The sequence below is a fragment of the Mustelus asterias genome, unplaced genomic scaffold (assembly GCF_964213995.1).
Source record: "Mustelus asterias unplaced genomic scaffold, sMusAst1.hap1.1 HAP1_SCAFFOLD_528, whole genome shotgun sequence".
Classification (NCBI taxonomy): domain Eukaryota; kingdom Metazoa; phylum Chordata; class Chondrichthyes; order Carcharhiniformes; family Triakidae; genus Mustelus; species Mustelus asterias.
In genome coordinates, this window is record NW_027590479.1 from 257,357 (window position 1) to 312,993 (window position 55,637).

Sequence of the window (55,637 nt, forward strand, 5' to 3'; positions counted from 1 at the left end):
CCTCTTCCAACTGTTCTGGCTGCCAACCAGCCCCTGTCCACCCACACAGTTCCAGCAGCACCGCACACAATACTGCTCACCTGCTTCGACAGACTCATGAAGGATGTCCTTTCATTTTCTCAGAGAGTTGGTCAGCCTGGCAAACCCAGTGTGAAATATCTTCACAAATCTTTTCTCCCACCCTCTATTCTGGCTGGGTTCAATTCTCTTTTGTACAGAGTGAAAATAAAATCAATTATTTTCTCTCCTGGTCACTGCAGGGAGCTGCAGCTTCTTATTGGGGGTGTTGGGACCTCCAGCGGGTGTTTGTGAATCCTCCCCGCCCACCTCCCAGGGTTTCCTTCCTTCCCAGAGATCAGAGTCCTCATTGATTTGAGGCCAAAGTGTAACCTCTTATTTATTGTCCCCCTCCCCCATCCTCTGATGTGAACCATCCTCCAGTGGCTGAGCCAGGATGGGGCCGTTAACCTGGGCCTGTTCCCGGGAGGGAGGGAGGGAGAAGCCCCGCAGCTGCAAACCAGGGAGCTGACAATGATTCTGAAGGGTTTGCGGATCCACAAAGTGTTTCCAAATCCTCCCAGCCACCGCCTAACGCTGACTCCGCTTCTCCGGGACAAACAAGCGCCAAGGACAGCAATGACACTGCGCATGCCCCACATCACAATGCCCGGGCACTGATTGACGGCAACTCCGGACCAATAGAAAGAGGAGGCGGGGCTGGAGGACCGAGCCGGAGCGGCTGGTCCTCCAACCAATCGGAGTGAATGAGGGGCGGGACCTGAAGCATGCGCAGTGCGGGTCATGGCGACGGACGGTTGAGAAAATTGAACAACATCAACTATCTCCCTCTGTTCAGACCCGGGAATGAAGCCCAGCAGGACCCGAGAATGAAGCCCAGCAGGACCCGAGAATGAAGCCCAGCAGGACCCGAGAATGAAGCCCAGCAGGACCCGGGAATGAAGCCCAGCAGGACCCGAGAATGAAGCCCAGCAGGACCCGAGAATGAAGCCCAGCAGGACCCGAGAATGAAGCCCAGCAGGACCCGAGGACCCATCAGCCCACAGCTCCAACAGTTTGCTGAGGACCACTTCCCTGGGAATTGTGCTTTTTCAGAGTTCATCCCACACTTCTGTTTTCTGATTTCCAGCTGTTTCTGAGTTTTAACTGTATCCTCTATTGTGAACACCGAGGCAAAATACTTGTTCAATTCATCTCCCAGCTCCTTATTTTCCATCATCAATTCCTGGACTCACTTTCTATTAGACAGTTAAGAAATGAGCTGGAGCAAGTGACTGAAGTGTCAGTCAGGGAGCACTATTGGGAGCACCAATAGTTTCAAAATAGTTCTGGAAAAAGATAGGACAGGTCCACAGGTCAAGGCCCTAAACTGGAGCAGGGCCACTTTTGTGGGCATTAGGCAGGATCTAGCAGATGTCGATTAGGTGAGTTTGTTTGAAGGGAAAGGAATGACTGGCAAATGGAAGGTTTTAAAAGTGTGATATCAAGAGTATATTCCTGTTAAGATGCAGGGAAAGAATGGTAAATTTAGGGATCTCTGGCAGACCAGGGACATTGAGGCTCTGGTCAGGTAAAAGAAGGAAGCATACATTGGGTTTAGGCAATCGGGGACAAGTGAATCACTCTGACTATAAAAAAAGTGTAAGAAAATACTGAAGAGGGAAATCAGGAGGACAAAAAAGGTTATGATATAGATCTGGCAGGTAAGATTAAAGAAAATTCCAAGAGGTTCTTTTGCTATATTAAGAGTAAAAGGGTGGCTAGAGAGAGAATAGGTCCCCTTAAAAATCAGTATGGCCATCTGTGTGTGGAGCCACAGGAGATGGGTGAGATTTTTAATAAATACTTCTCTGTGTTTACTGCGGAGAGCACCATGGGTGCTAACGAAATAAGGGAAACAAGTGGTGATGTCTTGGGCACACGCATGTTACTTGGGAGGAGGTATCTGCAGCCTTATAAAAGCAAATTACTGCGGATGCAGGAGTTTGAAACCAAGAGAGAAAATGCTGGAAAATCTCAGCAGGTCTGGCAGCATCTGTAAGGAGAGAAAAGAGCTGATGTTTCTTGTCTAGATGACCCTTTGTCAAAGCTCTGAAACATCAGTTCTTTTCTCTCCATCCAGATGCTGCCAGACCTGCTGAGAATGGGGAGTGTGTGGGATGGAGATTTACAGCTTTTGGGGAATGAGAGAGGAAAGAATGTTCCATAGAAATTGTCTGTTCTGAATTTCTATCCTGTACTGACACTGATGACTTTTGTAAACTAATTTTACAGGATATTGAAAGAGGAATCACAGGCTGAAATCTCAAACTTCACGTCTAGATCTGACAGAGTCATATTCCTTGGGACCTCAATACCATCGAACTTTGAATCCAGAAGGAGAAATGATTGTCCAGTCTGTCGATTTGAAAAGATTTGAAATGTCAGTGTGAGTGAAAAAGCATCAACACACTGCCACACTCGAGTGAGTGTGTTCCAATGCACTGACTAAAGAGCTTTAACCAGTTACACAGTCTGAATAAATATCACACCATTCACAGCGGGTAGAGACTGTAATCTTGTTCTGTGTGTGGACGAAGTTTCAATGAATTGTTCACTCAAGAGAGAGGTAAGGACACCTGCACCATGGAGAAACCATGGAAATGTGTGGACTGTGGGAAGGGATACAGATACCCATCCCTGCTGGAAGATCATCGGCGCAGCCACACTGGGGAGAGGCCGTTCATCTGCTCTCAGTGTGGGAAGGGATTCACTCGGGTATCCAACCTGCAATCACACCAGCTACGTCACACAGGGGAGAGGCCATTCACCTGCTCGCAGTGTGGGGAGGGATTCACTCGGTTATCCAACCTGCAGTCACACCAGCGCGTTCACACTGGGGAGAGGCCATTTACCTGCTCTCAATGTGGGCAGGGATTCATTCAGTCATCCAGCCTGCTGACACACCAGCGAGTTCACACTGGAGAGAGACCATTCACCTGCTCTCAGTGTGGGAAGGGATTCACTCGATCATCCCACCTGCAGAGACACCAGCGAGTTCACACTGGGGAGAGGCCGTTCACCTGCTCTCAGTGTGGAGAGGGATTCACTCGGTCGTTCAGCCTGCAGAGACACCAACGAGTTCACACTGGGGAGAGGCCATTCACCTGTTCTCAGTGTGGGAAGGGATTCATGAACTCATCCAACCTGCGGACACACGAACGGGTTCACACTGGGGAAAGACCGTTCATCTGCTCTCAGTGTGGGCAAGAATTCACTCAGTCAGCCGACCTGCAGAGACACCAGCGCCGTCACACAGGGGAGAGGCCGTTCACCTGCTCTCAGTGTGGGAAGGGATTCATTCGGTCATCCCACCTGCAGATACACCAGCGAGTTCATACTGGGGAGAGACCATTCATCTGCTCTCAGTGTGGGAAGGGATTTACGAACTCATCTGACCTGCAGACACACCAGCGAGTTCACACAGGGGAGAGGCCATTCACCTGCTCTCAGTGTGGAAAGCGTTTCAGAGTTTCATCCGAGCTGCTGAGACACCAGCAAGTTCACGAGTGATGACAGGGGTTGGATTCTGCTGTTATTGTTTCTGCTCTCAGTTGCCTCCAGGACTGCATTTTGTTCATTCTCACAGTTGGTCAATGGGAAGGGTCGGAGGGTTTCTTTGTGCTGGACTGGCTGGTCTCAGCCTCCAGTGGGCTGATGCTCTTTGAGTCTTTTTGTGAATACCTGGTTTCAAATGTCACAAGGATCACAGAGTGACAGGGTGTTAGGAAGTTTAGAGATATTTAGTCAGAAGAAAACAGAGGTTGGCAGTGCAAAGGTACCTTTCTGAATGGAGGGCTGTGACAAGTGACGTTCCTCAGGGATCAGTGCTGGGTCTTTTGCTGTTTGTAATATATATAAATGATTTGGAGGAAAATGTAACTGGTTTTATTGGTAAGTTTGTGGACGACACAAAGATTAGTGGAATTGCGGATAGTGATGGGGACCGGCAGAGGATACAGCAGGATATAGATCAGTTGGAGACTTGGGCGAAGAGATGGCAGATTAAGTTTAATCTGGACAAATGTGAGGTAATGCATTTTGGAAGGTCTAATACAGATGGGATATGTACAGTAAATAGCAGAACCCTTAAGAGTATTGATAGGCAGAGGGATCCAGGTGTACAGGTACACAGGTCATTGAAAGTGGCAATGCAGGTGGGGAAGATAGTCAAGAAGGCATACGGCATGCTTGCATTCATCGGCCGGGGCATTGAGTTTAAAAATTGGCAAGTCATGTTGCAGCTTTATAGAACCTTAGTTAAACCGCACTTGGAATCGAGTGTTCAATTCTGGTCACCACACTACCAGAAGGATGTGGAGGCTTTGGAGAGGGTACGGAAAATATTTATCAGGATGTTGCCTGGTGTGGAGGGCATTAGCTATGAGGAGAAGTTGGAGAAACTTGGTTTGTTCTCACTGGAACAACGGAGGTTGAGGAGGGCAACCTGATAGAAGTCTACAAGATTATGAGGGGCATGGACGGAGTGGATAATCAGAAGCTTTTTCCCAGGGTGCAAGAGTCAATTCCTAGGGGCATAGGTTTAAGGTGTGAGGGGCAAGGTTTAAAGGAGATGTACGAGGCAGGTTTTTTACACAGAGGGTGGTGGGTGCCTGGAACATGTTGCCGGGGAAGGTAGTGGAAGCAGATACGATAGTGACTTTTAAGATGTGTCTTGACAAATATATGAATAGCATAGGAATAGAGGGATATGGTCCCCGGAAAGGTAGGGGGTTTTAGTTCAGATGGGCAGCATGGTTGCTACAGGCTTGGAGGGCCAAAGGGCTTGTTTCTGTGCTGTAATTTTATAGAGAATAGAATAGAATCCCTACAGTACAGAAGGAGGCCATTCAGCCCATCGAGCCTGTTCCGACCACAATCCCACCCAGGCCCTACTCCTGTAACTCACACATTTACCCTGCTAATCCCCCTGACACTCGGATCAGTTTAGTATGGCCAATCAACCTAACCTACACATCTTTGGGCATTTATTGGTGAAACTAACAATGCAATAACACGAAGGGCCGATAGTTAACAGTGCTATAAAACAGGTGGATGTAATCGTCAACAGAGCCCAATTCCCTAAACCTTTCTCATATAGACTTTCACCCGTGCCCTCCTGGCCACCCCACAACATCTCCATCTCCCGTGGTCCAGCGCCACATCAACACGTCCCCCCAGGATGCACATCAGAACTGGAGGCAGCCAGCTGCACTCCGCACCCATTTGCCTGTGATGCCCCTGGCAGGCGTCTGCTGGAGAGCTGGGACCGAGAGGGGTCCAGCCGTCTTCCTGGTGATATGGATGTATCCTTGCCTTGCTGTTCCCCCTGCTGCTCTTGAGATGCACCGGTGTCAGGAAAGGGGGAGTCGGAAATCGCTGCATCCCATCGGCTGGAATCCCCCGGGTGGAAGGCCCCAGCACCGTCCCCAGGCCCCCCTCCTCCCTCGAGGCGCCAATGGACCCCGGGTCACTCCATGGGACGGTGAAGCTGACTCGGGGGAGGGAGTGGTGATTGGGAAATTCTGCAGGGGTGGTGATTGAGGAGGGGGTTGGGGGGAGCTCTGCAGGAGTCCTGATGGGGGAGGGAGCTGGTGATCGGGGAAACTCTGCAGGGGTGGTGATTGAGGAGAGGGTTAGTGGGGGGAGCTCTGCAGGAGTCCTGATGGGGGAGGGAGCTGGTGATCGGGGAAACTCTGCAGGGGTGGCGATCGGGGAGGGGGCGAGAGGGGGAACTCTGCAGGGATGCTGATTGCGGGGAGGGATTGGTGATTTGGGGGAAACGCTACAGATGAGATTGGCGGGGCGATTTCTGTGGGGAGGGGGGGGATGTCCACTGAAGATGGAAACTGGGAGGATGGAGCGCATGAACAATGACACCCCTCCAGATCAGCAGCTGGCTTCCCCAGCAAGTTTAGGTTCCTCCCCTTCCTCCTGCAGTGAGGATTATATTGTGACTGTTTTTGACTAAGTGCCACAAGATTGCTTTTTTAAATTTGTCCAAGAAACGAGTTTGAAACTTTTCTCACTCATTCAGCACTTCGAATTTTTTTCATGAAATTCCACCCGATGTCTTTTGGTTCTAAACCAATGGAAACAGACATGCATTTTATCAAAACCTCACAAAAGTTTGAATGTCACTATTAAATCTTTCCTTAACCTTTCCTGCTCTATAGAGTGCAATTCCAGCTTCTCTAATCCCTCCATATGGATTATCCATCCTGAGGTCCCTAGTATCGCAGATGCCCATCTTCAGCCAATTCGATTCACTTCAAGGGATATCAATAAACAGCTGAAGGTGATGGATAAGGAAAAATCCAAACTGGCCAACTGCCCTCCAATGTCTCTTGTCTCGATCATCAGCAAAATGATGGAAGATGTTGTTGCCAATGGTGCGATCAAGCAGCATTTATACAGCAATAACCTGCTCACTGATGCTCATTTTGGGTTCCACCGAGGACCACTCACCTCCTGCCTCATTTACAGCCTTTGTCCAAACATGGACAAAAGAGTTGAACTGGGTGATGTTGGAGTGATTGCCATTGACATCAAGGCAGCATTTGACTGTGCGTGGCATCAAGCAACCCGATTAACATTGAAGTCAATGGGAATCAGGGGGAAACTCTCCACCGGCGAGAGCCACATCCCGCACAGAGGAGGATGATCGCGATTGTTGGAGGCCAATCATCTCAGCCCTAGGGTAGTGTCCGAGGCCCATCCATCCTCAGTTGCTCCACCAATGACCCTCCCCCCATCATAAAGTCGAAAGCGGAGCTGTTCATTGATTATTACAGTCCTCATGACTGAGAATGATACCAGGGATGAGGATATTTTAAAAATTCTTTCGGGGATGTGAATGTGGCGGCAAGGCCAACATTCATTGTGCATCACTGATTGCCCTTGTGAAGAAAGTGAGCCACTTTCTTGAATCGCGGCAATCCATCTGGTGTAGGGAAACCCACAACGCTGTTAGGGAGTTCCAGGAATTTGATGCAGTGACAGAGAAGGAATGGTGATTGATTTTCAAGTCAGAATGGTATGTGATGTGGAGTACAATTTGCAGATGGTGGCATTCCCATACGCTGGCTGCACTTGTTTTTCAAGTGGTAGAAGTTAGGGTTTGGAACATGCTGTGAAAACAGCCTTGGTGATTTCTTGCAGTGCATCTAATATGTGGGATACACTACCACCATTGTGGACTAATGGTGGAGAGTGAATGTTTAAGGTGGTATTTGAGATGCTGATCAGGCGAGCTACTTTGTCCTGGATAGGATCTACAAAATTGTTGCAGATACACTCATCCAGGTAAAGAATATTCCCCCTTACTCCTGATTTATACCTTGTGAATCATGGCAAGCCTTTGGGGAGTCATTAAGTGAGTAACCTGCCACAAAACTCCCAACCTCTGATCTGCTCTTGTAACCTCAGTATTTAAATGACTGGTCAATGGTAACCCCAAAGTTATTGCTGGTGGGGCATTCACTGATGGTAATGCCATTGAATATCATGGGAAGATGGTTCGATTTTCTTGCTGGAAATAGATATTTCCTGATAATTATGTGGTGTCAATATGAATTGACAATCAGCTCCAACCTGAATGTTGTCCTGGTCCTGCGCTGCATGCGGGCAGCTTCAGTATTCAGAGTTGTGAATGGTCATATACACTGCAATCATCAGTGAACATCCCCGTTTCCGACCCTACGGTGGGGAGACGGTAATTAATGAAGCCGCTGAAAATGATTAGGCCCAGGAGACATGAGGAACAACAAAATATATTTATATAGCGCCTGAAAGTAATAAAACATCCAAGGAGCATTGTAAAATAAAGTATGACATTGAGCCACAAAGAAGATATTTGGTTAGATGACCAAAAGTTTGGTCAAAGTGGTAGATTTTAAGGGGTGTGTTAAAGGAGTAAAGCGAGGTGGAGAGTTGGAGACATGTAGGGATGGTATTCCAGAGGTTGGAGCCGAAGCAATTGAAGGTAGAGCTTGCAATGGTGAAGCAAGGTCAGGGACAAACTAAAGACCAGAATTAGAGCAGTGTAATATATTGAGGGTTGTGGGGCTTATAGGAGATTATAGATATTGGGACAGGCAAGGTCATGGAGTGATTTGAGACCAAGGATGAGAATTTTAATATTAAGTTGTTGCTTTACTGGGTGGATCATCGTGCACAAGGGTGATAGTGGAATAACACTTAATGTGAGTTTAAACATGGCCAGCAGAGTTTTAGATGAACCCTGCAGTGACTCTTGCAGTGATGACTGACCTCCAACAACCACAGCCATCATCGTCTGTACCTGGTATATCCCCAACCGGTGGAGAGTTCCCCCCCGCCAAATCCCACCGACTCCAACCCTGTGTCGGTCCCTTTCTGCCAAACCCAGTCAAATGGTGTCTTGATGGATTTTCTTTGTTCTTTTTTTTGTTTTTTTTTTGTTTTCTTTAAAGAAAACAAAATTTTCTTTGTTCTTCGTTCTGTTTGGAACATCCCAAATGCCCATCCAATTTCCTTGTTAATTGTTTATTGTCTCCACTTCCTCCACCCTCGTAGGCAGCGAGTTCCAGGTCATTACCATTCACTGCATCAAAATATTCTTCCTCACATCACCCCCCACCCCCCCTCCCTTGCATCTCTGACCCAAAACAAGAAATCTGTGACCCCCCTCGTCCTTGTCCCTTCAGCGAATGGGAACAGCTTTTCTTTGTCCACCTTATCTAAACCTGTCAGAATCTTGTCCACCTCTATCAAATCTCCCCTCAACCTCCTTTGCTCCAAGGGGAACAACCCCAGCCTGATATTGACAATAAAGAACAAACTAACAGAATATGTTCCTGTCTGAAATCAAATGGGAATGTTTAATTTCTGTTTTAAAGATATTGTGAATATATTGTCCTGGACAATAAAGGAATCGGCTATAACTGAGCAAGAAGAAGACAGTTTCAATGTGGAATTGACTGGAATATTCTCTCTGGATTTAAACAATGGAGGAACTACAAACATGGAAGAAAATACATTTCAAAATGTGAACTCTGTACAGACTGTTTTCAAAATAGAACTTGAAAATTCACAAATGAACAGCAATGAAGACTTTCCTTTTGCAGGAGGAACTTTGGACTATAATTATTGTAAAAAGAAAAGTTTCAGAAAAGACTGCAAGCAGTAATTTCCATCTTCAGTGGACTGAGATTCCTGGACATGGAACCCAGCAGTGTGCTGTTACCAAGCTGGACTTGTGAATGTGAAGTGGACAATGGAGGGATTATTGTGTCTGTTGCAGGTTATAAGATAGATCAACAGAGGAAAACAGTGGATTTAGGAACAGGAGGAGGCCATTTGGCCCTTCGAGCCTGCTCCGCCATTCAATAAGATCATGGCTGTTGTTAAGATATACAGCATGTTGTATATTGTAATATTCTAAATGGGATATTATGAAGGTGATACATTTCCATTTTTTCCTGTTTTTGTTCCAAAAATCTAATTTCATAATTCCTATGTTTTAGAAATAAGAATTAGTTGCAAGAATTGCTTTTAAAAAATGGAAAACCTGGATTGAGAATCTGACAAAAACACCCTCAGGGAATTCGCAGTCACAAAGCATGGCCCATGTTGGTTTAAGAAGTCAAAACTCGAGAAGTAAGAACTGTAAAAGGTCAGCTGGGTCTTTTAGCTGGAGACATTGGGTCTGACAATTATTGTACTGTTTTTGTTAGGTGAATTCTTCATGAAGACATCAGGGAAAAAGGGTTTAGTTTTGAAGCGAAATATCTGTCGGACATTCCACCTGGTCTCTGTTACCATGGGGATATGTGATTCAGGGTGGAGCCTTGGTTAGAATTAGACCATAAGATATAGGAGCAGAATTAGGCTATTCGGCCCATCGAATCTGCTGTGCCATTCGATCATGGCTGATAAATCTCAATCCCATTCTCCTGCCTTTTCCCCATAACCTTTTGAGTCCTTTCCAATCAATGACCTGGTTCCACAGATAGACAGCGGACAGTCTGCAGTTAGCTTGGAAGCCACCAGTTGTGGGATCAGGAGCTGTGAACCAGCTGTGAGACTAGAAGCTGAGAGGACCATTAGAAACCAGGGGTGTTTCCAACATTTAAATCACTCAGCAAGAATGCAGTGAAGCCCATGTTTGGACTGAGGAGTCCACAGTTTGAGAGCTGAAAGGAAAATTGGAGGCTTGTTTAGTGAAAAGATAATGGATGGATTCCCATAAACTCTTGGAGCTTGGAGAATATCTGGAGTACTGGGGAGAATTAAAGTGAATTGTGGAGCTTGGTCCTAGGAACAGAAGTGAATGAACCTTCAAGATATTGTTAAGTATAAAGAAACTCTTGGGGTGAGGTAAAAAAATAGAACTAGGTTTATATCATAAATCTTTATTGAGTGTAGTATTCAATTTGTAGTGTTGTATTTTTAAATTTTATTTAAACATACAGTAAAGTTTGTTTTTGTTTAAAAATGTGGAATCTTGTGATGTAATTCTTTCAGTTAATCACTGGGTGTTCGAATTTCTCTGCAAATGTTTGCAGTCCTGACCGGGATCGCAAAAATTCACACAAACAGTGTTTCAAAACAAATCGAAGAAAAAGATGTTTTTCCTCCTTCAGTCCAAACGTTACACATGAAGAAACCCTCTTCTGGTATCTCCAATAATTTGTTTCTTCGAGCAATTCTTTTCATGGAACAATCAGATAATTGATGACTGAAAATGGAACTAATTGTATCCCTTTAAAGCAGGAGGGCGATCGCCCGGCACAGAGGGGAATTAGGGATTTCTCCCATAGACCAATTGACAGGGATTCTACCCTCCAACCACCTGAAGTGAATTCTTTACATGAATCATCCGTGCCAGTGCAGGTATCAACTTGAAGTTTGGCTGATCAGAAAATGCTTTGTTGCTGATTTTCCTTGTGTTAGGAAGTGACAGTGCCAAGGCCAGACCTTGTTTCCTCCTTGATCGGGATGTAACCCGTGTCCACATCGCCACTTCATTCTTCCACTGGTTGTATGGTTCAGACTCCGAGAACATCAGCAGGTAATCAGACCCTGACAATTCCCACTGCCTTTCAGTCATTTCTCACAAAAGCTGCTGGGATTGGAAGCTTCTGTCTGAAATATACTTTTAGTTTCCAACCTTCACCATTTGACAAGCATTTTCTGTTACCATGTTATAATCCTGACAGCCTTGGGGTGGAGTCAATCTTTATTTGGTCTAGATTTGTTCACAGAATCAAACATTACAGGTTCAACTCTGACTCCAAGCTATATTAGTGAGTCCCACTTTTTACCTGCTCATTATAACTATCTAATCAATACCCTCCATCTGAATAAACTTAACCTCTATTGATATAATTATCAGCCACAGTCAGACCATCCAAAAGCTCACTAATGGGTGTGACTGCCATGGTGCCTCAGCAGCTTGGGTGAACAAGTGAATCCTTTCCCACACACTGAGCAGGTGAATGGTCTCAGTTTGGAAACTAAGGGAAAATAAAATTTCAGGCAGAAGCTTCCAATCTGGTAGGTTTTATGAGAAATTGCTGAGAGTGAGTGGGAATTATCAGGGTCTCTCCCCAGTGTGAATTCCCTGATGTTTCAGTAGGTCAGATGATGTTCTAAACCTCTTTGCACAGTGAGAGCGCCTGAACGGGGTCTCCTCAGTGTGAATGCGCTGGTCGACCCTCAGGTAGGCTCAGGTTTTAAAGCAGCTCCCACAGTCAGAGCATTGAACAGGTTTCTTATTGGGGGAGGAGCCTCAGTATTCCAGCAGACTGGATGATTGACTGAGTCACTTCCCACACACACACATCAGATGAATGGCCTTTCCCCAGTGTGTAATCCTTTGTGTCTCAGCAGACTAGATAATTGAGTGAATCCCTTCCCACACTCGGAGCAGATGAATGGCCTCGGCCCAGTGTGAATGCGTTGGTGTGTCAGCGGGAGGGATGAGTGAGTGAATCCCTTCCCACGCTCTGAGCAGGGGAACAGTCCCTCACCCGTGTGAAATCGCTGGTGGTTCTGCAGGGTAGATGACTGAGTGAATCCCTTTCCACACACACAACAGGTGAATGGTCTCTCCCCATTGTGAACCCGCTGATGTGTCAGCAGGGCAGATGAATCGCTGAATTTCTTCCCACACTCAGAGCAGGTGAATGGCCTCTCCCTGATGTGAAGTCGCTGGTGATTCCTCAGGGTGGATGAATCACGAAATCCCCTTCCAAACTCAGAGCAGGTGAACGGTGTCTCCACAGTGTGGCTGCATCGAAGGGATTCCAGCTTCGAGGGACAATTGAATCCCTTCCCACAGTCCCTCCACTTCCATGGTCTGAGTGTCTTTGTACATCTCCAAGTTCAGATGAAGGTTTGATCCCATGGATAACACATACATGGTCTCTCCTCACTGTGAATCCTTCAATCTTTTCCAGGCTGTGTAACTGGTTAAAGCTCTTTCCACAGTCAGTTCACTGGAATACTCTCACTCGAGTGAATGTGTCTCAGTGATTTTCCAGTCACACTGATGTTTAAATAGTTTGAAGGAACAGACAAAAATTTCCCATTCTAGTTTCAAATGCCGATGGTATTCAGATCCTGAATAATTGTGTGACTCTGTCAGATCCTAACGTCATGTTTGTTGAGATTTGTGTCTGTAAACTCTCCCCTTCTAATAGCCTGTGAAAGAAATTCACAAAAATCATTGCTGTCAGTACAGGATAAAAACTCAGAACAGACAATTCTAGTTTCTGTGGAACATTCTTTCCTCTCATTCTTGAAAATGTGTAAATCTCCATCCCAAACACTCTCCCTCCATTCTCACTTTGCTGGACCTGAAATAGACATTGTCCTGAGGGTGCTGATTCATCCTCATCGACAGATCCGTGCTGACTGTTTCATGTACAGGACACATATTCCCGAAATCTTCACACAGGCTTGTGTCTAAACATATAAAAAATTTGCATATTTAGTGAACTAAAAATGTATGCAATATTCAGAACTCTATTACATGATTAGAGATACAGATGGGTGCGGAAGAACTTGACTTAGGGAGCAAGCAATCATGTTCTGGAACTCACTGACGATGAGAGTGGTGGAAGTGGAGACGACCAGTGATTTCAAAATAAAATTGGTCGGGCACTTGAAGGAATGAAACATACTGGGGAACAGGGATATCGAGGAAAAATGGCACTGAGTGGATTCCCCGACAGAGACTTGGCACGGACTCAAGTTGCTGAATTGATTTATCTTGTGCTCTGATGACTCTTTGACTGGAAAATATACAGAGTAGTTACAATACTATTCTGGAATTAAACAAAATCAACTGTAATACAAATACATAAATAATAGTCTTATCATGCACCATATAGTAAGAAGTCTCACAACACCAAGTTAAAGTCCAACAGGTTTATTTGGAATCACAAGCTTTCAGAGCGCTGCCCCTTCATCAGGTGAGAAGGAGCAGCACTCTGAAAGCTCGTGATTCCAAATAAACGCGTTGGACTTTAACCAGGTGTTGTGAGACTTCTTACTGTGCCCACCCCAGTCCAACACCGGCATCTCCACATCATATGCACCATATAACAACACCAGACATATCAATGTTGTTACGATCCTCATGGTCACCTTATAATAAACACATTCCCACAAATCACAATAGAATAAACTAAATGACAATGTTTCATTTAAAAAAAAGTTACTTTAAAAATTAATCTAAAATTAACATCACTGAATCATGCATTAAGAAACAGTATTTGAATAGACAAGATAAATTACACTTTAAAAAGCTCAGGCAATAAAAACAGGTTCCACAAAATCACAAACATTTCCCCCTCAGTATATTTGGCTCTAATTCCAGTTCCAGAGAATTTCTCTGTCTCTGTATTTCCCAGGGGGAGAAAGAAAGTGTTTTCCTCACAGATGTTGTCCAGAGGAGGAGGTTTGAGTCTGTGTGTGAAGTTTGAGTCTGTGGTGAAGCTACAAACAGAAGCTGTTCTGTTTCAGATCAAACTGCGGGACTTGGAAGAAAATGATGGGAAGAGATTTTGCAAAGTCCCCTCCCCCACTCCCTCAGCTGGCAGCCCAGCGCGCAGGCGCAGAGAGCGCTGCTGAGCCGAGCTGTCCGGAGCAGGCGCAGAGAGCGCTGCTGAGCCGAGCTGTCCGGAGCAGGCGCAGTGCGGCTGCCGCCAGCGGTCGCTCTCGATCTCTTTTTGGAGCAGCAGCCGCAGAGAGAGGGGGGAGGGGGAGATCACCGAGCGGCTTCTCGCTCTGGCCGGAGCCGTCAGCCAGTTGCCTGGAAACCTTGGCTGGATCTGGTGCAGGGGGAAGGGAACAATGGGTGGGGGCGGGGCTCCCGTGGACGCGCGCCCGGGCCTGCGCACTGGAACCACAGGACGTCACATGGGAACAGACTTATTCCTATTGGCTAATTCAGGCGATGTTCCATTGTGCCGTCACAATGCGGAAGTGGGCCAATGATTGAATCTTCCTCCTCTCGGCAACATCTGGGAGGAAATCAATGTTTCCCCCTTTCCATTTCTTTTCTCATTCTGGGGGAAATTGGGGACTTGCAGCAACTGAAGGGTAGGGAAGTGAATCCAGTCTGTATATTCCACACATTTTTAGTCCAGTTATATCAGCTCTCTGGGTCCAGGACAGGAAGCAGTGAGCATGGATCTGTCAATCAGCACCTTCAGGAGAATTGGGAGGGTGAATATTAGATACAGCAGAGTGAGAATGGAGGGAGAGTGTGTGGGATGGAGATTCACAGCTTTTGGGGATTGAGAGAGAAAGAATGTTCCATAGAAACTGGAATTGTCTGTTCTGAATTTCGATCCTGTACTGACACTGATGACTTGTGTCAACTTGTTTTGCAGGATATTGAAAGAGGAATCACAGGCTAAAATCTCAAACGTCACGTCTTGATCTGGCAGAGTCATATTCCCTGGGACCTGAATAGCATCGGCCATTGAATCTGGAAGATTTGAAAAGATTTCAAACATCAATCTGACTGAAAAAGCACCAACACACTTCCACATTCAAGTGAGAGTGTTCCAGTGCACTGACTGAAGAGCTTTAACCAGTTACACAGCCTGAATAAATACCACACCATTCACAGCGGGGAGACACTGTACACGTGTTCTGTGTGTGGACAAGGCTTCAACTGATTGGCCACCCAAGGGAGAGGCAAGGACACCTGCACCATGGAGAAACCATGGAAATGTGCGGACTGTGGGAAGAGATACAGAGCCCCCTCTCTGCTGGATGCTCATCGGCGCAACCACACTGGGGAGAGGCCATTCATCTGCTCTGAGTGTGGGGAGGGATTCATTCGGTTCCCCCACCTGCAGACACACAAGCGAGTTCACACTGGAGAGAGACCATTCACCTGCTCTCAGTGTGGAAAGGGATTCACTGTGTCATCCACTTTGCAGAGACACCAGCGAATTCACACTGGGGAGAGGCCGTTCACCTGCCCTCAGTGTGGGAAGGGATTCAACCAGTTATCCAATCTATGGACACACCAGCGAATTCACACTGGGGAGAGGCCATTCACCTGCTCTCAGTGTGGGAAGGGATTTACTCGGTCATCCGACCTGCAGGCACATCAGCGCGTTCACACTGGGGAGAGACCGTTCACCTGCTCTCAGTGTGGAAAGGGATTCTCTGTCTCATCCACTTTGCAGAGACACCAGCGAATTCACAATGGGGAGAGGCCGTTCACCTGCTCTCAGTGTGGGAAGAGATAAGACCATAAGACCATAAGACATAGGAGCGGAAGTAAGGCCATTCGGCCCATCGAGTCCACTCCACCATTCAATCATGGTTGATTTCAACTCCATTTACCCGCTCTCTCCCCATAGCCCTTAATTCCTCGAGAAATCAAGAATTTATCAATTTCTGTCTTGAAGACGCTCAACGTCTCGGCCTCCACAGCCCTCTGTGGCAATGAATTCCACAGACCCACCACTCTCTGGCTGAAGAAATTTCTCCTCATCTCTGTTCTAAAGTGACTCCCTTTTATTCTAAGGCTGTGCCCCCGCGTCCTAGTCTCCCCTGTTAATGGAAACAACTTCCCTACGTCCATCCTATCTAAGCCGTTCATTATCTTGTAAGTTTCTATCAGATCTCCCCTCAACCTCCTAAACTCCAATGAATATAATCCCACGATCCTCAGACGTTCATCGTATGTCAGGCCTACCATTCCTGGGATCATCCGTGTGAATCTCCGCTGGACCCGCTCCAGTGCCAGTATGTCCTTCCTGAGGTGTGGGGCCCAAAATTGCTCACAGTACTCCAAATGGGGCCTAACCAGTGCTTTATAAAGCCTCAGAAGTACATCCCTGCTTTTGTATTCCAAGCCTCTTGAGATAAATGACAACATTACATTTGCTTTCTTAATTACGGACTCAACCTGCAAGTTTACCTTTAGAGAATCCTGGACTAGGACTCCCAAGTCCCTTTGCACTTTAGCATTATGAATTTTGTCACCGTTTAGAAAATAGTCCATGCCTCTATTCTTTTTTCCAAAGTGTACAACCTCGCACTTGCCCACGTTGAATTTCATCAGCCACTTCTTGGACCACTCTCCTAAACTGTCTAAATCTTTCTGCAGCCTCCCCACCTCCTCAATACTACCTGCCCCTCCACCTATCTTTGTATCATCGGCAAACTTGGCCAGAATGCTCCCAGTCCCGTCATCTAGATCGTTAATATATAAAGAGAACAGCTCGGTCATCTGACCTGCGGATACACCAGCGAGTTCACACTGGGGAGAGGCCGTTCACCTGTTCTCAGTGTGGGAAGGGATTCATTCGGTCATCCGTCCTGCGGACACACCAGCGAGTTCACACTGGAGAGAGGCCATTTACCTGCTCTCAGTTTGGGAAGGGTTTCGCTCGTTCATCCAACCTGCAGAGACACCAGCGAGTTCACATGGGGAGAGGCCATTCACCTGCTCTCAGTGTGGGAAGGGATTCACTCAGTTATCCCACCTGCTGAGACATCAGTGAAGTTACACTGGGGAGAAACCGTCCACCTGCTCAGTGTATAAAAAGGGTTCAGAATTTCATCCCAGCTGCTGAGGCACCAACAAGTTCACAGAGGTTGGATTCTGCTGTTATTGTTTCTGCTCTCAATTACATCCAGGACTGCATTTTGTTCATTCTCACAGTTGGTCAATGGGGAGGGTCGGGGGGTTTCTTTCTGCTGGACTGGCCGGTCTCATGACTTTGCTTCCAGTGGGCTGATGCTCTTTGAGACTTGTTGCGAATACCTCGTTTCAAATTTCACACGGATCACAGAGTGACCGGGTGTGAGGAAATTCAGAGATACTTAGTCAGCATTTCTGTTTGAAACCTCCCCAAATGCCCATCCAATTTCCTTTGTAATTGTTTATTGTCTCCACTTCCTCCACCCTCGTAGGCAGCGAGTTCCAGGTCATTACCGTTCACTGCATCAAAATATTCTTCCTCACATCCCCCGCTGCATCTCTGACCCAAAACCATAAATCTGTGTCCTCCTCGTCCTTGTTCCATCAACTAATGAGAACAGCTTTTCTTTGTCCACCTTATCTAAACCTGTCAGAATCTTGTCCACCTCTATCAAATCTCCCTTCAACCTCCTTTGCTCCAAGGAGAACAACCCCAGCTTGACATTGACAATAAAGAACAAACTAACAGAATATGTTAATACCTGAAATCAAATGGGAATGTTTAATTTCTGTTTGAAAGATATTGTGAATATATTGTCTTGGACAATAAAGAAATTGGAATAACTCAACTTGGGAGTGGTTGAATGAAATATATCAATCTGGTATCCACCTACAGTCCAGTGAAAGTCTGGAATGTGTAGCTGGAAATCCCTCCCTAACAGCACTGTGGGTGTACTTACACCTCAGGCATTGTAGCAGTTCAGGAAGGCAGCGTTGGGGTTGACCATGGCCGAGGCAGCTACATACAGCCACATGTTCTGTTATAATTGAAGGACTGCAGATTGAATGTGAGGCATTGTGGGACTGGACTATCTTGACCACATTCCTGTGACTGCTCAGTTTCTGCAATCACGGACCATTAAAGCTGCTTAGCAGGGCCCCAACAGAGGACCTGGTGAGAATATTTATTCAGAATGAGTTAGAATTAAACTTATCCCAGGACCGGCTCGTGTTCAGCGGCTGAGATTCCTGAATCTGTGAAGAGGAGGTCTGACCAATCAACAAACAGTGGCAGATAGTTGGTTAAGAAGTTAAAAAGCGTTCTCAGGCATTGTTTAAATTATTTTATCCCAAATTTGTGATAAGAACTGTGAGGGACTTGTGACCCGTTAGTCGGTGCAGTAACGGTATTCTCCAAATAGCACTGGACTGAAAAGCAGACCTCAGAGTAGATTCTAATGGTTATAAACTGACCCAAGCATGGCCAGTGAAAAAAATCAAAGCTCGAGTGAGGACTGGACAGGTCTCTTACCTGCTGTTTGGAAACTAAGAACAAGAAACTTATCGATAAAATTATTAGAGAATACAGCTAACGTTTCAAGTCTGGAAGACACTTCATAACAGCTCTTATGAAGGGTCATCCATACCTGAAACATTGGCTCCATTCTCTCTCCACAGATGCTGTCAGACCTGCTGAGCTTTTCCAGCATTTTCTGTTGTTGTTTCAGATTCCAGCATCCACAGTATTTAACTTTTATGATAAAATGATTCGGTCTGATTGGAATCCCCACCACCTTCCTGCAAAACAGAGGGAGTGGTGGCAAAAGGGGAAAAAGGATAAGGATGATAAAGTCTGGGTTCTGATTCTCTGAGCCCATGTAGAATCAACAAAATGAGTGAAGCAGTTTATAAAGAACAGAAGTTATCCATCCCTAACAAAAACTGATCAAATAAAAATAATTAGGTTGTGGAATATAACAAAAAAATTAAGAGATGACGATTACAATCTAGTTTGTTTTGATTTTTATACTTGTGTAAAGTGGTATTATTGAGGGCCAAATTTTTTCTGCTCACTCCCCATCCCTTCAGGTTCTGTAGAAAAGTTAACCCTTTCAGCAGACAGTTCATTTGTTTTCAAATCATCTGAAAACTCATGTCTATTTTAGTTTATAATTGAAGATTTATGGGAATTGGCTAAGATAGGCTTTCGGCACTTTTAAAGTATAAAAAAGTGGTCTTGAGAAGGCAATTTGGTAGAGAGAGGTGGAGGGAGATATGTTTACAGAGAGGTGTTGAGAGCTGTTGGTTTTACAAGTTATCCATGTTTTTGGAGCGGTCACTTCATGTCCTGGTCTGAGAGGGATGGAGAGAAGTCTGTTCAATTGTTAAAGTTAAACTTTCTCTATTAACTGTTAATCGACACTCTGTTTTTTATCTTTCTGACTTGATACATTTTTAATGATTAATAAACTTTCTGAATTCACCATTTAAAGTATTCTTTCTTGCCACATGGTCAAGACACTGGAACCTGGTGTGATTTACGATGAGGGAGGTTTTTGTAAACAAGAGAACCCCCATAAATCTTAGTTCAAATAAATCAAAGTTCTTACAAATGGAATGCAATCTTTTATTACGAGAGAAATTGACCGCAGAAGTAAAGATATTATGCTTCAGTTATACAGGGCGTTGCTGAGACTGCATCTTGAATACGTGCAGTTTTGTCTCCTATTTAAGAAATGATACAAATGCATTGAGAGTGGTTCAGAGGAGGTTTAATAGATTGCTTCCCAATTCTTGACCCTCACAGGATATATTTTGTCCGATTTTTCTTGTCTTCATCTCTGACAAAGAGTAATCCTGACTCAAAATGTTGTCTCTATTCTCTCTACAGATGCTGTCAGACTTGCTGAGATTGTCCAGCATTTTCTGTTTTTGTTTCAGATTCCAAAAACAGCAGAATTTTGCCTTTATACTGATTCTTGTTCGATAAGGGCATCAAAAGTATCAGGTATAGCACGAGAACGCAACACAAAAAGATCAGCCATGATCTAAATAAACGGTGGAGCAGACTCAAAGGGCCAAATGGCCAATTTCTGCTCCGATGTTGAATGTTGGTCACAAATTCCTGAGAATTGTGAAACAAGGCTGGAAGATTCGCCTTGCTTGTGTGAGTGGGAAAATGTCCAGGAGAACCATCACTGTGAAGGACAGTTCTGGGATTAAAGGTTGTCAGACTGGAAAAGGAAAACAATGGAAATAAACCCTTGAGGAGTGAAAAATCACTTTGGGCTGGTTTTTGGAGAAAGAGTGTCAACATTCCAAGGCAGAGTAAAATATATCCATTGAGTGGATATTTAATGGTGTTCAGAGTAAAAGGGCAAAGTTTAATTTTACAGTTTAAGGACTATGTTCCCTTCAAAAAAGTGTTTAATCATTGTTGCCTCCAGTTTGTTGGAGTAAACATCAGAAAACTTGAAGTTTTGTCATGTGAATCTTTAATTTGTTTACTGGGTTCAGAATTCATTTTTAAAAATTGTTGATCGTCAGAGATGCTAACAGTTCATTTAAAGCCACACGTTTTGACTTCCCATTTGAGCCTGTGGCACCTTTCTGTCTCTCTATTGCTCGTGTCAATGACAGCCAGGCGACGGAGCTGAGGGCTGAATTTAGCTGAGAATAATGGGGCCTGCGTCCCAGTTGGGAAACTGCCCTGGGCGTCGCACTAATGGAGAGACAGGAAAGTGTTGGAGGACTGAGTGGGAAATGGGCCTCCAACCAATTGTTATATCAGTCACTCAGAACTAAAGAGAAACCTGTCTCTTTAAATACAGATACAGGGAAGAGGCTGCACTGAAATCTGCTCTTCAAACCTGCACAAAAGCAGGAGGCTGAGATTGACAGGCTGCGGGAGGAGTCCATTCAGCCCATCGTGCCCCTGCTATCTCTTTGAAAGGACTCTGATTCATCCAACTGCTCTGTTCTTTCCTGCTCTGTGCTTTTGCTACCAAATAAACCTGTTGGACTTTAACCTGGTGTTGTTAAACTTCTTACTCTGTTCTTTCCCCACAGCCCTGCAAATTCTTCCCTTTCAAGTCTTTACCCTTTGGAAAGATTCGCTTGAATCTGCTTTCAGGCAGATCAGAACAACTCGCTGTGTCAAACAATAAAATAAAATCTCATCTCCCCCTCTGGCTCCTTTGGCAATTACCTTAGAGGGATTCACTTTCTGTTAAAGAGCCTGCCAACCCCTCTCACCCACTTTCCCTAAAGTGCATCAATTTCATCAGGAAAAATCCAGAACAGTCAAATATTTTTACTGATAAAAGTTTATCAATGAAACAGAACATGGTTAAAACAAACAGAAAATGACTTGAGGATCAAAGACAACCAGAGTAAAAGGATGTTCACAATGTTCTGGACACAAATGGTTTCTCTTTATCTGTTCCCTGACCTCTTTGTGGTAAAGGCAGAATTCTCTGGATAGTAAATTTAAAAAGAAGTTTATTGAATGAAAAAGGTTCACTGAACAACTGAACACAGTGGCACAGTGGTTACTGCTGCCTTACAGCGTCCTGGCTTGGGTCCCTGTCTGTGTGGAGTCTGCACATTCTCCCCATGTCTGCATGGGTTTCCTCCGTGTCCTCCGGTTTCCTCCCACAGCCCAATGATGTGCAGGTTAGGTGGATTGGCCATGCTAAATTCTCATTCAGTGTACCTGAACAGGCGCCAGAGTGTGGCAACTCGGGGAATTTCACAGTAACTTCATTGCAGCGTGAATGTAAGCTTCTTTGTGACTGATAAATAAACTTTAAGACATTGACTTTCACAGCTTCATGCGGGTGATCAGTCTGTAGAAGAGTAACCCTCTCTGGCTCCTTCTTTCACAGGAATCTCCTTGGAACTCAGCCTTTGGAGTCTTCAGAATTTGGTTCACAAGGAAAACCTTCAGAACCTCTACTTTTATCCCCAAAGTGACCGTTACCACACGTCAGAGTTGGGCCTGTTGTAACATGACAATTGGTCAATTTGGTCTCCAGATTAATTGAATTGGATCCTCAATTACTGACACCACTTTCTCTCATTATCTTAGACAGGAATACAAGAGAACTGGTTCATGCTCTCCCTTTATCTGATTCTATACAATCCCTTATTCACACAGTTTCAAATGTTGAGGCTAATCAGAGCTTGAAGATCTCTCTCGCCAGTACACTACGCCAGCTGCGGCACGGTGGCACAGTGATTAGCATTGCTGCCTCACAGCGCCAGGGATCTGGTTTTGATTCTCGGCTTGGGTCACTGTCCATGTGGTGTCTGCATGTTCTTCCCGTGTCTGCGTGGGTTTCCTCCGGGTGCTCCGGTTTCCTCCCACAGTCTGAAAGATGTGCTGGTTAGGGTGCATTGGCCGTGCTAAATTCTCCCTCAGTGTAACCCGAACAGGCGCCGGAGTGTGGTGACGAGGGGATTTTCACAGTCACTTCATTGCAGTGTTAATGTGAGCCTACTTGTGACACAAATAAATAAACTTTAAAAATTTATCTTCATTTCACATTCGTTACATACACAGCAATTAAGCTTTTACATTTTAACAGCAAATAAAAACTCAGTCTTTTACTATAACGACTGATTCATTAATTGTAACTCAATTAAGTGTCACTGCTTATTCAATCACCATGATGCCCCCTCCGTGGCCAATTCCTGAACACCCCCCCCGTGCACATCCATCCCCCTTGGCAGAGATTCACCCCCCCCCCAACCGATCACCCTCCCCCATGCAAAGCTCCCCCCTTGGCGTCCACCCTTCTTGCATAAGCCCCCAGTCATTATAAATACCCCTCCACTAAGCCCCACCCCCACCCATCCCCTTGGCACTGCCCATGGTACACTTATGGTGCTCAACTGGGCACTGCCAGGTTGCCAGGAGGGTACTGAATGTGGCGTTGCTCAATGGGCACTGCCCCTGACCACCATGGTGGCTTCAATGGCCTCCGATCCCACACACACAGCCCCCCCACACAACACACCCAGTGTGGCCCAAGCACCTGGTCCCTGCTGGTGAAGACCAGTAGTGATTCTCGGCGATGTGACGTCTCGCCAGCGAGGGGGGGAAGCAGCCATGCTGAACCCACCAATCACATTGTAATGTAGGCAACTCTATGCAAATAGCCTTCACTCCCTTTCTGGGAATGAAGCCGGCAAAACACAGGCCGGGAAGATAGCAATCCTTTAGTCTCGCACGCTATCTTCCTGGCTCACCGGTCTAATCGAGCGGCGAGTCGAGCCGGTAAGATCGCCCCCTGTATCTTTCTTTCACACTCAGACTGAACAATCAGCCTTATTCTTGAGGCAGATTTCACAGAATATAATGTCCTCTCGCTGATCAAAATGAAAGAAGAAACTCTTAGTTTAAACAATTCCTGCTCGCTGCACAGATTCCACAAGCATTGAGGTGAATACAGTGTGGTAACAACAAAATGACAATACAGTTCAGTAACAACAAAACAAACTTTTTTAAACGTCATCTTTTTTTGTTATACTCCTCAACCTAATTATTTTAATTTGATCAGTTTTTGTTAGGGATGGGTAACTTCTGTTCTTTATAAACTGGTTCACTCATTTTGTTAATTCTACATGGGCTCGGAGAATCAGAACCCAGACTTTATCATCCTTATCCTTTTTCTCCCTTTACCACCACTCCCTCTGTTTTGCGGGAGGGTCGTGGGGATTCCAATCAGAACTAATCATTTTATCATAAAAGTGAAATATTGCGGATGCTGGAATCTGAAACAAAAACAGAAAATGATGGAAAGTCTCAACAGGTCTGACAGCATCTGTGGAGAGAGAATAGAGCGGCTGGAAGATCTCAGCAGGTCTGGCAGCATCTTTGGAGAGAGAATAGAGCCAATGTTTTGAGTCTGATGAGCTTCTTACAAAGTGTCATCCAGAATCGAAACGTTGGCTCTATTCTCTAATCATTTTATCTGTAAGCTTCTTGTTCTTAGTTTCCAAATGACAGGTAAGAGACCTGTCTGGTCCCCACTCAAGCTTTGATTTTTCACTGGCCATGCTTGGGTAGGATTATAACTGTTAGAATCTACTCTCAGAGATCTGGTTTTGAGTCCAGTGCTACTTGGAGTATACCGTCACTTCACCAAATATCGGGTCACAAGTCCCTCACAGTTCTTATCACAAATTGACGATAGGTTAAGCAATGGTTCAGAACGCTTTTTAACTTCTTAACCAACTACCTAGTACTGTTTGTTGATTGGTCAGACCCCCTTTTTACAGATTCAGGAATCTCAGCTGCTGAACACCAGCCGGTCCTGGAATAAGTTTAATTCTAACTCATTCTGAGTAAATATTCTCACCAGGTCCTCTGTTGGGGCCCTGCTAAGCAGCTTTAATGGTCCGTGATTGCAGAAACTGAGCAGTCACAGGAATGTGGTCAAGATAGTCCAGTCCCATAATGCCTTACATTCAATCTGCAGTCCTTCAATTATAACAGAATATGTGGCTGTATGTAGCTTCCTCGGCCATGGTCAACCCCAACACTGCCTTCCTGAACTGTTACAATGCCTGAGGTGTAAGTACACCCACAGTGCTGTGAGGGAGGGAGACTGTCGGTGGATACCAGATTGATATATTCCATTCAACCACACCCAAGGTGAGTTATTCCAATTCCTTTATTGTCCAGGACAATATATTCACAATATCTTTAAAACAGAAATTAAACATTCCCATTTGATTTCAGGTATTAACATATTCTGTTGGTTTGTTCTTTATTGTCAATGTCAGGCTGGGGTTGTTCCCCTTGGAGCAAAGGAGGTTGAGGTGAGATTTGATAGAGGTGGACAAAATTCTGACAGGTTTAGATAAGGTGGACAAAGAAAAGCTGTTCCCATTAGCTGATGGGACAAGGATGAGGGGGGTCACAGATTTATGGTTTTGGGTCAGAGAGGAAGGGGGGATGTGAGGAAGAATATTTTGATGCAGCGAATGGTAATGACCTGGAACTCGCTGCCTACGAGGGTGGAGGAAGTGGAGACAATAAACAATTACAAAGGAAATTGGATGGGCATTTGGGGCGTTTCAAACAGAAATGCTGACTAAATATCTCTGAACTTCCTCACACCCTGTCACTCTGTGATCCCTGTGAAATCTGAAACCAAGTATTCGCAACAAGACGCACAGAGCATCAGCCCACTGTCGGCAAAGCCATGAGACCGGCCAGTCCAGCAGAAAGAAACCCTCTGACCCTCCCCATTGACCAACTGTGAGAATGAATAAAATGCAGTCCTGGATGTAATTGAGAGCAGAAACAATAACAGCAGAATCCAACCCCTGGAATCACTCGTGAACTTGTTGGTGTCTCAGCAGGTGGGATGAAACTCTGAATCCCTTCCCACACTGAGAGCAGGTGAACGGCCTCTCCCCAGTGTGAACTCGCTGGTGTGTCCGCAGGCTGGATAATTGACTGAACCCCTTCTCACACTGAGAGCAGGTGAACGGTCTCTCCCCAGTGTGAACTCGCTGGTGCGTCTGCAGGTTAGATAATTGACTGAACCCCTTCCCACACTGAGGGCAGGTGAACGGCCTCTCCCCAGTGTGAACTCGCTGGTGTGTCTGCAGGGTGGATAACCGAGTGAATCCCTCCCCACACTGAGAGCAGGTGAACGGTCTCTCCCCAGTGTGAACACGCAGGTGCATCTGCAGGCTGGATAATCGACTGAAACCCTTCCCACACTGAGAGCAGGTGAACGGTCTCTCCCCAGTGTGAACTCGCTGGTGTGTCCGCAGGTTGGATAACTGAGTGAATCACTTCCCACACTGAGAGCAGGTGAACGGCCTCTCCCCAGTGTGGCTGCGCCGATGAGCATCCAGCAGAGATGGGACTCTGTATCTCTTTCCACAATCCGCACATTTCCATGGTTTCTCCATGGTGCAGGTGTCCTTTCCTCTCTCATGGGTGGCCAATCAGTTGAAGCCTTGTCCACGCACAGAACACGAGTACCGTCTCTCCCTGCTGTGAATGGTGTGATATTTATTCAGGCTGTGTAACTGGTTAAAGCTCTTTAGTCAGTGCACTGGAACACTCTCACTCGAGTGTGGCAGTGTGTTGGTGCTTTTCCAGTCACACTGATGTTTGAAATCTTTTCAAATCGACAGACCGGACAACCATTTCTCCTTCTAGATTCAAAGTCCGATGATATTCAGCTCCCAAGGGATATGACCCTGTCAGATCTGACGTGACGTTTGAGATTTCGGGCTGTGATTCCTCTTTCAATATCCTGTAAAATGAGGTTACAAAAGTCATCAGTGTCAGTACAGGATAGAAATTCAGGGCAGGATTCTATATAAAAATGAAACTGGATGGGCACTTGAAGGAAATAAACTTTCAGGAGAATGGGGATATAGGGTGGGAATGGGACTGGAATGCAACCACATCCAAATTCCTCGTGCGCATTAAGGCCCCAAGTTCGTCTGTTTTACCTGCTACGCTCCTTGCATTGAAGTATAAGCACTCCAGACCCCCAGGCTCAGTGAGGTCGTCCTCCCCCAGAGTGCTCCTCTTCTTTGCCAGCCTTGTCCCAGCCCCAAGCTCGTCCCCAGCCACCACACTTATAGACCTAATAGTTTGATCCCCACCCCCCTGCCATACTAGTTTAAACCCCCCCGAACTGCACTAGCAAAGCTCCCAGCCAGGATATTTGTGCCCTTCCAACTTAGTTGTGACCCCTCCCTCTTGTACAGGTGCCATCCTCTCCTGAAAACCTCCCATGTCTGGAGACAATACACATCTTTTTAGCCTGTCTTGATGCTCTCTCCACTCCCATTGTTTTGTTTCTTAAAGACTGGATTAGTTGTAAGTATTCGCATTCCAACCATTATTCATGTAAATTGAGTCTGTGTCTTTATAAGTTCTGTTTGTGAACAGAATTCCCACTCACCTGAAGAAGGGGCTTAGAGCCTCGAAAGCTTGTGTGGCTTTTGCTACCAAATAAACCTGTTGGACTTTAACCTGGTGTTGTTAAACTTCTTACTGTGTTTACCCCAGTCCAACGCCGGCATCTCCACATCATGACTGGAATGTTATACAGAGAGTCAGCATGGAATCGAGTTACCGAATGGATTCCTTCTGTGCTGTAATGACTTTATGACTGGAAGTGTACAACATCGCTACAGCATTATATTACAATGCAAGAAATAATAATAAATGTATTTTATTACAGAAACATAAATAATATATCTAATCTGGGTACCATATAATAACACTAGACATATCTCTGTCCTATATTACTTTACTGTCTCCTTAAATGTCAGCCATCTCCTGGGGAAAGCTGCCCTTTAATGTGAACATGAGGAAAAAGACCATCCTTTTCGACAGACAAATAAATGTGTCAAGCTGAGGGAGCAAAGGATGTTTACCAGGCTGATTCAGGGAATCGCGGGACTGATGTGGAACCTTTGGATTGGAACCTTTGTAGGTCAAATAGTTCGGATGGGGCAGTTTTTGTGCAGTGTGTGCAGGAGGGTTTCCTGACACAATATGTGGATAGGCCGACAAGAGGTGGGGCCACATTGGATTTGGTACTGGGAAATGAACTGGGCCAAGTGTTAGATTTGGTTGTGGGAGAGCACTTCGGAGATAGTGACCACAATTTGGTGTCTTTTGTTATTGCAATGGAGAGGGATAGGGCCGTACGGCAGGGCAAGATTTACAAGTGGGGGAGAGGTAATTATGATGCGATTAGGCAAGAATTAGAGGACATAAGATGGGAACAGAAACTGTCAAGGAAAGGCACTAATGAAAAGTGGGACTTTTTCAAGGAACAAATACTGGGTGTCCTTGATAGGTATGTCCCTGTCGGGCAGGGAGGAAATGGCCGAGTGAGGGAACCGTGGTTCACAAAAGAGGTGGAATGTGAAAAGGAAGAGGGAAGCTTATGTAGGGATGAGGAAACAAGGTTCAGATGGCTTGATTGAGGGTTACAAGTTAGCAAGGAATGAGCTGAAAAAGGGGCTGAGGAGAGCTAGGAGGGGACATGAGAAGTCCTTGGCGGGTCGGATCAAGGAAAACCCCAAGGCTTTTTACTCTTATGTGAGGAATAAAAGAATGACCAGGGTGAGGTTAGGGCCGGTCAAGGACAGTAGTGGGAACTTGTGTATGGAGTCAGTAGAGATAGGCGAGGTGATGAATGAATACTTTTCTTCAGTGTTCACCAAGGAGAGGGGCCATGTTTTTGAGGAAGAAAAGGTGTTACAGGCTAATAGGCTGGAGGAAATAGTTGTTCGGAGGGAGGATGTACTGGCAGTTTTGAATAAACTGAAGGTCGATAAGTCCCCTGGGCCTGATGAAATATATTCTAGGATTCTTTGGGAAGCAAGGGATGAGATTGCAGAGCCTTTGGCTTTGATCTTTGGGTCCTCACTGTCCAAGGGGATGGTGCCAGAGGACTGGAGAGTGGCGAATGTTGTTCCTCTGTTTAAGAAAGGGAATAGAAATGACCCTGGTAATTATAGACCGGTTAGTCTTACTTCGGTGGTTGGTAAATTGATGTAAAAGGTCCTTAGGGATGGGATTTACGACCATTTAGAAAGATGCGGATTAATCCGGGATAGTCAGCACGGATTCGTGAAGGGCAAGTCGTGCCTCACAAATTTGATTGAATTTTTTGAGGAGGTAACTAAGTGCGTTGATGAAGGTAGGGCAGTTGATGTCAGAAACATGGATTTTAGTAAGGCGTTTGATAAGGTCCCCCATGGTCGGCTTATGATGAAAGTAAGGAGGTGTGGGATAGAGGGAAAGTTGGCCAATTGGATAGATAACTGGCTGTCTGATAGAAGGCAGAGGGTGGTGGTGGGTGGAAAATTTTCGGACTGGAGGCAGGTTGCTAGCGGAGTGCCACAGGGATCAGTGCTTGGTTCTCTGCCCTTTGTGATTTTTATTAATGACTTAGAGGAGGGGGCTGAAGGATGGATCAGTAAATTTGCTGATGACACCAAGATTGGTGGAGGAGTGGATGAGGTGGAGGGCTGTTGTAGGCTGCAAAGAGATATAGATAGGATGTAAAGCTGGGCTGAAAAATGGCAAATGGAGTTCAACCCTGATAAATGTGAGGTGATTCATTTTGGTAGGACTAATTTAAATGTGGATTACAGGGTCAAAGGTAGGGTTCTGAAGACTGTGGAGGAACAGAGAGATCTTGGGGTCCATATCCACAGATCTCTAAAGGTTGCCACTCAAGTGGATAGAGCTGTGAAGAAGGCCTATGGTGTGTTGGCTTTTATTAACAGGGGGTTGGAGTTTAGGAGCCGTGGGGTTATGCTGCAACTGTACAGGACCTTGGTGAGACCACATTTGGAATATTGTGTGCAGTTCTGGTCACCTCACTATAAGAAGGATGTGGAAGCACTGGAAAGAGTGCAGAGGAGATTTACCAGGATGCTGCCTGGTTTGGAGGGTAGGTCTTATGAGGAAAGGTTGAGGGAGCGAGGGCTGTTCTCTCTGGAGCGGAGGAGGCTGCGGGGAGACTTAATAGAGGTTTATAAAATGATGAAGGGGATAGATAGAGTGAACATTCAAAGACTATTTCCTCGGGTGGATGGAGCTATTACAAGGGGGCATAACTTTGGGTTCATGGTGGGAGATATAGGAAGGATATCAGAGGTAGGTTCTTTACGCAGAGAGTGGTTGGGGTGTGGAATGGAGTGCCTGCAGTGATAGTGGAGTCAGACACTTTAGGAACATTTAAGCGGTTATTGGATAGGCACATGGAGCACACCAGGATGATAGGGGGTGGGATAGCTTGATCTTGGTTTCAGATAAAGCTCGGCATAACATCGTGGGCCGAAGGGCCTGTTCTGTGCTGTACTGTTCTATGTTCTATGTAGGAGGAGAGATTGACTAGGTTAGAATTGTTTTCGTTGGAGTTCAGATGAATGAGGGGGAATCTCAAAGAGACTGATAAAATTCTAACAGGTCGAGACAGGATAGATGCAGGGAGGATATTCGCGATGGAGTCCAGAACTGGGGGTCACAGTCTGAGGATTCAGGGCAGACCATTTAGGACGGAGGTGAGGAGACATTTCTTCACCCAAAGAGTATTGACCCTGTGGAATTTATTACCACAGGAAGTAGTTGGTGCCAAAACATTGAATGTATTCAAGAGGCGGCTGGATAAAGCACTTGGAGCGAATGGGATCACAGGTTATGGGGAAAAAGCAGGATTAGGCTATTGAGTTGGATGATCAGCCATGATTGTAATGAATGGCGGAGCAGGCTCGAAGGGCCAAATGGCCTCCTCCTGCTCCTATCTTCTATGTTTCTATATCAATGTCTTTAAGAGAGAGAGAGAGAGACCTGGGCCAACCTTTCCAGAGTCTGCAGCCTCCCTGGATTCACTTCCTTTCCCTTCAGTTGCTGCAAGTCCCCAATTTCCCCCAGAATGAGAAAAGAAATGGAAAGGGGAGAAAAGAAAGTGTTTTACTCACAGATGTTGGCCTCTTTTAGGTCAAAACAAATAAACAAACTCAAGTTAAATCAGGACAAAGTAAAAGGGGCAGCTCCCCAAAAGGAGGGGGAACAGTCTGAACAGAAATCAAAGTACAAAGGAAACTGAAAAACATCAAATTAAAATGTGATTATTAGGGTCAATAATGCACCCCAACCCCTGCGGTGCCCAACGGGCACGGAAGGCGTCAACCGCGCCCGTGGGCACCACATGCTCCCTCTCCAGGGACACCCGGCCGCGAACGTAGCCGCGGTAGAGGGGCAGACAGTCAGGATGGACGGCCCCCTCGATTGCCCGCTGCCTGGACCGGTAAATGGCGCGTTTCACCAGGCCCAGGAGCAGGTTCACGAGGAGGTCGCCATTCCGACCCTCCCCTCTCCGCACCGGGTGTCCGTAGATCAGGAGCGTGGGACTGAAGTGCAAACAAAACATCAATAAAAGGTTCTTCAGGAAAACAAAAAGGGAGTGCAGCCTAAGACACAAAACATAGACATGGTCCACGGACTCCACAAGGCCACAGAAGGGGCAGTCTTCGGAGCCCGTGAACCAGTGAATCCTACGGTTGTGCGGAACTGCTGCATGCATCACCCTCCACCCCAGGTCCCCGACGTAATTGGGGGAGATCCCTCCGTAGAGAGACCTCCAGCGGGGACCTCCGCCGCCCGGCGGCAACAAGGCCCGCCAAGGTGTATCCGGGCGACAGGCGAGGCGGTGGTCGTGGAAGGTGTGCAGCAGCAGCCCGCACAGGAAACGCCTCCGCGCGGTAGAAAAAGGCACGGAGGACATTTCCGCGAGGCGGCTCAGGCAGTGGGGCACCTCACCCAGGGAGGGGGGCTGAGGTTTTGGGCCAATGTGGAATTCCGCCCGAACAGGGGAACGCTCGGGCGGGATCCCACCGCACGCCTGCGCCGCCTCGACATTGCGTGCAGTTTCAGGGCCGAGCACGACCGTCCTAAGGTCGAGGATGGCTTTGGTCGCGTGCCGGACGGATGTCCCCGCGCGCTCAGCCAGCACGCGGGGACTCATCCAGCCCGCCCCTCCGCCATCGAGCACGTCCCCGATTCTGGTCACCCCGGCGTCCACAACCCTCCTCTCCGCCAGCCACCTGAAGTTATATGGCTGGAGGAGTGGATTCCTGAGCAGCGGCTCTCGCACGAGAGCCGCTACTCCTGACGAGGGAGAGCTGCGTCGCGAGGCGACCTTGTTCCAGACAGTGAGGAGGTCCTGGTAAAAGACGGTGGCTGAGCCAGGATGGGGCCGTTAACCTGGGCCTGTTCCCGGGAGGGAGGGAGAAGCCCCGCAGCTGCAAACCAGGGAGCTGACAATGATTCTGAAGGGTTTGCGGATCCACAAAGTGTTTCCAAATCCTCCCAGCCACCGCCTAACGCTGACTCCGCTTCTCCGGGACAAACAAGCGCCAAGGACAGCAATGACACTGCGCATGCTCCACATCACAATGCCCCGGGGACTGATTGACGGCCGCTTCGGACCAATAGGAAGAGGGGGCGGGGCTGGAGGACCGAGGAAGAGAAGCTGGTCCTCCAACCAATCGGAGTGAATGAGGGGCGGGGCTGAGGTGTCCCCATAAACGCACGGGAAGAGGTTCGCATGCGCAGTTATGTTACAGTCTGGAGCATGCGCAGTAAGCAACGGCGTTTGCCGCACGCAGTGTGGGTGATAGCAATCGGAGAGAAGTTCCTCTGTCTCATCAGCAGGCGGTAAGGATGCGGAAACATAGAGGGAGCAATGGAACCGGCGGATGGACGTAGAGGGTTCCTAAATACCTGGTCAAGGCCTCAAATCTCGAAAATGAGCCCGTCGGTCTGTGTTTGCAGCTTCCGGTCTTTTTCCCGAGACGAAGCTCAGGTTAACGGCCGCCATCTTGATTCAGCAGGGAGGAGAGCGCATGCGCAGTGTCTTGGTGACGCAACAGTGAGTGGGCGGGGCTTCATGTTTCTGCTTCCCCTCCAGGTCCTAGCTCCCGGTCCTATAGCACAATGAGCAACAGGTTTCTAAACAGCTTCACCCACCCTCAGGCTGCAGCTGCTGTTTGCAGCCTCGATGAGTCCATGGGCCATGTACATATTCAGTGTGAGAGTTGCAAACTCTGTATAGTTACCGAAAGCGGTTACACAGCTTTTGGTTACACTTCAGCCCCAGGCTCCTCATGTTTACATAGAAACATAGAAACATAGAAACCCTACAGTGCAGAAGGAGGCCATTCGGCCCATCGAGTCTGCACCGACCACAATCCCACCCAGGCCCTCCCCCCACATATTTTACCCGCTAATCCCTCTAACCTACGCATCCCAGGACTCTAAGGGACAATTTTTAACCTGGCCAATCAACCTAACCCGCACATCTTTGGACTGTGGGAGGAAACCGGAGCACCCGGAGGAAACCCACGCAGACACGAGGAGAATGTGCAAACTCCACACAGACAGTGACCCGAGCCGGGAATCGAACCCGGGATCCTGGAGCTGTGAAGCAGCAGTGCTAACCACTGTGCTACCGTGCCGCCCATGGAGTGGAGATGCCGGCGTTGGACTGGGGTGAACACAGTAAGAAGTCTCACAACACCAGGTTAAAGTCCAACAGGCTTATTTGGTAGCAAATACAAAATAAACCTGTTGGACTTTAACCTGGTGCTGTGAGACTTCTTACATAGAAACATACATAGAAAATAAAAGCTGGGAGTCGGCCGTTTGGCCCTTCGAGCGTGCTCCGCCATTCATTGTCATGGCTGATTATCAAATTCAATACCCTGATCCCTGTCACCCCAAGAGATTTATCTAATTGAAATCAGGCTCTACTTCCACTTTTGAAGAACGTGAATCCAAAGATTCATGACCCTCTGAGAGAAAAACATCTCATCTCTGTTTTCAATGGGCAATGCTGTTTTTTAAAACAGCGACTCCCTCGATTCTCCCCTGAGAGTAAACATCCTCTCCAGATCCAAAACAGAAAATGCTGGAAAGTCTCAGCAGGTCAGGCAGCACCTTTTCTCCCCCTTTGCTTCGCCTTTCCCCTTTTTTCTCAATTTTTCCTCCCTCCAATCCACCCCCCCCCCCCCCCCAACATCCATCAAAACTTCTTCAGCTTCTCTGCTGTTTGGTCATTCACACTTCTATACTCTCTATGGACTGCCATTAGCATCCTTTCCCCTGGTTCCTGTGGCTTGGACCCATCTTTCATCCCCTCACAGTGTAAACATCTCCCACTTTCTATGCCTTTTTTATGCTTTGACGAAAGGTCATCTGGACTCGAAGCTTCAGCTCTTTTCTCTCCCCCACAGATGCTACCAGACCTGCTGAGATTTTCCAGCATTTTCTCTTTTGGTTTCAGATTCCAGCATCCGCAGTAATTTGCTTTAACCCTTCTCTCCATATCCATCCTGTCAAGAGTTTTCAGAATCTTGAAGGTTTAAATTAAGTTGCCTCTTACTCTTTTGAAGTCGAGCAGAAGCTAAACTCAAGCAGAGACTGTCTCACTGCTCCTCATCAGACAATCCACCTATTCCAGGTATTAATCTACTAAACCTTCTATGAACTGCTTCTCGTAAAGCAGTTAAGGAATAATATGCACTCATATTTTTCCTGAAATAAGGAAACCAATAATGTACACACTGCTCCAGATATGTCTAACCAATGCCCTGTGCAACTGAAACATAACTTCCCTGCTTTTACTCAATTCCCCTCACAATAAATAATAGTTTTCTGAATTACTTGTACCTGAGACAATATTGCGATTTTCTATCGTGATGGATTTTGGATACTTTTTCTTAAACAGGGGGTTAGAAAGGGAGGATTTACACACAATAAGCTCAAACCAAGAGAAAAATGTTGTCTCTTCTGATATGGGCTTTCTGAATGGGATAAGTCGGAGGATGTGAATGGAATGTTTCCACTTGTTGGTGTTTCCAATACTGGGAACCATGTACAGACAACAGAGACGAATAAATCAAACAGGAGGAGTTATTTATTTCTTGTTAGAATATGGAACTCACTGCGACTGGAAGTGGTTGAGACAAATACTTTAGATGCTTTAAAAAGGAAACCAGATGAGAACATGAGAGAAAAAGAATTAAAAAGTTGAGCTGAAAAGCTGAGTTGAGGTGAGCAGAATGAGAGGAGATTTGTGTGGATTAGAAATTCCAGTACAGATCAGGGCAGGGGTGGGGTGGCGGCGGAGGCAGTGGCACAGTGGAACTATCACTGGACTAGCAACCCAGAGACCCAGGATAATGTTCTGGGGACCGAGGTTCGAATCCCATCACAGCAGATGGTGAAATTTAAATTCAATTAAAAGTCTGATGATGACCATGAAACCATTGTTGATTGTCGTAAAAACCCATCTGGTTCACTGATGTCCTTTAAGGATGGAAATCTGCCGTCCTTAACTGGTCTGGCCTACATGTAACCCACAGCAATGTGGTTGACTCTCAAATGCCCTGTGAAATGGAGGGCAGTTGGGGATGGGCAATAAATGCTGTCCCAGTTGGTGACGCCCACACCCCGTTAAAAATGAATTTAAAAATTAGACTGGTCTGTTTGTGTTTTGTGTATCTCATGTATTCATAGAATCTCTACAGTGCAGAACGAGGCCTTTCAGACCACCCCACCCAGGCTATTCCCGTAACCCCACATATTTACCCCGCTAATCTCCCTAACTTACATATCTTGGGACAGAAAGGGGCAACCACCTAACCTGAACATCTTTGGAGAGTGGGAGGGAACCGGAGCACCCGGAGGAAACCCACACAGACATGAGGAGAATGTGCAAACTCCATACAGACAGGTAACCAAGGCCACAATCGAACCCAGGTCCCTGGTGCTGTGAGGCAGGAGTACTAACCACTGTGCCATCCATGTAATTCTTTGTAAACTGATTTTGCAGGAAATTGAAGAGAAGGATCTGCAGTCTGGATGATCGAATCTCACGTCTGACAGAGTCAATCGGTTCATCGGGATCTGAAAATTTGTGCATCTGAAGGGATTTAATTGACCATCTCAGCAGGAAGCTGGTGAGAATCCGTTCATCTGCTCCTCCTGTGGGGAGGGATTGATACAGCTGGAAAACATGCTGACACGACAGCGAGCTCGCAATAGTGAGAGTTCATTCACCTGCTCCATGTGTGGGAAGAAATTCATGTGTTCGTCCAACCTGCTGGCTCACCAACTCGATCACATTGATGAGAAGCCTCTTCAAAGCTCTGATTCTGGGGACAGTGTCGAGACCTCTGAGGAACAGGCCCAACACCAGCTCCTTCACACTGACAAGAGACCGTTCAGCTGCTCCCACTGCGGGAAGAGGTTCAGCCAGTCCTCCCGCCTTGCAGAGCACCAGCTCCTTCACACACACGAGAGACCGTTCAGCTGCTCTCACTGTGGGGAGTCGTTCAGCGACTCAGTGCATCTCACTGAGCACCAACAAGTTCACACCAAGGACAGGCCATTCAGCTGCTCCCAGTGTGGGAAGAGATTCACTCAGTCCTCCCACTGCACCGTTCACCAACTGGTTCATTTTCAGAAGAGACATTTTAAATGCTTTAAATGTGAGAAGACCTTCAAAAGAAGGATTAGTCTGCTGAGACACCAGGGCACTCACACTGGGGAGAAGCCGTACCCCTGTTCTGTTTGTGGGAAGAGATTCGCTCATTCATCTCATCTTCTGACACACAAGCGAGTTCACACTGGGGAGAGGCCTTTCCTCTGCTCCCTGTGTGGGAAGAGATTCACTCGATTTTCACGCCTTTTGACACACAAGAGTATTCACACTGGAGGGAAACCATTCACCTCCTCAATGTGTAGAAAGGAAGAAGTTCAATCAACTGACCAGCTGACACACCAGCAAGTTCACACTGGGGAGAAGCTGTTCACCTGCTCGGTGTGTGGGAAGGAATTCACTCGGTCTTACTATCTTCTGAGGCACCGGCGAGTTCACACTGGGAAGAGGCCATTCCTCTGCTCCATGTGTGGGAAGAGGTTTCCTCGTTCATCCCAGCTTGTGATACACGAACGTGTTCACACAGGGGAGAGGCCTTACGCTTGCCCTGTGTGCGGGAAAGCATTTGCTTCTTTACAACACCTGCTGAGACATCGGCCTGTTCACACCGGGGAGAGGGCGTTCATCTGCTCCAAGTGTGGGAAGGCTTTCACGGAGTCATCCAGCCTCCGGACACACCGCCGCACTCACACAGGGGAGAAGCCGTTCTCCTGCTCCATTTGTGGCAAGAGATTCACTCAGTCGTCTGGCCTGCTGAGACACCAATACATTCACACAGGGGAGAGGCCGTTCACCTGCTCTGTGTGTGGGAAGGGATTCATTGATTCATCCTGCCTGCAGAGACACCAGCGAGTTCACACCGGGGAGAGACCGTTCACCTGCTCTGTGTGTGGGAAGGGATACACTCAGGTATCCAGCCTGCAGAGACACCAGCGAGTTCACACTGGGGCAAAACCGTTCAACTGCTCCATGTGTGGGAAGGGATTTACTCAGTATTACAGCCTGCTGAAACATAGACGACTTCATGTGTGATCGGCAACGTTGGATTCTGTTGTTTCTGCGCCCTGAGATAAACAATAACAATTGGATGAATAGGGGAGGCAGCGGCACAGTGGAATTATCACTGGACTCAGGGTAAGGCTCTGGGGACCCAGGTTCAAATCCCACCACAGGCAATGGTGAAATTTGAATTCAATTAAAATCTTCAATTAAAAGTCTAATGACAAACCTTAACCATTGTTGATCGTCGTCAAAACCACTCTGGTTCAGTCATGTCCTTTAAGAAAGGAACCCTGCTGTCCTTACCTGGTCTGGCCTACATGTGACTCCAGACCCACAGCAATGTGGTTGACTCTCAAATGCCTTCTGAAATGGAGGCAGTTAGAGATGGGAAAGAAATGCTGGCCCAGCCAGTGACGCCTATATCCAGTAAAAATGAATTTTTAAAAAGATCCTCAGTATCTCGGTAACCTCCTCCAGCCCCACAACACTCTGTGTAAATACAAGTTGTTGATGATTATGCCCTGAGATAGAAAATGTGAAACCGATTCCCCTCGTCCACCAACACAGCAACTTCTTCATAAAAATTGAAGCACATGGGATTGGGGCGAATGTATTGAGATTGAAAACTTGTTGGCAGACAGGAAATAGAGTAAGATTAAACAGGTCTTTTTCCAACTGGCAGGCAGTGATTATTGGGGTAATGCAGGATCAGTGCTGAGACCCCAGCCAGTCACCTGCCATGGGTCTTCTGTTTTTTCCCCCCGTTTACAATGTATCATTTTTAAATTGTTGCTTCTTAATATTCTAATTTAAAACCATGGATAAGCTCAAACCACTTTTGGATAACCTGTGACTCCCTGATCAAGAATCTTACCGACCACTGCATGCTATTCTGGTCACCGTGTTATAAAAAAGATATCTCTGCACTGGAGAAGCGTACAGAGATGATTTTTAATGATGATATCAGAAACGTAGAAAGCAGCTCACCACCACCTTCTCAAGGTCAATCAGAGGTTAGCAATAAATGCTGGCCAAGCTCGCGATGTCCACATCCCATAAATGATTTTTAAACTGTGTGTTTGGTTATCTATCAGGAAAGGATTGACACGCTCACGCTTTCTTGAAAAATTAAGGCTGAGGGGGAACCTAATAGAGGGCTTCAAAATTATAAAAGGTTTTGAAATAATGTTTCCTCTTGTGCAGAAGGGCAAAACTGGAGACCATCAATACAAGACAGTCGCCAAGAAACCCAATAGGAAATCCAAGATAAATTTCTCCACCCAAAGAATGGTGAGAATATGGAAATCATGACCACAGGGAGTGAAATGAACAGTATCGATGTCTTTCAGGGGAAGCTCAACAAGTATTTGTGTAACTCATTCAGGATTTATTTCAAAAAAACTAAGAACAATAAGGTGACAGGAGATATTTTGAGGCATCTGAGAGTCTGTGTGTGTGTGTGAGGGTGTCTGTGAGTGTGTGTGTGTGAGGGTGTCTGTGAGTGTGTGTGTGAGGGTGTCTGTGAGTGTCTGTGTTACTTCTCATTGGTTTCATACCAACCTTCCTCTTTCTGAGCAGACATTCTGGCCCCTGATAAACCCATTGAGTGATTTGAATGGTACAATTCAGAGATTCTTCATCCAGGGTGAAACCACAGGCTGACTGTGTGCTGTGTAAAACCAGACATCTACACAACCTAATCCCACCTCTCCTGGAACAACGTGAAGTGACTACAATTTTCCAGATTGATTTCTTTGCTCTCAATATTCTTTCAGATAGTTCATAAATTCCATGAGTACGTTATCTTTTAACACCCCTATGGTGTCCAGTTTAAATACTTTCCTCAGTCTGACCAACATATAGCAATGGGATTGCTGCTATTACAGGAATCCATTCTGTAAATCTGATTCCTGGCTCTCTGGAGTAATGCATTGATCCAGACCTTCCCACTCAACACCAATCCATATCCCCATCTGAGTTCCAGATTTTAATATGATTTCTCAAAACACAGGCAGCAGGGTGGCACAGTGATCAGCAGTGCCAGGGACCCGAGTTCAATTCTGGCCTCAGGTGTTACAAGGAAGCTTACATTAACACTGCAATGAAGTTACTGTGAAAATCCCCTAGTCGTCACGCTTGGCGCCTGTTCAGGTGCACTGAAGGAGAATTTAGCACGGCCAATGCAGCGAAGCAGCATGTCTTTCGGACTGTGGGAGGAAACCTGAGCACCCAGAGGAAACCCATGCAGCTACAGAGAGAACGTGCAAACTCCACACAGTCACCCAAGACTGGAATTGAACCGGATCCCTGGCACTCTGAGGTAGCAGTGCTAACCACTGTGCCACAGCTCTCTGTGTGGAGTTTGCACGTTCTCCCTGTGTCTGCATGGGTTTGCTCAGAGTGCTCCAATTTCATCCCACACTCCAAAGATGTGCAGGTTAGGTGGATTGGCCATGGCAAATTGCCTCTTAGTGTATGGGTTGGGGGAATTAATAGGGTAAATACATGTCACACAAAATCCTTCTTCATCTCAAACTATAAATCTCTGTCCCCACAGACTCCCTCCTTCCTAAAGTAAAGTTTATTTATAAGTCACAAGTAAGGCTTACATTAACACTGCAATGAAGTTACTGTGAAATTCCCCTAATTGCCACCATCCGGCGCCTGTTCGGGTCAATGCACCTAATCAGCATGTCTTTCAGACTGTGGGAGGAAACTGGAGCACCTGGAGGAAACTCATGCAGGCCTATTGATACGATTCTCTGCCCACTGAGGTGGTGGAGGCTACCTCGCTGAATATGTTTAAAGCGCGGATGGATGGATTCCTGATCGGTAAGGGAATTAAGGGTTATGGGGATCAGGCGGGTAAGTGGTACTGATCCACGTCAGATCAGCCATGACCTTATTGAATGGCGGGGCAGGCTCGAGGGGCTAGATGGCCTACTCCTGCTCCTATTTCTTATGTTCTTATGTTCTTATGATTGATTGTAACACTATCCTCCACCTTTTTCCCCAGTTCTCCTCCCCTGAAGGTGCTGACTCTCGGGATCAGTTTCACACTCACCTGCTGCCTTCCCCAATGTCACCCAAGTGTCTAAATCTTTCCACCTGAAGTTAACAAACTGCTTTGTAAAGGGGACATCCCAATCCAATCCAGTGACTCCCCACATGTACTTTGTGTCAGGGTGGGGTCACTGCGCCCCCCACTCCCACTTTCCATCACAGTCCCAGGAGTTTAGAGACTGGGCTCCGGATGAGTAATGGCGGCCGCAGCTCCCACAATCGCCCACGATGGAGAAACCGCTCTATCCACCACGCGGGCGGGCCGCATTGGAGAGGGGAAGCTGCACATGTGCAATGAGAGCTCACCCCGCCCCCTGACCTTCATGCTGAAGTGTTGACCAATGGAAGGAGTTGGAGGACCGGAAGAACTCTGGTCCTCCAGTCAATCAGAGCGCGGGCGTTTTGTGAATGAACATAGAGATGCAGTCAGACAAAATCTTCCTGCTCTCTCTAATATCTGTGAGTAAAACACTTTCTTTTCTCCCCCTTTCCATTTATTTTCTCATTCTGGGGAAAATTGGGGACTTGCAGCAACTGAAGGGAAAGGAAGTGAATCCAGTCTGTATATTCCACACATTTTTACTCCAGTAATGTAGACATTTATCTATCTGGCCGCCTGCATGGAGATTTTCAGCTCTCTGTGTCCAAGACAGGAAGCAGTGAGCATGGATCTATCAATCAGCCTCAATCAGCACCTTCAGGAGAATTGGGAGGGTGAATATTAGGTACAGCAGAGTGAGAATGGAGGGAGAGTGTGTGGGACGGAGATTTACAGCTTTTGGAGAATGAGAGAGGAAAGAATGTTCCATAGAAACTAGAATTGTCTGTTCTGAATTTCTAACCTGTACTGACAGTGATGACTTTAATAAATTCCTTTTACAGAATATCAGAAGGTGAGGATTTACAGACAGAAATCTCAAAGCAAATGTCACATCAATATCTGACAGAGTTATTCAATTCATCATGTCCTGAACATCATCAGCCTTTGTACCTAGAAGGAGAAATATTTCTCTGTTCTTTTTGCTTCTGGAGACTTTAAACATCAGCGTGACTGAGAATTTACCAAGTCTCACGCACACACCCGAGTGAGAGTGTTCCAGTGCACTGACTGTGGAAAGAGCTTTACCCAGTGACACAGTCTGAAAATACATCGCAGCATTCACAGTGGGGAGAGACTGTACCCGTGTTCTGTGTGAGATTTGACTGATTGTTTAACCTGGAGCGTCACAAGGACACCCGAACCATAGAGAAACCGTGGAAATGTGGGGACTGTGGGAAGGGATTCAGGTTCCCATCTGAGCTGGAAATTCATCGACGCAGTCACACTGGGGAGAGACCATTCACCTGCTCTGTGTGTGGGAAGGGATTCTATGATTCATCCAACCTGCAAACACACCAACGAATTCACACGGGGAAGAGACCATTCACCTGTTCTGATTGTGGTACTGGATTTACTCAGTTATGTCATCTGCAGACACACCAGCAAATTCACACTGCGGAGAGACCATTTACCTGTCCTGTGTGTGGGAAGGGATTCACTGACTTATCCAGCCTGCGGATACACCAGCGAGTACATTCCGGGGAGAGGCCGTTCAACTGTCCTGTGTGTGGGGAAGGATTCACTTGGTTATCCAGCATGCGCAGACACAGAGTCACTCACAGCAATGAGAGACCCTATAAATGCTCTGAATGTGGGAGCGACTTCAAAAGCTCTCAGGTTCTGATGTCCCACCAGTGCATTCACACTGAGGAGAGACCGTTCAGTTGCTCTCACTGCTCAAAGAGATTTAGAATGTCATCCTATCTGCGGGTACACCAGCGAGTTCACACTGGGGAGAAACAATTCACTTGCTCTGCCTGTGGAAAGGGATTCACTCAGTTAACCAATCTGCAGAGACACCAGCGAGTTCATACTGGGGAGAGGCCATTCACCTGCACCGTGTGTGGGAACGGGTTCACTCAGTCATCCCACCTGCAGACACACCAACGAGTTCACAAGTGATCACAGGGGTTGAATTCTGCTGTTATTGCTGCTGTTAATCACATCCGGGACTGTGCTCATTGGCAGGCTCTTTAACAGAAAGTGAGTCCCTCTAAGGTAATTGGCAAAAAAGCCAGAGGGGGAGATGAGATTTTATTTTTGACACAGCGATGTTAGAAAATGGGGTTCAGGGAGTCAATTAACCCTTTCTCCCCTTTTCCCAAACTCTGAAATGATTCCCAGTGATAACCCTTATTGGTGACGGTGGTTAGATTTTATTCAGTATCAATAAGAGCTGAGACAGGCTAATGTCTGAGCAGTCGTATCAAAGTGCAGCAGCATTACCATTACACTCTGGGTAGAAGCAGCATCTCCACGGAAATGCTCCCTGCTCTGCCCCAGATGCCATGGCACCAGTCAATGCAATATGTAAAACCTCGACTAATCTCTGTGCTCGGGGAATCCCTTCTTATACTTTTTTACATCACAAAGTCAATGGAGACTGATTTAACCCAATCATTGCCGAGCCAACATTTGAACGGACCAATTACAAAACCAAATGGTGCAAAGGGACAAGAGGGACATGAGTCCCTGGAAGGTGTTGAAGATAATTTTCTGCAGCAGTGTGTTTCTGCTCCAATGAGAGGGCAGGCACTGCTGGACCTGGTTCTGGGGAATGAGTTGGCCCAAGTGGATCAAATATCAGTGGGAGAGCATTGAGGGGAGAGTGACCATTGTATTATAAGGTTCAGGTTGGCCATGGAAAAGGACAAGGAACGATCCAGAACGGGGATCATTAATGGAGGGAAAGCCTCAACTTCGATAGGATGAGAATGGATCTGAGTCGAGTGAGTTGGAATCAAATGTTGGCAGAAAAGCCGCTGGCTGAACAATGGGCCACCTTTAAGGAAAATCTATTGCGGGCAATGTCAGGGTTTATTCCCTTAAAGGGGAAGGTTGGAGAACTAAATCCAGGGAACCAAATCGTCAAACCTGGAGAGTTACAAGGCCGTCCATACCTTGAAGATATGGTGGAAATGTGGGGATTGTAGGAAAGGATTCCATGCCCCCTGTGAACTGGAAACCCATCGACCCAGGCACAGGAGAAAGAAGCTGTTCACCTGCTCTGTGTGTGGGAAGGGATTCATTGATTCATCCACCCTGCAGCGACACCAGCGAGTTCACACTGGGGAGAGGCCATTCACCTGCTCTGTGTGGGGGAAGAGATTCAGTAATTCCTCCATTCTGCTGATGTACCAGCAAGTTCACACTGGGGAGAGGCCGTTCACTTGTTCTGAGTGTGGGAAGGGACACAATGACTCATCAACCCTGCTGATACACCAGCGCATTCACACGGGAGAGAGGCCATTCCCCTACTCTGAGTGTAGGAAGGGATTCACTCAGTTATCCAATCTGCTGAGACACCAGCGCACTCCCACCAATGGGAAAACCTTTAAATGCTCTGATTGTGGGAGTTGGTTCAGAAACTCTGCCGACCTGAAGATCCACCAGTGCATTCACACTGGGGAGAGACCGTTCTGCTGCTCTCACTGCGCAAGGAGGTTTCGAACATCATCCAAGCAACTGAGCCATTGGCGAGTTCACACTGGGGAGAGGCCTTTCACCCACCGTGTGTGTGGGAAGGGATTCACTTGGTCATCGGAGCTGCTGGGACACCAGAGCAGTCACACTGATTGGAGCCTTTCTTGATGCTCTGACTGTGGGTGTTAATTGTATCGATTAAGGTGAACTACATGGAGGTTATTGGTTGGATCTATAAAGGGACAGTTAGTGACGGTGCCTGGAGTTAGGAGGTATACACCTGTAATGTTTCACTCCGTGAATAAATCTGCACCAAATAAAGATTGACTCCACCCTAAGGCTGTCAGGATTATCACAGTCATTGCAGCGCAGGTTTCTTTCCTCAACTCCAGTCGATGTTCCAACAGTTTCAGGATCCACTTCTTGTTGGGAAGCAGCACCTCAGTAAGTTTCCCTTTGGATCATCGGTTATCCTCACCAGCTCTGTCGCGGGGTAATTTGAGATGGCCAATTATGTTTTAACTTAACAATGTAAAACTCACAAGGCAGGTATCTCTGTATAAAGATGTAACATTTATTTTAAAAAGACAAACAAACAAACAAGCAGCTGCCCGGAGACCATCAAAGGGTTAAGTAGCTCCAGAGCGGCAAAAACCACTCCGATGGTTCTGACGTACAATCAAAAACAGATCAATTATAGATTTTCTTATCAATAATTCCTGCCTTATATTAGCTTAAAATCAATTACATTTAGTATACACACATCAATATAAATCTCTATCAAGTACCCCAGCCAACCACATTCTGCCAGTCAGCATAATGATATCTCATTTATCCATTCAATGCCAGGTCCTAACCCCCATCTTGGCTGAACCCATCCCTATTGCTAAGTAACTATAACCGCTCATCATAGAGGTCAAAGTGAATGTGCCCACCGGCTCATTGCCAAACTGAATAGACACGTGTTCCTGCGTCCAGGTACATATCTATTCTATGTCCAGACAATGAATATCTCTTTCATAAAGTTTCAATGTGTGTTCCCTCATAAGAAACTTTCTGATATAAATTCTGCGAACTAAAGGGATCCCAGGCCTTTGGCTCTGAACTTTTAGCTGATACCATCATACTTTGCAGCATCTTTGCTTTTGGGTGATGTGAGCAATACTTAGAACATTTTCAAAATACATTTAAAAATATCAGCATATGTTTTCAAATTGTAATTGTTTAATCTTCTTACTGCATACACGTAGGTGTAGTCTATTCCCCTGTTAGCTATCAACTAGTTTCAAGAATCATTCTGAGGGGCTTGGATAGAGTGGACGTGGAGAGGATGTTTCCAAGAGTGGGAGAGACTAGAACTCGAGGGCACAATCTCAGAGTGAAGGGACGCTCCTTTCAAACTAAGATGAGAAGGAATTTCTTCAGTCAGAGAGTGGTGAATCTGTGGAATTCATTGCCACATAGGGCTGTGGAGGCCGGGTCATTGAGTGTCTTTAAGACAGAGATAGATAGGTTCTTGATCAATAAGGGGATCAAGGGTTACAGGGAGAAGGTAGGAGAATGGGGATGAGAATCATATCAGCCATGATTGAATGATGGAGCAGACTCGATGGGGCAAACGGCCTATTTCTGCTCCTATATCTTATGGTCTTATTTAACTCTTTATTACTATTCTGTCTGAAAATCTTATTAGCTGGTTAGGAATCCCCCCTCTACCCGCTCCCTGTGAGGAGGCCGGATGTGGATTATTACCAAAAGTCTGATTGTCGTTGGGGGGCCTGGTGGGTGGAAGCAGAACCTGGAGTTGGGCAGTGGGTGTTACCGTACTGGTATTGAGGCTCCTGGGTGGTCACACTGTGTTCCCCTTCTCCATGGGATGCCACCTGCGTGGGTTCATGGTGGGCACTGGAAATTTCCAGCGTACAGTTTAGTGTGTTGTTACATCCCCCTCCCTACAGGATGTAGGCGGACAACATTCCTCCCTTTCTCCCGACACTCCACAAACAAGATTCCCGGAGAGAGGGATCCACTCTGAGTTATAGTCAGTACATTTAATCAATGCAGTAGATTGTGTGGACATAAAAGATTCTCCAGTTCTCCATTCACCTGGATCCATCTTGTGGATAAATGTTATGAAGTATTATTTCTCCCGAGCCTTCAATTGTCCCAATCCAAAATTCCTTTAAGCTTTAGTCCATCTTCATTGTCTTAAAGTCCGTTTGTCTATGGAGTTTGTGTCAGTGCCTTGATCATTTCAAAATGTTTTCTTACTCTTCAGGCCATGTTAACCATTGCACGCCGCGTATTCTGAGGGAGTCTGCATCAGTGTCCTGTACACCCTGTCCGACTGGTAACTACTGTGAGGAGGCTGAGGGACCACTTCCACCTCTTTCCTGTGCTATTTCTCATCTGTACCCAGTCTGATCCTTCGTGTTGCTATTTCAAGCTAAGGACATCTCTCACGACTGTACTAATATCATCCTTCATTAACAGAGCTACCCCACCTCCTTTTCCAAGCTTCTTATCTTTTCAAAGTGTCAAATACTCTGCAATATTTAGTTCCCAGCCTTGGTCACTCTGTACCCATTGTTAGGATACCAGGCCGGAACTCCAAGTTATATTAGGAAGCCAGACTAGACACCAACATTTATCTTTTTGGGAAAAATGTGAGGAGAGGAGACTTTGCTCCAGGAGTGATGAGAAAATAGAGATTTTTAAAATATTAAAATAAACTTTATTCACAACTGTTTAAATACAACACTAACGTAAACAATTAACAGCTGAACAATACTTAAAATGAAAGAAAACAATTTAATTTCTAACTTAGCAACATCCATTCAGAGGTTCAAATCCCACTTTAAATACAGTTAACAAGCACAGATCATAGAGTCTTCGAGGTTTACAGCATGGAAACAGTGTCTTCGGCTCAACCTGTCCATGGCGCCCTTATTTTTTTAACCACCAAGCTAGTCCTAATTTCCCACGTTTGGCCCATATCTCTCTATACCCATCTTACGCATGTAACTGCCTACAACGTTTTTTGAAAGACAACATTGTGCCCGCCTCTACTACTACCTCTGGCAGCTTGTTCCTGACACTCACCACCCTCTGTGTGAAAAAATTGCCCCTCTGGACCCTTTTTATCTCCCCTCCCACCTTAAACATATGCCCTCTAGTTTTAGACTCCCCTGCCTTTGGGAAAAGATGTTGACTATCTAGCTGATCTATAGACTTCCATAAGATCACCACTCAGCCTCCTACGCCCCAGAGAAAAAAGTCCCAGTCTATCCAACCTCTCCTTATAACTCAAACCACCAAGTTCCGGTAGCATCCTAGTAAATCTTTTCTGCACTCTTTCTAGTTTAATAATATCCTATCTATAATAGGTTGATCTGAACTGTACACAGCATTCAAAGTGTGGTCTTACCCAATGTCTTCTACAACTTCAGTAAGATGTCCCAACTCCTGGACTTAATGTTCTGACCAATGAAACCAAGCATTCCGAATACCTTCTTCACCATTCTGTCCACCTGTGACTCCACTTTCAAGGAGCTATGAACCTGTACCTCTAGATCTCTTTGTTCTATAACTCTCCCCAATGCCCTACCGTTAACTGAGTAAACCCTGCCCTGGTTTGATCACGTCACATTTATCTAAATTAAACTCTATCTGCCATTCATCAGCCCACTGGCCCATTTGATCAAGATCCCGTTGCAATCCTAGATAACCTTCTTCACTGTCCACTATGCTACCAATATACTGGCTATATTACATGCCGACAATCTAGGAGCTTTCAGAGAGAAAGGGAGTTTCAGAACAGCTTCCAGAAGCTCGGGTCTTCAACCAGAACTCCAGCTAAACTCCAAACCTCGCCTCACTCCTCCCATTAACCCCATCATCACAAGACCCAGCATTCCTGAACCCACATTCCAATCCTTTTAGCAAAACCCCAGGGCACCTCCTTTTAACAGACAAACGTCCATTTAGATGAACAACTGCATTGCTGAAATGGGTAATTATCCTGCTGGTGGTCCCCTGAGAAACATTCTTCCGCGAAATAGCACTGCTTGTAGAATAAACCAGAAGTTTTAAACATTCTCCCAGAATAGATTAAAAGAAAATATATGTCAGTATATATTGAACACATTCATTACCCACCCCTGAAAAACAATGAACCAACAATATGAATACTCACAGAATACTGCAAGACCTGGACAGAGCGGACATGGGGAAGATGTTTCCATTAGTAAGAAAGACTGGGATCTGAGGGCACATCCTCAGAATAAAGAGACAACCCTTTAGAACCAAGATGAGGAAGAATTTCTTCAGCCAGAGGGTGGTGAATCGATGGAATTCATTGCCATAGATGGCTGTGGAGGCCAGGTCATTGAGTGGATTTAAGACGGAGATAGATCGGTTCTTGATTGGTAAGGGGATCAAAGGTTACAGGGAAAAGGTGGGAGAATGGGGTTCAGATACTTATCAGCCATGATTGAATGGTGGAGCAGGCAGACCCGATGGGCCAAATGGCCTAATTCTGTTCATATATCTTATGGTATAAAACTTGGCCGCGTTAGTGAAGAATGATTGAAGACAAATTGCTCGACACCCAGGTCTGTTCCAATCATCAAATGGTCTTTATTTTACAGCGGACGGGGATCAAGTCGCTGGTCTCACCTTGCAACCTCTACCCTGAACATAGAAAATCACACATTCTTATCCATTTACTGCAGCCCATTCCGGCTGGTTACAAACTAATCACAATATGAATCGATTCCAGACATATCCAATCAAGCTAACAATTAGGCATCATGTGGCTGTGTGATCAGCTCATGGACAGCTCTGGACCATCTCATCATGTGGACCAGACACCTTATAACAACTGACCTTGTGACATCACAATGACTCACTATACTCAGGACTTTCTGATCTCCACCACATCCCAGCCTATTCCGTTAGCAGTCGGTTACTCAGTGCAGCTGCCTGTGTGCTGATAAGAGGGGCCCTGCTGAGCAGCTTTAATGGTCCGTGATTGCAGAAACTGAGCAGTCACAGGAATGTGGTCAAGATAGTCCAGTCCCATAATGCCTCACATTCAATCCGCAGTCCTTCAATTATAACAGAATATGTGGCTGTATGTAGCTGCCTCGGCCGTGGTCAACCCCAACACTGCCTTCCTGAACTGCTACATTGCCTGAGGTGTAAGTACACCCACAGTGCTGTTCGGGAGGGATTTCCAGCTACACATTCCAGACTTTCACTAAACTGGAGGTGGATACCAGATTGATATATTCCATTCAACCACACCCAAGGTGAGTTATTCCAATTCCTTTATTGTCCAGGACAATATATTCACAATATCTTTAAAACAGAAATTAAACATTCCCATTTGATTTCAGGCAGTAACATATTCTGTTAGTTTGTTCTTTATTGTCAATGTCAGACTGGGGTTGTTCCCCTTGGAGCAAAGGAGGTTGAGGGGAGATTTGATAGAGGTGGACAAGATTCTGACAGGTTTAGATAAGGTGGACAAAGAAAAGCTGTTCCTATTAGCTGACGGGACAAGGACGAGGGAGACACAGATTGAAGGTTTTGGGTCAGAGATGCAGGAGGAGATGTGAGGAAGAATATTTTGATGCAGCGAATGGTAATGACCTGGAACTTGCTGCCTACGAGGGTGGAGGAAGTGGAGACAATAAACAATTACAAAGGAAATTGGATGGGCATTTGGGGGGGTTTCAAACAGAAATGCTGACTAAATATCTCTGAACTTCCTCACAACCGGTCACTCTGTGATCCTTGTGAAAGTTGAAACCAGGTATTCGCAACAAGACTCAAAGAGCATCAGCCCACTGGAGGCAAAGTCATGAGACCGGCCAGTCCAGCAGAAAGAAACCCTCCGACCCTCCCCATTGACCAACTGTGAGAATGAACAAAATGCTGTCCTGGATGTAATTGAGAGCAGAAACAATAACAGCAGAATCTAATCCCCTGGAATCACTCGTGAACTTGCTGGTGTCTCAGCAGCAAGAATGAAACTCTGAATCCCTTCCCACACTGAGAGCAGGTAAACGGCCTCTCCCCAGTGTGAACTCGCTGGTGTCTCCACCAGCTGGATGACCGAGCAAATCTCTTCCCACACTGAGAGCAGGTGAATGGCCTCTCCCCAGTGTGAACTCGCTGGTGCCTCTGCAGGTTGGAAGACTCAGTAAATCCCTCCCCACACACAGAGCAGATGAATGGCTTCTCCCCAGTGTGACCTCGTTGGTGTCTCTGCAGGTTGGATGACTGAGTGAATCCCTCCCCACACTGAGAGCAGATGAATGGCCTCTCCCCAGTATGAATGCGCTGGTGTGTCTGCAGAGTAGATAACCGAGTGAATCCCTTCCCACACTGAGAGCAGGTGAACGGCCTCTCCCCAGTGTGAACTCGCCGGTGTCTCTGCAGGCTGGATGACAGAGTGAATCCCTTCCCACACTGAGAGCAGATGAATGGCCTCTCCCCAGTGTGGCTGCGCCGATGAGCATCCAGCAGAGATGGGGATCTGTAACTCTTCCCACAGTCCACACATTTCCATGGTTTCTCCATGGTGCAGGTGTCCTTGCCTCTGTCTTGTTTGGACAATCAGTTAAAGCCTCGTTCACACACAACACGAGTATAGTCTCTCCCCACTGTGAATGGTGTGATATTTATTCAGGCGGTGTAACTGGTTAAAGCCCTTTAGTCAGTGCACTGGAACACTCTCACTCGAGTGTGGCAGTGTGTTGCTGCTTTTCCAGTCACACATACATTTGAAATCTATTCAAATCGACAAATCAGACAATTATTTCTCCTTCGAGATTCAAAGGCCAATGATATTCAGATCCCAAGGAACATGACTCTGTCGCATCTAGACGTGACGGTTGAGATTTCGGTCTGTGATTCCTCTTTCAATATCCTGCAAAATGAGTTTGCAAAAGTCATCAGTGTCAGTACAGGATAGAAATTCAGAACAGACAATTCTAGTTTCTATGGAATATTCTTTCCTCTCTCATTCTCCAAAAGCTGTAAATCTCCATCCCACACACTCTCCCTCCATTCTCACTCTACTGTTCCTAATATTCACCCTCCCAATTCTCCTGAAGGTGCTGATTGAGGCTGATTGACAGATCCATGCTCACTGCTTCCTGTCCTGCACACAGAGACCATAACAAATAGGAGCTGCAGTCGGCCATTTGGCCCATTGAGCCTTTTAAACCATTCAATGAGATCATTGGCTCATCTACCTCAGCATCATTCTCCCCACACTAAACCCATATCCCTTGATATTCTCAATATCGAGAAACCAATCAATCTCTCCCCTGAAAATACTTGATGACTGGGGCTCCACTGTCCTCAACAGTTGAGAATTCCAAAGCTTCACCACATCCTTGAGTGAAGAAATCCCCCCACATCTCAGCTTTTGCTCCATCTTCTTGTCTGTTCGCCATAACCATTAACACCCTTGTCAGTCAAAAATCAGTCCAACTCATCCTGGAATATGTTCAATGACCCTCAGCCTCCACTGGTCCCTGTGGAAGAGAAATCCAAAAGACTAACAACCCTCTGAGGGAAGAGATGTCTGGAAATATATAACATAACTACAGTTCCATATTACAAGTCTATGGATTCTATTTAAAAATGAAACTGGATGGGCACTTGAAGGAAACAAACTTTCAGGAGAACGGGGATATAGAGTGGGAATGGGAATGGAAAGTTATACAGAATGTCGGCATGGACTTGAGTTTCCGAACGGACTCCTTCTGTGCTGTAATGACTTTATGACTGGAAATGTATAAGATCGCTACAGCATTATATTACAAGACAAGAAATAATAATAAATGCATTTTTTTTACAGAAACATAAATAATATATCTAATCTGTACCATATAACAACACTAGACATATCTCTGTCCTATATTAATTTACTGCCCCTTAAATGTCAGCCATCTCCTGGGGAAAGCTGCCCTTTAATTGTGAACATTGGGAAAGAGACCATCTTTTAGCCAGACAAATAAATGTGTCAAACTGAGGGATCAAAGGATGTTCACCAGGCTGATTCAGAGGATCGTGGGACTGATGTATGAGGAGAGATTGACGAGGTTAAGATTGTTTTCATTGGAGTTCAGATGAATGAGGGGGGATCTCACAGAGACTTATAAAATTCTAACAGGTCGAGACAGGATAGATGCAGGGAGGATGTTCCCGATGGTGGGGGAGTCCAGAGCCAAGGGTCACAGTCTGAGGATTCAGGGTAGACCATTTAGGACGGAGGTGAGGAGACATTTCTTCACCCAAAGAGTGGTGAGCCTCTGGAATTCATGACCGCAGGAAGTAATTGATGCCAAAACATTGAATGTATTCAAAAGCAGCTCGATATAGCACTTGGGGTGAATGGGATCAAAGGTTATGGGGAGAAAGCAGGATTAGACTATTGAGTTGCTTGATCATCCATGATCTTAATGAATGGCAGAGCAGGCTCGAAGGGCCAAATGGCTTCCTCCTGCTCCTATCTTCTATGTTTCTCTTAAATTTCTTTCAGAGAGAGAGTCCTGGGCCAACCTTTCCTGAGTCTGCACTCTCCCTGGATTCACTTCCTTTCCCTTCAGTTGTTGCAAGTCTCCAATTTCCCCCAGAATGAGAAAAGGTGTTTTACTCACAGATGTCGGCCTCTTTTAGGTTGAAACAGGAGGAAGTTGGAGTCTGTCTGAAGCTCAATCTTCATTCACACAAAGCCCGCGCTCTGATTGGCTGGAGGACCAGGATCCTTCCGGTCCTCCAAGTCTTCCCATTGGCCGGAGCTAGTGAGCGGCAGTGAATCAGAGGTGCGCATGTGCGGGTTTTGGGGGAATGCGCATGTGCGGGTGTGGGGCGGGGCCCGGGCCAAAGCCGGCCCACTGACCTTTGTCTGTCCGGGTCTTCCAGCCTTTCCCATTGGACAACAGCTCAGCGCGGCTGGAGGACAAAGTCCCGCCCACCCCCACGTGAGGCTCCGCCCTTCATTGTCTGTCTGCGGGGGATTGACCAATGGGAACTCTGGAGGACCGGAAGTACTCGGGTCCTCCATCCAATCAGAGCTTCCCCATTGTCTGAATGCGGAAGTGGACAATGAGCTTGTTCAGCTGCTCATTCCTGCCTCGCAAAGCTCTCTCTCTGAATGAAGATTGAGCTTCAGACAGGCTCAAACTTCTCCAATCATCAACATCTGTGAGTAAAACACTTTCTTTTCTCACCCTTTCCATTTATTTTCTCATTCTGGGAGAAATTGTTGACTTGCAGCAACTGATCACGAGAAATAGAAGCAGGAGCGGCCACCAGGCCCTTGAAGCCTGTCCCGCCATTCAATCCGATCATGGCTGACTAATGCCGGTTTCAACTCCTTTTCTGTGCCATTTCCCCATAGCCCTCTATTCCCCGATCTATCAAATATTTATCCACCTCCACTTTAAATACTTCTAACGATCCAGCCTCCACCACCCTTTGGGGCAGAGAATTCCAGAGCTTCATCATCCTCTGTGAGAAGAAATTTCTGCACACCTCAGTTTTAAATGACTGACCCTTTATTTTGTTTGAGACTCTCCCACTCGTGAAAATATCTCACCATCTACCCTGTCAAGCCCCCTCAGGATCTTATATTTTTCAATAACTCCTTTGTCTTCAAAACTTCAAGGAACACAGACCTTGACAATTTACTCCCTCTCGATAGGACAACCCTCCTATCCCAGGAATTAGCCTGGTGAATTTCATTTGGACTATGTCCAATATTACTATATCCTTGTTGAGATAAGGGGATCAAAACTGTATGCATTATCCCGGGTGAGGCATCACCAACACACTGTACAGTTGCAACAAAACCTCCCTGTTTTTAAACTCCAACCCCTTTGCAATAAAAGCCAAAATGCCATTTTCCTTCTTAACTCGTGTGGGACCTGCCTGCTAGCTTTTTGTGATTCATGCACAAGAACACCAAGATCCCGCTGTACTTCACTCACCGGCAGCCTCTCTCCATTTAGATAATCTCCCTGTTGATTCCTCCAACTGAAATACATGACCTCACACTTCCCCACTTTAAACTCCATTTGCCAGGTTTTGAAGAGAGGGGTGACTTTATTGCATCTTCCCCAATGCCCGACTCATCTTTCCCAGGCCCTATCCCTGTAGCCCTACATTTTTACCCCACTAATCCACCGAATCTACATCTATTGGAACACAAAGGGGCAATTTAGCATGGCCAATCAATCTAACCCGCACATCTTTGGACTGTGGGAAGAACCTGGAGAACTCAGAAATCCACACAGACATGGAGAGAATGCGCATACTCCACACAGATTGTCACCGGGATTGAACCTGGGTCCCTGGCACTGTGAGGCAGCAGTGCTAACCACTGTGCTGCCATGGCGCCATATCTAAATAAACTACAGATTTCTCTCGATCTACCCTCCTTCTTATATCCTCAAACAATTCAAGCAAATTTGTCAAACATAATTTATCTTTCTGAGAACCATGTTGACGAGGTTTGATTATATTCAGCTTTCCTAAATGATTAGCTATTTGCTCTTTGATTATTGACTCCAGCGTCTTGCCAATAATAGATGTTAAATTAACTGACCTATAGTTCTCTGCCTTCTGCCTTTCTCCCTTTTTGACCAAGGGAGTCACATTAACCGATTGCCAATCTTCTGATACTCTCCCGGAATCTAGCAAGTTACGAAAAATTTAAACAAAATTCTCCACTATCTCTTCAGCAACCTCCATTAAAAAGCTAGCGTGCAGTTCATTGGGTCCTGGTGACTTGTCCGCCCTTTAGTCACTGAAGGGAAAGGAAGTGAGTCCAGTCTATATAATCCATACATTTTTGGTCCAGTCATATAGACATATATCTGTCTGGCCGCCTGCATGGAGATTTCCAGCTCTCTGTGTCCAGGACAGGAAGCAGTGAGCATGGATCTGTCAATCAGCACCTTCAGGAGAATTGGGAGGGTGAATATTAGATACAGCAGAGTGAGAATGGAGGGAGCGTGTGTGGGATGGAGATTTACAGCTTTTGGGGAATGAGAGAGAAAGGAATGTTTCATAGAAACTAGAACTGTCTGTTCTGAATTTCTATCCTGTACTGACACTGATGACTTTTGTAAATTCCTTTTGCAGGATATCAGAAGGTGAGAATTTACAGACAGAAATCTCAAACCAAACATCACATCACCATCTGACAGAATCACTCAATTCATTGGGACCTGAATATCACTGACCTTTGAATCTAGAAGGGGAAATGTTTCTCTGTTCTGTCTGCTTCTGAAGAGTTTAAGTATCTGTGTGACTGGAAAAGCACCGAGACACACACACCTGAGTGAGAGTGTTCCAGTGCACTGAGTGTGGAAAGAGCTTTAACCAGTAACACAGCTTGAAAATACATCGCAGCATTCACAGCGGGGAGAGATTGTACCCATGGTCTGTGTGAGATTTAACTGATTGTTTAAACTACAGAGTCAAAAGGACCCGCACCATGAGGAAACCGTGGAAGTGTGGGGACTGTGGGAAGGGATACATGTGCCCATCTCGGCTGGAAATCCATCGACGCAGTCACACTGGGGAGAGGCCCTTCAGCTGCTGTGTGTGTGGAAAGGGATTTACTAACTCATCCAGCCTGCGGACACACCAGCGAGTTCACACTGGGGAGAGGCCTTTCACCTGCTCTCAGTGTGAGAAGGGATTCACTAACTCATCCAGCCTGCGGACACACCAGCGAGTTCACACTGGGGAGAGAGCATTCACCTGCTCTCAGTGTGGGAAGGGATTCAGAGTTTCATCCCAGCTGCTGCGACACCAACAAGTTCACGAGTGATTCCAGGGGTTGGATTCTGCTGTTATTGTTTCTGCTCTCAGTTACATCCAGGACTGCATTTTGTTCATTCTCACAGTTGGTCAATGGGGAGGGACGGGGGGTTTCTTTCTGCTGGACTGGCCGCTCTCTCGGATTTGCCTCCAGTGGCTGGTGCTCGGAAGTTCAGAGATGTTTAGT

General features: G+C 46.3%; 2 protein-coding genes across 2 annotated transcripts; one reads left to right on the forward strand and one right to left on the reverse strand.

Moving 5' to 3' along the window:
• Positions 1-24,662: 24,662 nt before the first annotated feature.
• On the reverse strand, positions 24,663-32,401 carry LOC144486944 (uncharacterized). The gene is made up of 2 exons (XM_078204957.1): positions 32,292-32,401; positions 24,663-26,283 (listed from the first exon to the last, which is right to left on the reverse strand). The coding sequence occupies exon 2, from the start codon at positions 25,700-25,702 to the stop codon at positions 25,343-25,345; it is 360 nt and encodes a 119-aa protein (XP_078061083.1). The 5' UTR covers positions 25,703-26,283; positions 32,292-32,401; the 3' UTR covers positions 24,663-25,342.
• LOC144486943 (uncharacterized) lies at positions 32,169-37,243 on the forward strand. The gene is made up of 2 exons (XM_078204956.1): positions 32,169-32,225; positions 35,404-37,243. The coding sequence occupies exon 2, from the start codon at positions 35,587-35,589 to the stop codon at positions 37,042-37,044; it is 1,458 nt and encodes a 485-aa protein (XP_078061082.1). The 5' UTR covers positions 32,169-32,225; positions 35,404-35,586; the 3' UTR covers positions 37,045-37,243.
• The last annotated feature ends 18,394 nt before the right edge of the window (positions 37,244-55,637 follow it).

What these genes read in the sequence shown, in the direction of transcription:
- LOC144486944 (XM_078204957.1), bottom strand. Translation starts at nt 25,702, where the DNA reads ATGCACCTGCGTGTTCACACTGGGGAGAGACCGTTCACCTGCTCTCAG.
- LOC144486943 (XM_078204956.1), top strand. Translation starts at nt 35,587, where the DNA reads ATGCTGACACGACAGCGAGCTCGCAATAGTGAGAGTTCATTCACCTGC.